Genomic DNA, 60,948 nt, shown 5'->3' with positions numbered 1-60,948 from the left:
TTGAAGGAAATTGCAGAGATGTGAAGGGGGCAGACTGTGTTGGGAGTTGAAAACATGGAGCAGGATTTTTTGGATGGTGGGGTTTTGCACCCCGTCAACCAGGGAATGCATTCCCAAAGATTGTATAGACATGGGACTTTCACCCCTCACTTAAATGGATGTCCTGTCTCAGGGTGAGGGGGGGAGGGCCCTAAGCTCTGGAATCTCCTCCATACAAGGGGGGATAGGTGTTTTAATGGACAGGCCAGGGGTAGCACCCATATGGTGGGGGGGGGGGGGGGGGAGTGCAGACCCAGTTGGGGGTGGGGGGAATCTGATGTGTAAACCTGCCGGTGGGGGCATCTCTAAATCAAGGAGTTGTTTAAGTGGGAGCTAGTGTATGCCAATAAGGTAGTGACCATACGGTGATGGGTGAAATGGGGTTTTGATGCAGGTTACGACATGAAAAGCCGAACTTTGAACAATCTCAAGTTTACCAAGGGTAGAATGTGAACGATCTGCCAGGAGTGGAGATAATTACACTGTGGTCCGAAGAGAAGAATTTGAACACAGCTGCCAGCCAACTAAAGTGCTGGATGCCACACACAGGCACATGGGGCAGTGAACCAGTTCACAGCTTGCTGGTTAACACATTAAACATTCTAACCGCCTTCCCATTTTTGGGTGACTCATTCTGGCTTCCATTGTCACAGGGGATGTCAAGTCGTCCATCTGGCCAGTCACAATGGGTGGGGTTTAGGCAACAATAGGGCTCAGCCCCTTGTGTACCAAGTGTCATTGAATATAGTGACTAGGAGGCAGGTCCTTAATGGATTTTGATGCTGCGATCATTTGTCTCTTTACCCTCATTGAGACAATATACTCCAGGAAGACAGTAGACATCCTGGACTGGTTCAATTACACCTTAACAAGTCAGCTATAGAAAACATGTTTGAGAGAAGACAGTCCTAGCCTGATATTGCTTTACAACATATAAAACATATGCTTAAACAAAATGAAGTTGTTTAAACAAAATGAAGTCATAGTCAGTAACGTATCTCTGCTGATAACCAAATTAACTCAAAAAATGTTACAGGCAATGTTACAGATCTAGCCAGGAGATAGATAAGTACATTTATACCAATGGATGCAGCACTAAAATTTGATTAATCAAGACACTATTACACGTGACTAAATAGTCACCTGCTGTCTGCAGGGGCAACTGGGCAATAGAACAAGAGACTACGAGTTAAATTTAATAAAAAGCAAAATCATGTGAATATTGGAAATCAGAAATAACAGGAATTGTTTGAAAAACAGCATCATGGAGAAAGAAACGGTTAATGCTCCAGGTCAAAATTTGAAAATATTAGAGATGGAGCAGCATTTCAGCAAGTGCAGAGTCAAGGAAATGGGGAGAATGGGATGGGGAGAAGACAGAAGAAGTTATATGATAAAAAGGATGTTTGTGAAGGCAAAAGGAAAATAGGAGAAGGAAAGATATAAAAGATGGATCTATCAAAGTTGTACATGACAACAACAGAACTATAACCATCATTTGCTATCCAAACAGTTACTGAGATTCGAACTGTTAAATTCAATGCGGAGTCCAGAAGGTTGTAAACTGCATAATCAAAAGACCAGTTTCACTCCTCAAGCTTCCATCAAGTTTCTTTGGAATTATATAGGGGCTGGAGATCAGATTGGTCCAACTGCGAGTGAGAAGAAGAATTACAATTACAATAAGTTGTGTTGAACTCCCTCCCTAACAGCACTGTCCATGTATTTACGCCTGTGCATGTATCTATGTCTGTGCGGAGTCTGCACATTCTCCCCGTGTCGGTGTGGGTTTTCTCTGGGTGCTCCAGTTTCCTCCCACAGTCCAAAGATGTGCAGGTTAGGTGGATTGGCCATGCTAAATTGTCCTTAGTGCTAGGTGGATTGGCCATGCTAAATTGTCCTTAGTGCCAAAAAAAAACAGGTTAGGTGGAGTTACTGGGTTACGGGGATAGGGTGGAGGTGTGGGCTTAAGTAGGGTGCACTTTCCAAGGGCCGGTGCAGACTCAACAGACCGAATGGCTGTAAATGACTGCAAATTTGATAATTCTATTATACATGGACTGCAGCTGTTAAAGAAGGGAACTCAGCACCACGTTCTGAAAAGTAATTAGGGACGGGCAATAATAATGGCCCAGCCAGCGAAGCCCACATCCCACGAATGAATTTTTAAAAAAGTGACTGGATGATCAGGGTCACGTTTGTCAACGGAATTGAGGTATTCAGCCAGCCAATCACCCAAATGTATATGGTCTGGTCTCCCCAATGTATGGGAGACCACGTTGTGAGCAGTGAATATAGCATACTAACATAAAATTGGGACAAGTAAATTGCTGTTTCACATGAAATGACTGTTACGATCGCAGCTGATGTCAATACTGGACAAGATCTCTGAGTGTACTCCCGCTTCATCTTCCAAACACACTTTCATATCTTCAGCCATGCCAAGCAGCACACCACTACTCCAAATGGGGATTTTGCTCCTTATGACCACAGCCCTGAGTTGCAAACATTCAGCTGCCCTCTCACTTCTTATGGGATTCTATCAAGTCCACTTTAATTCCAGTCTGTTCCCCACAGCTCTCAATTTAACTTGGAGCCATTTTCTCTGATCCTGTCATTTATCTTGACTTAATGGGGTGTATCTCTTATCCCTCAGTTTCTTATATGTTTCAATAAGGTCACCTCTTATTCTTCTAAAATTAAACGAGTAGAGGGCCAATCTGTACAATTGTTACCCCATAAAACACCATCCCTGAAATCAGCCTAGTGAACTTTCTCTGAATTGCTTCCAATGGAAATACAGCCTCATTAATGCCCCGTACAGTTGTAACAAGACATTTCTACTTTTACACTCCATCTCCCTTGCAATAAAGGCCAATATTTCGATCTTTTTGTGATTCATGTACAAGGATACCCACATCCCTCTGTACTTCAGCATTCTGCAGTCTCTCTCCATTTACATATTATTCTGTTTTTCTATTCTTCCTGCCAATATGGACAACCTCACATTTTCCAACATTATATTTTATCTGCCAATTCCCCCCCCCCACCCAATCACCTAACCTATCTATATACTTTTGCAGGCTTTTTGTATCCTCACGATTCCTTTCCCATTGATCTTTGTATCACCAGCAAATGTGGCGACAATGCAGTCTTTTCCTTCATCTGAGTCATTAATATCGATTGTATTTGTTGAGGCCCCAGCACTGACTACTTACTGTTTGCCAACCTGAAAATGACTCATTGAACCTGACTCTCTGTTTCCTGTAAGTTAGCCAATCCTTTATCCATGCTAAAACATCACCTCAACGCCATGAGACCTTGTGTTGTGCACCAACCTTTTACATGGCACCTTATCCATTGCCTTTTGGAAATTCAAACTCACTGTATCTACTGGTTTCTCTTTATTTACCCGGCTTGCTACATATTGAAAGAATGCTAACAAATTTGTCAAACATGATTTCCCTTTTTTAATTGTGTCTGTTTGCATTATGATTTTCTCAATTCCCTGCTGCTAGCTCCTTAATAATGGTTTCTAGCATTGTCCCAATGATTAATTGGCCTGCATTTTCTGCTTTCTGTTTCCCTCATTTCTTGAATAATGGTGTTACAGTTGCAGTTTACCAATCTGCTGGAACCCTTCCAGAATCTAGGAACTTTTGGATAATAACAACCAAAATGTGCAGCAAGACTTGGACGGCATTCCGGTTTGGGTTGAATGGTGGCAAGTAACCTTTGCACCACACAAATGCCAGGCAACAACCATCTCCAACAAGAGAGAATCTAACCATCTCCCCATGACATTCAATGGCAGTACCACTGAAACCCTACTATCAACATGCTGGATGGTTACCATTGATCAGCACTTGATCTGGATTAGCCCTATAACTACAAGAATAGGTCAGAGGTCTGGAATCTTTCAGTGTGTAACTCACCTTCTAAATCCCCAAAACCTGCCCACATTCTACCAGGCACAAGTCAGGAGTGTGATGGAATACTTTCCCACTTGCCTGGATGAGTAAAGCTCCAACAACACACATGAAGCAGTACACCACCCAGGGCAAAATAGCCAATTGACCCCTTCCCCAAACATTCACTCCATGTACCATCCATGCACAGTGGCCGTGGTGTGTATCATCTAGAAGATGCGCTGCAGCAACTCAGTATGGATCCCTCAACAGCACTTCCCAAACCTGAGACCACTACCACCTAGAAGGTCAAGTGTAGGAGATGCACGGGAACACCACCGCCTGCACGGTTCCCTCCAAGCCACACACCACACTGATGTGAGAATATATGGCTGATTTATTGAATGTGGAAGCTGAGGGGGGGGGGGGGGGGGGGGATCGGTGAACAGTGAAGATATTCTGATTCTGGGAGTAAGTCAAAGAGGTGTGAATAGAAGTGTGGGTCATGGTGCGGACACAGTCAGGGGTTTGGTTAACTATAGTGAAAGGGTAACTCCGGTTGAGGAACAGGTCATAAACCTGTAGAGCACATGTTAGAAATTTAGTGGAATAGGTGTAGTCAAAGGCTATAATGATCGTAATGTTAAACACAATAGTTTGACTATAACCGGTAGCTGTCTCCTTGGGAATAGCAAATGGTTACCCGGAAATGCAATAATCAGCTAAGCACATTGAGAAGGGTGTGTGAAATTTTGGCATCAACTGCATTTCACAGATTCTGCTATAGAGAAACTGCCAGGTTAAGGTGGAATGGATCGGTCCATAAACGTCAATTTACTCAGTTAACATTCAGGAGCTTTGCAAAAAGCGATAGAATAGGTTGAACATCTTATCTTGTGGCACCAGCCACAGTCGCTTGCTGATTTATAAATGCACCCCCACACCCAAAAAAACAGTAATAACTAACTATTCCAGGTAAGTAGCACAGTTTCCCGTCAGTTTAATTCCTCTCCATTGCACACGATTCACCTTTCGCTACAATCTGCGTTATTCCGTCTAACTCCGAGGCTGGGGTTCAAGGGAAACATTGTAACATGTGCTGAGAATACAACTGATCACATCCATAGAATCGCTGGAGTGCAGAAGGAGGCCATTCGGCCTATCGAGGAGCCACCGACCCTCTGAAAGACCACTCCACCCAGGCCCACTCCTCAGCCCCATCCCTCGCCTAATCTACACATCTTTGGGCAATTTAGCATGGCCAATTCCGCCGATCCTGCACATCTTTGCACTGTGAGAGGAAACAGACCCTCCGAAAGAGCACTCTACCTGGGTACACACCCCCACCCTTTCCCCTTCACCCTGTAACCCCACCTAACCTGCACACCCATAGGACGTGCATTTGAATGTTCCTGTTACATTCTAATCGACTCAGAATCTCCTGATAGAAAGCTGCACAATTTAAGGAATTGTTAGCAGTAAATATTCGCTGCATGAGAGGATTGGTTTGATATTTCTTTGAGGGCGTTTAGTGAAATGACTTTGTGGAGGTAAATTTCCATAAAGACACAGAAAAGGACGGAGTGGATTTCCAAGTCGTGATATTGTACACCGGTTCAAACAATCATTACAAAACATTCTCGCCCTATAAAACCTCTTGTTGGGTTTGAAGACGGACTAAAAGAGTTAACACAGAGAGGGCTGTAGATTTACTTCTTCCAATATCGTTTCTCCCAGCAGTCCAGCAGAGATTTCAGTCAACCTTCAAACCCGCCAAATAGCGTCTCATCAAACTGAATTCGAACTTTTCGGAGCAATTTGACTTATTTGAAACATGCAAAAAAAATAATAATTCAAAATCCCGCCGGACGGCTCACACCGTGCGGGTCCCGGCGCGTATCCCGGGAACCAGGAAATCTTAATTTATCCGTGTACTCAAAACACAAAAGCAATTGGAAAATGCATTATCCCTAACTCACATTGCAACCGGGTGTTAACATTACTTGTATTAGACAGACTGGAAGGGTTAAAAACTGTGGAAATGTATTTGAGAAGCTCCCACATTTTTATTTCTGACAAACCCTCTGAGAAACTTTGATAAAGATCCATCCAGACTGGAAACGTTAGCTCCCTTCTCTCTCCACAGAGGCTGGGGTCAGAGCTGCGGAGATTGTCCAGCATTTTCTGGTTAGTGTTTCACATTGCAGCATCCGTAGTAATTTGCTTTTATCATCTGACAAACATTTCTGGCTAAAACCGTGCTACAATGTTAGTTAGCAGGACCGCCTAATGATACCAGGAATATAAGAAATATTCACCCAAAGAGGGATTTCTGAACCCGTACAAAATCCACAGGAATTATGTTTTTTTTTACCCTCCAAGGTCTGACGCTCGTCTTCAATTCCAATCGGGGATATTTTTTTTTGCTTTTCATGAACCTTCCAGCACAGCTTTCTCCAGACGCATTGCTCTCCGGGTCAGGAGCAGGATCTCATTGAACACGAACTGGTCCCTTCTGGATTTAAAACAATATACACAAATCAGCAGAGGTGATGTTTGCAAAGAGGTATCTCTCCGTGCCCAGCATGGGGTTTAGGAATTAATTTGCCCCCTCTTTGCAACCCCCCCCCCCCCCCGACCCCTCCACTCTCCCTGTTTTCCTTAATACCTGTCGACAGCTCACAATAGAATAAAAGATCTTCTTCGGAATTCTTACACATCTAGTTGATTCTTTGTGAAGACTGAATGTCCACTCTTCATGGACCGGACTATCCCAGGCCTGAAAATCATTTCCCATTAATGTCCCGGCGCGTATCCCGGGAACCAGGAAATCTTAATTTATCCGTGTCCTCAAAACACAAAAGCAATTGGAAATGCATTATCCCTAACTCACATTGCAACCGGGTGTTAACATTACTTGTATTAGACAGACTGGAAGAGTTAAAAACTGTGGAAATGTATTTGAGAAGCTCCCACATTTTTATTTCTGACAAACCCTCTGAGAAACTTTGATAAAGATCCATCTCGATTGGGACCGGGGTGGCTGACAGACATGTTAATATTGACAAAATGCTCAGAATGGAACTTTTGCATTTGAACATTTAAACCTTCCACGCACACACCTATTTAATTCTGGAGCATCGACGCCAATTTTCCCCCTCCCCTAAATTCGTTATTTGAACTGGAAACGAATATTTTTGGAACGGCGGGGTTTCGAAGAGATTCCCGCTGCTGATTTGGATTTTTCGTTCCGCTCTGTCTCCAAAAATATATTCCAGACCTTCAAAAGCGCCGGGGGACCCCCTGGGGACCCCCACCCCCTTCCTGATCTGGCGAGGCGAATCCATACAGGCAGATCCTTTTCAATTCAAACTCCGAATCAAGTGGGATCCCAGGAACCTGACCCCGGGATGGTGCAAGAAATGTTGAGTTTGGAGTGATTTAAATTTCGATTCGCGGTTGAATAGCCGATCAGTCAATATCCTCCTCGACTCGGGTCCTTCGATTGTTTGGGAAACGCGGTTCAAATAGTGCAATTCGGAGAAGATAGTTCCGTTGTATTTCAATCCATTCTTTCGGGATGTGCGGATATCTGTACAGTGCAACTTTAGCGGGCCTGCAATGGGGTGATGATGGTCCGGTGAAAATCTGGGCCAGAGGAGACGTCACTCACTCGCCTGGTTCAATTTCGTGCGGGCTGCAATTTCCTTGCAATATCCTAATGGATTTCAAAAGCGCCCAAAGGGTGGGGGCGTCCACCTCCGGATACTCCCAACCCTGGAGTATCAGAGTGCTGGATTCAAACCCCGTTTTTGAGGTGATCCCGGTTGGCCCTTAGAGCCCCTGCTGAGGGGATGCTGCTCTGTTGCAGAGACAAGGCACCGGTTCTTGCTGAGGCCCGAAAGCCCATTGGCCATCTCAGTTGGCTCTGAGAAGACCCCACCGCACTCCGGGGAACTTCAGCGTTCTCCTGATGGTCTGGTGAACAGTCAGATCACAACCAAACCCAATACAACCTGTAACAAAACAGCGAATGTCTGAAAATCCCCAGCAGGTCTGGCAGCATCAGTACGGGGAAGTGAGAGAAACAGAGGTAATCTTTAGAGTCCGTTTGGCTCCTCTTCAGAAATAAAGAGAGGGACAATGTGTTGGATATTATACTGTGGCTCGGAGAGATTGGAACTAAGCTGTCGTAAGCTTAAGAACACGAGGGGGTAGGGTGAGGAAGGGTTTGTATTGAAGCAAAAAGGTATGGGATTTAAATCCATAGAACTTCTACAGTACAGAAGGAGGCCATTCGGCTAATCAAGTCTGCACTGACCCTCTGAAAGAGCACCCCACCTAAGCCCACTCCCGCACCCTATAACCATGTGCATTGATCGTGGCCAATCCATCTAACCTGTACATCTTTGGACTGTGGGAGGAAAGCAGAGCACCCGGAGGAAACCCACGCAGACACGGGGAGAACGTGTAAACTCCACACAGTCACCCAAGGCTGGAATTGAACCCGGGTCCATGGCTGCAGTGCTAACCAAGGGGTTAAGGTGGAGGAGAAATGGTACAGTCTGAAGTTGTTGAACTCAATCTTGTGTCCTGGAAGATGCCTAATCAGAAGATGAGATGCTGCTCCTCCAGCTTGTGTGGGGCTTCACTGGAGCACTTCAGCAGGCCAAGGACAGATATGTGGGCTTGAGAGCAAGGTGCTGAGTTACAATGACATGCGACAGGAAGGTTGGGGTCATTCAAACCTGTGATCGGTTTGTTAGTGCCATTGTTGTTTGTAAGTTTGTGTTCATGGACATTGACCAGCTTTGCCTACATCCCAACTTTGACTGTATTGTAAAAATAGTTGTGGGATGCTTTGCAGCATGCAAGGTCGTTGAATGAAGCAGATTTTAAGTGTTAGACATTTCTAAAAGAGGAAGGGAGCCTGTACTCGTGTGTCCTTACGGAGGCAGACAGGGGTCAGTCCTGGTCAGTTGAATTGCAATACCAAGTACTTATTGGTGGGGACCGAATACTGAATGTGAGACTGGTAGTTACTGTATAAATGCAACATAAACAACCGCTCATTTCGGGCGCTGCAAGAACAGGGCACCCAATCGCCTGAAATATTGAGACCCCTGGGGGAACAAGCCACAATGTTTGCATTTCCAATGACAATTTCGAAATGCCTCCTCAATTTCTCGCACGATGGGTAACTTTAGGAGTGGAGTGACCATTCTGGAGACAAGCCATTGTGCCAAGACCATTGTGCCATTGTGCCAAGACCATTGTGCAAAGACCATTCTGCGCCAGCCGCGACGCCAGAAGCAGCACAGACAGGTTCAGCTGCTCACCTTGTCTTGACACATCCGGTTAATTCTGAATCGAAGAGGCAGAACCTCGGGGTGTGGGTTTGATGTCTCACCCTCCCATCCCCAGGCACACAGCGCCCTCAGCACCGGGGGGGGGGGGGGGCAGTCCCGGTATCTTCGAGGGGCAAATGCTCCAAGAATTATAAATAATTGGACAGGGCGAGTGAGTGGGGGCCCTGTTGTTCATCAGAATGGGAGAAATTCAAATGCCTTCCCTCGGCTCTCTCCAGGTGTCCCAGAGCAACACGCACCTGAGCCTGAAACCCCGCCTCCAGCCCTCCATCCAGCCAATTGGACCGCTGGGTGGGCAGGGGACAGCCCAATAGGAAGAGCCCTGTGTACGGCGGCTGGGGTGTGCCAAGGCCGGCGAGGACCTTTAGTGCAGCGCCCGCTCCTCCGCGTTGCTCAGAGAGGCACCTCCAGGGCTCCAGGCCAAACGAGATGAGGAGCGGCAGAGAGCGGACAAAATGCGCTGCCGGCTTCCCAGCGCCGGCTTTCTGATCAAGCTGCTGACCGCAGCGAGCATCATCACCCCCGGGGCGCCTCACTTCGGGTGGGTTGCTGGGCACATTCAATGTAACATCCGAATGAGAGGAATATGGAGAATGACCATTCCTGGTTTTTTGGGGGGAGGAGTGAATATTGCTTAAATGTGCGCAGCAACATTTTCAGACATTAAAAAGCAGGGATGATTTCGTTTGAAAGATTGCACACAAACTGAATGCAGCAAGTTATCAAGTCAGTTAGACAGTCACAAATACATGTTATATATTGTGGATTTGTGCCGATCAGTCCGTTAACCCAATGATTCAGTAACTGACAGGTGTGTTATATTTCCAATTTGTATTTCCTCTCCCCTCCCCGGTTTAATTCCTTTCTCTCTTTTTTTGTTGAAATTCCCCTTAAGCAGATTAACTGGGAAAGAGCCTCTGGTGCTTTCGACTCCCCTCCTGGAGGATTCCGACCCCGGGAACGTCCACCTGAAGCAGTGCGACAGCTTGAAGTTGTTCCGCCGGCAGAAGCGGCTGTGCCGGAGGGAACCCGGTTTGGCGGAGGGTCTGCGAGACGCGATCCGCCTGAGCGCCCTCGAGTGCCGCTACCAGTTCAGGACGGAGCGCTGGAACTGCAGCCTGGAGGGCAGGGGGAGCCTCATCAAGCGGGGTAAGTGAAAGTGGGAATCGCTCCCCTTCCCCGAGCCCTATTAACACCGGGAGAAACAGAAAACAGAACTAACATTAGGATAGTGTGACATTAACTGGTGCTGGTCTGCGATACGAACTTTAAACAGTACCATTCATAATTCTAGTACTTTGCTAGGACCGAGATTTAATCGGGCGTACAATCTGCTTCAGCTCCAGGTCTTACTCGTTTTCACATGATTGGCAATGTGTAGGAGGCTCTTCAAATGCCGGTGGAGATTCATTCAGTCATGTTCGAAGCTATGTATTCTCATGTGTCTATCTGTGTGTTTCTATATTTGTGTGTCTATACCTGTGTGTATATATCTCTGTGTCTATATGTGTGTGTCTATATCTCTGTGTCTATATGTGTGTGTCTATATCTGTGTATATATATCTGTGTGTCTATATCTGTGTATATATCTTTGTGTCTATATGTGTGTGTCTATATCTGTGTATATATCTCTGTGTCCATATGTGCGTATATATCTGAGTATCTCTAACTATATATCTGTGTGTGTTCTGCCTGCTGAAGCGGTGTTGCTCGTTTATATCTGTGTGCGCGTATGTGCATATCTTTGTATGTCTCTCTCCATGTCTCCTCTGTGTCTGCCTGAGTCCATATCTGTGTGTCTGTGTGTATCTATATTTATGTGTGCTTGGGTATCCTCGTGTGTAGACACATGTTACCTCTGTACATGGGGTTCTGTGTGTACTTGTCTGTGTATCTATCTGTGTGTGTTTATGTGTATCTATCTCTGTGTGTGTTTGTCTGTATCTATCTGTGTGTATTTGTCTGTATCTTCGTGTGTATTTTCTTTCATTCCCAAGGACTGAAGAATTTAATTTCCAGACCTATATATGTTCATTCCTCCCAATCTCTGACCTCTCTGACTGATCCCACTCCGCTCCCTCCACAAAGGGTGGACAATTCCCAATTGGTCTAATTATATTAACAAACATCCCTTCAATGAGCGGACAAAAAGGTCGATACTCGATGCCAGAGTTGCGATCTCGTTCAACAAACCCGCCGAACAAATACCTTGCTGGGTATGTCTGTGACAGAAACAGTGGAGTTTGAGAGATGGGCTGTCCATTGAATTTCATAACTAAAGATCTGTGAGTGGCGGCGGGTGGCGAGGGGAGGGGGGAGGGAGCGTGTAGGAGATGGTGTAAAAGGTTGAAAAGAGCTCAGACATCAGATAGTAACAAGTAGTAACTTTCCGGCTTCATTCCACACGGCGGTTGGAAACTAATAAGAGGCAGTGCATTTCCCGCACTGTAGAGTATTAGACGCCATTTCAGAGTGTTACGTGATATTATTGTGCATTATAGGATGCTAATATATTCCAGGATATGAGATGATATTACCGAGTATCACTGTGTGTTACATAATATAATGATGGAGTAAGGGAACTTGGTGAAGTACAGATTCGTTAACGAATATTGCGGAATATTGTGCGGCACGGAAGTCACAGCATGTTACAGATTACAGTGTACTCTGCGATAATCCAAGACAGGAAATCGAACATATCAGGGTGTTGGATATACATTGGTGTGTTTAAGGATGTCAGAATGTTTTAGGAGATTAGAGCGGATTACAGAACATTATAGAATATCAGTTAGTATTACGGGACGTTTCGCTATGTCGAATATTACAGATAGAATGGAAGAACACTAGGGCGCAATATCATGTTAATTTGAAGAAGATACAATAAGAACATCGCGGGATGCCAGAGATTTATCTTTCTCACATTACAGTATAGAACTAGATTTTATATAATCGATGGTGTAATTGTGTGCCATACAGAAACACATTAAAGTGTAGAATGTAACAGTAGACTTGAGATTGTTACCACATGAGCAGACGGTGGGCCAATCAGGAAACAGGGTGTAAAGTGTTTAACGGGATATTTTGATACCTGGTGTAGCAGCTCTGTGAGTAACGCCCGGAACGCTTCATTGGACAGACTTTCCTGTCTGGAGCCAGGCGCCTTTCTGCAGCTCAAGGTGCGAACTCTCTCCATCATTCCGCTCACGGTTTCTGCTCAACATTCTGCCGGGTAATCCCAACTTCCCACCCAAAAAAACAATTCATTGAGGTCCTAGGGAGAAATCAGACGGCCGACTTTTGAATCGGAATGGCCGGTTGAAACGAGTGTAACGTTTTGCCCGGCCGGCTCGCTGGTAATCTGGGCCGGTCTACAATGCTGGAGTTTGTGCCTCATTCCCTTGAGCGAGATTCTCCTTATCGACTTTCCTCGCCACGGATTAGAAAGCCGCTGTCTGTAGTCTCTCCCAACTGGACGGAATACTTCATTTTACCCCCAGTCTTGTCCCAGTGAACCTGTGTGCTGACTCACTGAGCCCCCGGGGCGGAATCTGCCGCTCGAGAGACTCTCCAACGGAGAGGCTCAACCCAGTCCTTTTACAATCTGTGTGTGTGAGACAACCATTGGGTGGTAGCGGGATTAAGCTATTCTGTGAATGTGTCTATGTGTCAGTATGTGTAGATCGATAGAGTGTTAGGACATTAATGTATCTAGAAATCAACAAAAGCGTGACAAAATTGTATATTGTGTGTAGAAGTTTCATCAAGCCACCTGTAGAACCGTGTAGGCGAATATAACAGCCTGTTTAATATCGCAACTCTTCCCATCTAACTACCCCCCCCCCCCCCTCCACACACACACATACACACATATTCTCTTTCTCACACACGTACACCGTACACTCACACGCAAACATATACTCAAACGTATTCTCTCTCATTTTTTAATTCGTTCATGGGAGGTGGCCGTCGCAGGCTGTGTCAGCATTTGTTTGCCACCCCTAATTGCCCTTGATAGTGCCCATTGCTGTGGGTCCGGAGTCACAGGTAGGCCAGACCAGGTAAGGATGGTAGATTTCCTCCCCTAAAGGACATTAGTGGACCAGATGGGGTTTTATAACAATCGGCAATGGTTTCATGACCATCATTAGACTTTTCATTCCAGATTATTATTGAATTCAAATTTCACCATCTGCCATGGAGGGATTCGCACTCTGGTCCCCAGAGCATTCCCCTGGGTTTCTGGTTTACTAGTCCAGTGAGAATACCACTCTGCCATTGCCTCCCCAGTGACATATTCACATGCAATCTCTTTCTCAACACACATACACACATTCTGTTACACGTATATAATCACCCACATTCTCACACACATATACTCACATTCTCTCTCACTCACACATTCCCTTCCGCAAACATTTAGTGTTTCCTCCAGGGGCTCTGGTTTCCTCCCATAAATCCCGAAAGACATGCTTGTTAGGTGAATTGGACATTAGGGCAGCACAGTAGTGCAGCGGTTAGTACAGTTGCTTCACAGCTCCAGGTTCGATTCACGGCTTGGGTCACTGCTGTGTGGAGTGTGTATGTTCTCCCCGTGTGTGCGTGGGGTTCCTCCAAGTGCTCCGGTTTCCTCCCACATTCCAAAAATGTGCAGGTTAGGTGGATTGGCTATGCTGAATTGCCATTAGTGTCCAAAAAGTTTGGGTGGGGTTACTGGGTTACAGGGATAGGGTAGAGGCATGGGCTTAAGTGGGGAGCTCTTTCCAAGGTCCGGTGCAGACTCAATGGGCCAAATGGCCCCCTTCGGTACTGTAAATTCCATGATTCTGAATTCTCCCTCAATGTATCCAAACAGGCGCAGGAGTGTGGCGACAAGGGCTTTTCACAGTAACTTCATTGCAGTGCTAATGTAAGCCTATTTGTGACAATAAAGATTATTATTATTATAGTCACATACATTCTCTCACACATACATATACTCACACATATTCTCTCAGACACATGTACTCACATATTCTCTCACACATATACTCACACATATTCTCTCATACACATGTACTCACATATTCTCTCACACATATACTCACACATGTTCTCTCTCACACACATATACTCACACACAAGCACTCTCGCATACACATTCTCTCACACACACATACTCACATTCTCTCACACACATACACTCACACATTCTCTCACACAAACTCTGTACTCACACACATTTGCTCACACATTCTCTCACACACGTATATACTCACACACATTCTCTCTCACACACTCATATACTTAAACACATTCTCTCTTACACACTCATATACTTACACACACATATACTCACACCCATTCTCTCTCTCACACATACACACACACTTTCTCTCACACACACATCACACACATTCTTTCTCATATAAACTCATACATTCTCTCTCACATACATAAACTCACATATTCTCTCTCACACACATATACTCACACACATTCCCTCTCACACATATACTCACACACATACTCTCTCACACACGTATGCTCACATTCTCTCACACACATATACTCACAATTTCTCTCACACACAAATGCTCACACATACTCTCACTCACACATATATATTCACACACATTCTCTCACACACATATACTCACTGTCTCATAGATATACTCACACACATTCTCTCACACACATATACTCACTGTCTCATAGATACACTCACACACATTCTCTCACACACATATACTCACTGTCTCATAGATATACTCACACAATTTCTCTCATACACATATACTCACTGTCTCATAGATACACTCACACAATTTCTCTCATACACATATGCTCACACATACTCTCACTCACACACATATACTCGCACACTTTCTCTCACACTGTGGAGGTGCTAGCACCGGTGCCACATGGAACACAATCATTTCCAATGAGAAACGATGCGACATTTACTGGGTCCATGATTGACACTCGGGAGGCTGACAAGCTGCAGCCGCATATACATATTATAATCCCCACAGGCACTCATCCCAGCCAACAAGGTGCTACTGGGTGTGCGGACACCCATCCTGCTGATTGGTCGGCTGGGGCCAGAGAGCAACGGAGAATTGCGATTTGTTGTGAAATTGGCGCTCACCGTGATTTAGGTATCAGAACCGATTCTCCCCCCAATCGCGTTTCACGATTATGGCGTCAGTCGACAGAGAATCCTGCCCTTACTGACTCACACACATATGTACTCACACACATGTATACTCACACATACACTCACATATACTTTCACTTACACACACATATACCCACACATATTCTCTCACATTTTCTCTCAGACACATATACTCACATATACTCTCATATAAATACACTCAAACATACACACAAATATGCTCACACATACTCTCATTCACGCACATATACTCTCTACTCACACACATACTATACTCACATACACGCTCTCACACAAATATACTCACACACTCTCACTCACACACACATATGCTCCCATAAGTACGAGTACAGAGCTGTACTATTAGCGAAGTCATTCTCTTGCTATCCAAGTTACTGTTGATTTACACCATTAATAATTAATAAAAGCCAACAGATTGGACCATTATATAATGTGTTATCTATTAAACTTGATCAGTAAATGTTTGCAAACGGAGTGGATACAGGCGATTTCACTTCAGTGACTAGCAGATAGCGGAGCTTCAGAGGGTAACGCACTGGCTCGGAGGCGTTCGGGACCTTGCTGAAACAGCAGGCCACGCCTTTTCAATATAAACTTCTGTTTGCTCCTCGTTATTTCCCGGGAAGTGTGTGTCGGGGGTGGGGGGGGGGGGGGTGGACACACGTTGCGACGGACTCATTCCTGTAACAGTTGGGAATCCTGATGCTGGTGGGGGGTGGGGGGCGGTTTGGGAGCTGATTTCACACTTGACTATCTCTGACAGCAGAAGCAGTCTTTCGGTGCGAACTTGCCCGGAGTTTATACCCAGCTGAACTCTTCCAGGCACACACACACGCGGGCCAGCCGGAATCAGTGTGTGTGTGAGAATCTTCAGCAGCAAATTAACCGGCTCTGTTTATTTTTCCGTTGTGTAGTCATTTTGTTTGACTGCTTGTGTTTGGGGAGAAGGTGGACACGGAACGGGTAACAACAGGCACCCTCCACACACATGGCACCCACTTCGAGTTGTAGGGGGGTGGGGGTGCAAGGACTCAGGTGGCAGAAGCGGTAACTGCTACACTGTGACCCTCTCTCGTGTCTGCCCATTCATCCTTGGCCCGACTTCTGGGAATCTCTCTAATTACTGGGATTATTTTTAGATCGGAAAGGCTATCGGTTCCCAGAGGAAAAGGGCGTTCGGATGTGAGCGCCGGCACGCATCGAACGCCTTTAATCTTGGCGAAATTTCCAGTCAAAATAAAGTGACGGGGATGGGTTGTGGTGTGGATTCAGAAGCACGATTCTAATCACCCACTTGCAGTTTGGTATTTCCTTCAGATGGATTACAGAGTCCCAGCTGCCTGAGAGTGCAGCCTCAAACAACCCACTCACACAACCGGGACAGAGATAAAACCTTGGTTCTGGCACCAATTGAATAAAATGCCAATAACAAAAATCAACACAATTAAACTTAGTCTATTGATTTTGAATTATTGAAAATCCCGAGATTGACTCATCTTTGCACTAATTGGCTCAATACTATTTATAGTACTGTTGAATGGTTACAACACAGAGGGAGGCCATTCGGCCCGTTGTGACCATGCCTGCTTACTGCAAGAGGAACTCAGCTAATCCTACTCCCCCGCAGTTAGTTTTACAAATTCTTTCTCTTCAGGTGCGTATCATTTTCCCCAAAGCTCCGATTGAATCTTCCTCCCTCCCACTCCCAGACAGTGCAATCCAGATTCTAACCATTCACTGGCTAAAAACAAAACCCCTTTCTCCCATGTCCCTGTTGGTTATTCTGCCGGTCACTTTAAATCGGTGTCCTCTGATTCTCGCAACTTCCTCCGATGGGAACTGTTACTTCCTCTGTACTTCGCCCAGACCCCTCATGATGTTGAACACCGCTGTCAGATCTCCCCTTAACCTTCTCTTCTTTCAGGAGAATGGTCCCAGCTTCTCCAGTCTGTCTGGTTCATTTATGCCCCTCATCCCTTGAACTGACCTCACCAATCTTTTCTGCCCCCTCTCTAAAACGTTCACATCTTTCATAAAGTGTAGTCAGTGTTTGAAACAGGGCACGATTCCCCAGGTGAAGCCGAACCAGTGTTTTAAAAAGGTTCATCACAACTTCCTCGCTTTAACCCCATTCCCCTACTTCGAAAGCCTAGGATCATGTCTGTCTTTTTAACCACTTTCTCAATCCTCCCTGCTGCCTTTAATGGCTTGTGCGCATATACCACTCTGGTCACTCTCCTCCTGAACCCCCTTTAGAATTATTCCTTTTAAGTTTACATTACCTTTCCTCATTCTTCCTACCAAAATTAATAACTTCACAATTTTCTCCATTGAATTTAATCTTTCACATGTCTGCCCATTCTACCAGACTTTCTAAATCCTTTTGGAATTTATCACTATCCTCCTCCTGGTTCAGAGTACTTCCAAGTTTTGTCTCCCAGAAGTTTTATGATTGTGCCGTGTACACCTACTAATATATATCAGAATACTTGCTTGGTAGTACCAAACTTTAGTCTTGCTGAAAAATGAGACATGCTGTCAAAGCTTTGCACCTTGCGTTCATCAGGGCATCAATTGCATTCAACAGGCCAAAGGGAGCAACAATTTGTACTGCATGAGAAGAAAGTTCTGATTGATTCCACTTGCCACTTGCTTCTCAGGCAGTATGAATTGTTGTTCCCTTTGACATTTGGTATTCTTGAGAATTTGTCCTGATGAGTGCAATGCAAAAAGCTTCAACAACATGTATCTTTTTTCAGCAATATATTAAAAAAAACAGTTGAACGACTTGAACCTATTGGTGTACCAGGTTACTGGACATTAACAACAGATCTTAAATATAATTAACTAGAATTTATAGTACAGAGACAGTGCATTCCACCCAATGTTCTATGCTGGTCTTGTTGTTCTACATGGGCCTCATCTCATACTCTATGCTTCATTTCAACCTATCAGCACCAACTTGCATTTATCTGGCGCCTTTAACGCCCAATGCCCTTCAACAAACAACATTTGACTTCCAATCAGGCAAGAATAGATTAGGACCATGTGATGTAAAGCTTGGTCAAAGAGGTGAAGTCGATTTTAACGAGAATCTTAAAGGAGAGGGGTTAGTTAAATAGGTCCAGAGAGGGTATCCCAGAGTTTAGAGCATAGGAAGCTCAATCTATCCATTTATTCCTCTTGAACTCATCTACCCTCCCTTACCTGAAATAAAAATGAAAAACATGTTGGGAACACTCAGCAGGCCAGACAGTAGCTGTTGAAAGAATGAAACTCACCCAATTATTACTTTAAGGTCTGATTTTGAATTTAAGGTCTGATTTTGAAGGTTCCCTCTCAATAACTATTGTTGTCAGAAACTGCTCATTATATTTTCTAGTTTGTATTCATATTTTCTTTATTTCATCCAAAAGTTTCTTCATAAACACAGTGGGCATTTTACTTAGGCCGGGGATTCTATTGAATCGATAATTGATATAGCACCCCCCCCCCCCCCCCCCAACCTTAAACTATTTTAAATCCAACGTTTTAACCATTCGGCCAAACGAGATGCTCCCAGGCCGGCTATTTGGGAGCTATCATTTGCTCAGCACCCCCGCCCCCAGTTGAATATCAAAGTGATTTACTCCAAATGACAATTTGTGTGAAATTCGCTACTGCAGCTGGGGTGGGGGTGAGGGTGGGATTTGGGGGGGGGGGGGGGATGGAACTCCATTTCCTTAACATTAGCCATTGATATCACTGATCTCTCAGCGTTATAACATCTTGCAAACTGTTGGTGACTGATAATTGTATTTCTTTCCCCATGTCTAAGTATCTTGTGTTGTTGAAACATGAAACAGGGATTAGTGAGGGTGGGCGCCTCAAAATGTATCTGGCTGACCCCAATAATATTCATATAATTGGAATAGGATCCCTCTTTCATCCCCCCCCCCCCCCCCCCTCCGTTACCCCTGTCCCAATTCTTGCCTTCCTACCCCTCCTCCCTCCCCCCACAGACACACATAAAGCCCCTCGAGCAACCAGGGGAGTTCTGTTTTTACACTCGATTTCTCGCCCTTTATACCTGCAGTGTGCCTCGGTTGAAATGACTCACTTTCCCCCAAATTGATTCCTATCTAGTCCCCTGTCTTATTCCTGCCACTCATCTTTCTGGGCTTAATATTGTCTTTATTGCCGTTCTATGCGCGCCCGCATCAAAGCAGCACAGGAGAGCTATGCTCACCAGATTGAGTGATACCCAGGTTGAACCTTGGGCTGCATTCAGATCTAATTGTATGTTGTGGATCTGCACAAAGCGAAGATCACACCCCGTAATCAGTGCTGGAACGCTGAACGTCTTTGACCCCAGCTCAATATCCAAGCAGATCGTTCACAAAAAACACAAACACACACAAATCATAACAGAAACCGACGTATTTGTGTTTAAAACAGGGACACCAGGAGGCCACGGAATCAACAAAAAACAGAACAAAAATAACTCAGATTTGACAGATTTCTAAATTATTCCAGCCGATGTTATTCCTGTATGTGGCTTAATGTAAATAACTAACTGTTTCTTAAACATGTAATACCCCAACCCGGAATTATATTTTCCCATCTTGAATATCGATGGTAATGGTTAGGAATTAGCCGCGGCATTAGTTCCTAATATGTAAGGATTATTATTAACAATATTTTAGTGTATATTTCATTATGGTAGGCGGTTTCTGAGATTGTGAAAGGCTTCACGTTGAACCTCAATGTGGTTTAGCAGATTGTTGACACAGCAACTCTAATGTAACAGCTACAGAAAGTAACCATGCATGTCCTTACATGCATGTCATCTTAGCAGCAATTATGAGAAAGCCTCTGAACTTGGCAAAGACGTATTCAGCTAACAGCTCTAATGATTAATGTCAATGGCTGTTATGGAAGAAGTGGAAGACGGTTTTGAATTTCATTTTCCCTCCAACTCGCTCCCCTCTGAAGAGACCCACCTGATTTTGCAAGAAGTAAGTTGGCAGTACCTTGACTGTGTGCCCATTCCTCATGTCTGAGCCGATGCTATTCCATCACAAGAACATAATTGCTAGGGCCGGCACCACCATCACCATCCTTGGGTATGTCCTGTGCCACCGGCTGGACAGACCCACCAGAGGTGGTGGCACAGTGGGGGTTGCCTTGGAAGTCCTCAACATTGACTCTGGACCCCATGAAGTCTTGTGGCATCATGTCAAACATGGGCAAGGCTCATTACCACGTACTCCCCATAGCTGATGAATCAGTACTCCGCCACGTTGAACACTACTTGGAGGAAGCATTAAGGGTGGCAAGGGTACAGAATGTTCTCTGGGTGGGGTGCTTAATTACCATCATTAGAATTGGCTCAGTAACACAACTGCTAACCAAGTGGTCAAGTCCTAAAGACTCTGCGGCAGGTGGTGGGGGAAACAACAGGAGGGAACAACCACTTGACCCCAGCCCCACCAATCTACCTGCCACTGATGCATCTGCCATGACAGTATTGGTGGGACTGGCCACTGGACAGGCCTTGTGGAGACAAAGTCCTGCCTTAACATTGATACCCTCCACTATGTTGTGCAACACTGCCACCATGCTTATTGGATAGATTGTGAGCACATCTAGTAGCTGAAAACTGAGCACCCATGAGATGCTGTGGGCCATCAGTAGCAGTAGAATTGTACACAACCACAATCTATAACCTCACAGTCTTGCATATCTTATTATTAAACAAGAGGTCAATTCTGGTTCAATGATAAGTGCAGGAAGGCATGCAAGGAGCAACACTGGGCAAACCTAAAAATAAAGTTTCAACCTACACAGGACTACTTGCATGCCAAACAACAAAAGCACAAATAATAGACAGAGCTGAGCAAACCCAGAACCAACAGATCAGATCTAACCTGTGAAGTCCTGGCACATCCAGCTGTGAATGGTTGTGGACAATTAAATAACTCACTGGAGAAGGAAGCTCCATAAATATCCCCATCATTAATGATGAAGGAGCCCAGCACATCAGAGCAAAAGGGAAGGCGGAAGCATTCACACTAATCTTCATCCAGAAGTGCTGATTTGATGATCATCTCGGCCTCCTTCTGAGCTCATTGCATCACAGATGCCAGCCTTCAGCCAATTCGATTCACTCCAGAAATGGTAGAAGGCACTGGAACTGCAAAGGATATGGACCCTGACAACATTCCAGCAATAGTATTGAAGACTTGTGCTCCAGAACTAGCTGTGTTCTTAGCCAAGCTTTCCAGTACAGCTACATCACCGCCATTCACTCAGCAATGTGGAAAATTGCCCAGGATTGTCCTGTCCGCAAAATACAGAACAAATCCAACCCAGCCAATTACCGTCTCGTTAATCTACCCTTGATCATCAATAAAGTGATGGAAGGGGTCATCGACAGTGCTATCAAGTTGCACTTCCTCAGGAATAACCTGCTCACCGATGCTCAGTTTGGGGTCTGCCAGGGTCACTCAGTTTCTGACCTCATTATAGCCTTGGTTCAAACATGAACAAAAGAACTGAACTCCAGAGATGAGGTGAGAGTGACTGCCCCTAACATTAAGACAGCATTTGGCTGACTATGGCATCAAGGAGCCCTAGCTGCACTGGGGCGGATGGGAATCACAGGGAAACACCTCTGCTAGTTGGTGTCATACGTAGCACACAGAACGATGGTTGTGGTTTTGGATGCCAATCACCTCAGTCCCAGGACATCACTTCAGGAGTTCCTCAATGTAGTGTCCTGGGCCCAACCATCTTTAGCTGCTTCATCAATGCCTTCCCTCCAACTTTCGATGAAAAAATGGGAATATTCATTGGCAAGTGCACAATGTTCAGCACCAATCATGACTGTTCACATACTGTCGCAGTCTGTGTTGATAAACAGCAAGACCAGGACAACATTCAAGCTTGGACTGATAATTGGCAAGTAACATACCCGTCACACAACCATTTACCTCTGACATTCAATGGCATTACTATTGCTGAATCCTCCACTGTCATTATTCTAGGGCTTACCATTGACCAGAAAATGAACTGGACCAGCCATATAAATACTGTGGCTACAAGAGCAGGTCAGAGGCTGGGAACCTTGCAGTGATTAACTCACCTCCTGACTCCCCAAAGCCTGACCACAATCTACAAGGCACAAGTCAGGAGTGTGATGGAATGTTGCCTTGGAAAATAGGTGACAGGTTTAGATAAAGGATCTTGATCGGCGCAGGCTGGGAGGGCCGAAGGGCCTGTTCCTGTGCTGTAATTTTCTTTGTTGTTCTTTGTTGTTGTACTTGCCTGGATGAGTACAGTTCTAAGAACACACAATAAGCTCAACACCCTCCAGGACAAAGCAGGATTGACACTCCATCCACCACCTCCAACATCCACTCCCTGCAACACTGAAGCGCAGTGGCAGCAGTATGTACAATCTAGGAAATGCAGGGCGTCAACTCACCAAGGGACCTTTGGCGATAACTTCCAATGCCTGGACCTCCACCACCTATGAGGACAACGGCAGCAGATATGTGGGAACACCACAACTTGGAAGTTTGCCTCCATGGCACACCCTGACTCGAAAATATATCACTGTTCCTTCACTGTGACTGGGTCAAATTCTAGAACTCCCTTCCTGACATCACATTGGGTGTACCTACACCAAATTGACTGAAGCGGTTCAAGAAGACTGTTCACCACCACCACCTTCTCAAGGGCAGTTAGGGATGGGCAATAAATATGCTGGCCTAACCAGCGACGCCCAGTAAAAGAATAAAAAATAGTTACAGTCGGAAGAATCAGATGTTCACTTTGAAGGAAACCAGCAGCTAAACAAATGCTGATATTAAACAAATGGATGGACAGGTAGATCTGTTCGTTCTGTGACTCAGAATTTGTTGTCAAATACAATGGGCGGGATCCTCTGTCCGGAGGAAGTGTCTAGTTTTCTGATGAAAGAATCGGCGCGGCCCCAGCACCGATCCTCCAACTGGTGAGGGGCTAGCAGCTGTGCCACGTAAAACACACGGCCTTCATGAAATAAATGGCTCGAGAATTGCTGGGTCCGTGGCCACGCCTGCGCACAGCGACGACCTGCAGCGGTCACGCCGTACAACATGGCGACGGTCGTGCGTGGACCCGAACTGCCAGATAGTGGCCCCCTGGACACCCCCTCGTCACGCTTGGGCCACCCCCCACCATTCCCCCCAGCCTTCGCCGAAGCCCCCTCGGCCAGCGGCAAGGCTCCTCCCCCCCCCCCGACTGTGGCGCCGCTGGACACAGTCTGCAGCCGCCACACCGGATTAATGCAAACTGAGAGCACACGTGTCCCGTGCGGTCGGGAACTCGGTCCATGGGGGGCGGAGCATCGGGGGAGGGCCTTCAGGTAATGTCCTGAGGCAGTCCCAATGGTGTGCTGTGTACCCCTCGATGATGCCATTTTGGAGGGCGCGGAGCATCCGAAAACAGGCACGCCCAGATTCGGTCGTAAACAGGGATTCTTCGCATGATCGCCGATTACGGTATCGGCGTCGGGCAATGGAAAATCTCACCCAATGTGTTTAACAGTGCTCACCATTATTAATATATGAATATTCCAGCAACTTACAAGAGCAAAATGTTTTGAGTTGAGGATGAAGGAAAAAGCCTACCGTACAGAATGCTCAGCTTCAGCAAATTTAGTTCCAATGTTTAAAGTGCCAGAAATGAAACATCATATGAAAGAATTTAACAGTAGGCATTGTGTTCGCTCTTAAATAAATTTTATTCACAGTTCCACATATTACTGGTGTCTTAAAGCAGTACTGCTACACTTTCTTGCTATTCAAATATGATGTTGACAATTCCTATTAATTTTTCAGTACATTGTCAAGAATTGTGGTAATTTGATCAATGCCATTCAATCCACATTGGTGCATCACAGGCAATTGCATTGTTGGCTGGGCATTGGATGTGCTGTGTTTGGTGTAGTGGTATATATTTCATCTAAGTTGGTATTATATTTAATCATAACATGTTTGTTCTTATGTTCTTATGTTTGGCTTACATATAAGAATGGGGAGAAAGCTAGCATTGGAGCTTGAGAGTGTTGATGTGCAAAGTAAGTTCAGAAACATGATTGAACAGCAAAAGCACACACTGGCACAAAACAAAATTGCAATATTCAGCAAAGAGGAAAATTTAGAACTTTACAAAAGGAAGTGCTGCCTTTTACCTACAGATAAGTGCTTCCAACATGGTAACATTTATATTCAGACCAATACAAATCTCGATTGTTTAACCTTAAAAAAAAACAGGGCAGTTAGTCAACAAGACCCAGTCGCCACAGCTCAGAGGCATGCTGAGGGCAATGGAGCACATCACAGAATAGGGAAGAGGCGATGCTTAATGATCCATCTCTAGGCATTGGGGCTAAACTCTCTGGTCTCACAGTTATCTTTTGAGCAAAATGGTTCTAATCTGCAGAGCAGCTTTATCTCCCTGAAACTCTCCATCCATGCAGTTAGGTCAGATGAGCCTCATAGCTTTCCAGTTTCAACCAATAACCTTCCTGGATGTAAACTTGTTTTCATGTGTAACATTAGAGTTAATTTAGGTGATTTACAAATCACAGTTTTTAATAGAAGGGCAGACATAAGTTCCAAACTGCTGAAGTCTGGTACGTACTTCATGCCAGAATAATATATAACCAGAGTCATTAATCATTTAAAATAGTGAAAAATAATTGGCACACAAGCTGGTAAATATTTGTAAGGCAATATCAGTTGCTAGTTTCACAAAAATAATTTTTTTGATTTCCAGTTATTTCACCATCTGCTTAAAGAGCTTAGATTGTCCTGTAACTTAAGCACTTAATGTGGATCTAACACACCTGGGGACATTGGATCTGCTGTAATGTGTGGCATTGAGGTGTCATTCAAGAGCATTGGGGAATAAGTATTACTTCATGATGTGTTCTGTATTTTCTGCAATTTTCTTTGTGTTCATCAAGGTGAACAATGTCAATGGTTTCAATATTTTTCAACTTTTGAGTATCCAGTGTTCAATATGGACACCAGTTGATTGGTGGAATATAATTCAGCCTGGCAGTTATCCGTCAACTGAAAGTAAATAGGTGTCAAACACTGTAGCAGGAGGCTGAGTTGGCAGTTGCAATTTGGGTGTGAGTCATCGGCTCTGTATAAAAGTAGACAGGTTTTGCCATTGCACATAGAGTGGAACTACAGAGTGTGATGAGAGCTGAGTGTGACAAGGTACAAGTGCTAACTTGGGAACTTGGTACAGGTGGAAGTTCAGTTCAGAGGGGGGAGGAGGTGCTAATTTTAATTAATTTTTTCACGTCCAGAAGCTGGTGTGTGTTAAAGATTTTAATTTGGTGAGCAGGTAGGTGATTTTGTTTTGAAGGTTTATCCCTCTCAGCCCAATCAGTAGTTTAAGCTGGTACTGGAGAGATACAAGTATTGCATTACATTTATAGCTGAACTAGTTAAGCTACTTGATATAACTAGATAGTAGTTGAGTGATGTTAAATAAAACAAGATAAAGATGTGAGGGTAGGTGATTTGTTACAGCTGTATGTGTGAGATACCAGTGTGGTCCATCTGCAGTAAGTATGTGCAGCTTGAGGAGCTTAGGTTCTGAGTTTATGAGCTGGGGTCTGAATTTCAGACACTGTGATGATGCATCAAGGAGGGGAAAGTTGCAGGGATATTTTGTTTGAGGAGGCAGTCACACCCCTTAGACTAGGTGCTTCAGGTTTGGTCTGGGGTCAGAGAAAGTGGGGTGTGACTGTGACTGAGGCAAGTATAGGGATCCAGAAGGAAGCAATGGAGGGACCTCAGCCCCTGCAATTGTCCAACATGTTTGAGGTTCTTGGCGACCCTTTGGGTCATGAGAAGGGACTGCAGAGAGGATGAGCAAACTGGCCGAGCACCATGATGCATCGAACCATTCAAGTGGGAGAATAAAAAACATTGCAGTAATAGTAGGGGATGCTATCATGAAGTGAATAACTGCAGACAGCATGAATCCTGAAGGCTATGTTGGTACCTGCATTAGGGGCATCTCCTCAAGGCTGGAGAGGAACTTGCAGAGGGAGGGGACGGATCTAACAGTCGCGGTCCAGCCACATAGGTAGGATTAAGAAATAGATTCTGTTGAGGGTAAGAGCAGCCAGGTCTAAATCAAAAAAAGGAACCACAAAGGTAATAGCTTCTGAATTACTACCTGAGCGACAAGCAAATTGGCATAGAGTAAATAAGATAAGAAAGTTAAATGTGTCATTAAAAGATTGGTCAGAAGAAATTGGATTTGAATCTATTTCTTAATCCTACCTATGTGGCTGGACCACGACTGTTAGATCCGTCCCCTCCCTCTGTAAGTTCCTCTTCAGACTTGAGGAGATGCCCCTAATGCAAGTACCAACATCGCCTTCAGGGGTCATGCTATCTTCAGTTATCCACTTGACTATAGTATCCCCTACTATTACTGCATTGTTTTTTATTCTCCCAAATTGGATTTGATTCATAGAACACTGACACCAAGGGAAAGAGGGGCATGAGGGGCAATTTGGAGGATTAAAGAAAAAGGACTTGGCAATAGAGCAGGATAGTGATATGGGTAATGATAACAAAGTGTGAATGAAGGAACAGAGCAGACACACATAAGAGTACACCAGTATATAGGGTCAGAGTCAGGAAAATAGTAAAAAGACAGAATTAAATACTCTTTATCTGAATGCATGGAGCTTGTTGGATGAATTGATAGCATTAATAGAAATAAATGATATATATGGGGCTGGATTCTCCACCCCGGATGTGCCACATTTCTGCCCCGGCCTGCCGGTGGGATTCTCCGTTACGCCAGTCGGTCAATGGGGTTTCCCATTGTGGGGCAGCCCCACGCCGTCGGGAAGTCCCCAGCGTCAGCAAAAATGAAAATTCCGCCGGCGGAGAATCCCGACCATGATATCCATTAGCGACATGATTGCAAAGTGAACATAGCTTGAACAAGGATATTTAACACTTTTGAAAGACAAGAATATAGGTCCGGGAGGTGGAATGGCCCTGTTGATAAAAGATGAGATCAGTACAATTCTGAGAACTGACCTTGGGTCAGACAATCAAAATGTAGATTCATTTTGAATGGGGGTAGAAATAACAAAGGAAGAAGTCACTGGTAAGTGGTTTATAAGCCCCCTGACAGTACATACATGTTAGGACAAGAGTATAATTCAAGAATCATAAAATCTCTCCAGTGTAGAAGATGGCCATTTAGCCCATTGAGTCTGCACCGATCCTCTGAAAGGGCACCCTACCTAGGCCCATTCCCCACCACTGTTCCCATAACCCCACCTAACCTGGAAACCCCTGGACATTAAGGGGCAATTTTATCATGGCCAATTCACCTAACCTGCACATCTTTGGACTGTGGGAACAAACCGGAACACCCGGGGGAAACCCACACAGACATATGGAGAATGTGCAAACTCCACACAGACAGTCACCCAAGGCCAGAATTGAACCCGGGTTCCTGGTGCTGTGAGGCAGCAGTGCTAACCACTGTGCTGAAAATAATGGAAGCCTATAAAAAAGGTACTATGATAACCATGGGAGATTTTAATCTTCATATCAATTGGATGAGTCAAATTATCTAAAGTAGCCTGGAGGTGTATTTGGGACAATTTCTTCGAGCAATGCATTCTGGAACCAACCAGGGAACAGGCTATTTTAAAACCAGCAATGCCTCATGAGACAGGATTAATTAATTACCTCATGGTGAAGGACCTTTAAGGTAGGAGTGATTCTTTGCCCCTTGGTGGAGTGGTCAATGATGAGGGGGCATAGATTTAAGGTAAGGGACAGAAGGTTTAGAGGACATGTGAGGAAAAACAATTTTACCCAGCGGGTGGTGGGAGTCTATGACTCTACAACATGATAGAATTTCACATTCAGTTTGAGTGTGTGAAATGTGAGTCTAAAACTAGTTTTGTAAACTTAAATAAGGGCAATTACAAGGGTATGTAGACAGGTTGGCTGAAGTGGATTGGTACAATGCAGAGAACTGACCTTGGGTCAGACAATCAAAATGTAGATTCATTTTGAATGTGGGTAAGAAATAACAAAGGAAGAAGTCAGTGGTAAGTGGTTTATAAGTTCCCTGACAGTACATACATGGTAGGACAAGAGTATAATTCAGTGTATTGGTAAAATGAATAAAAAAAATTAGATAGTAGAGAAACAGTGGCAGACATTTAAGGAGATATTTAATAACTCTCAACAAAGAGATTGCTATTGAGAAATACACAAGAAGAATGCACCATTTGTGGCTAACTAAGAAAGTCAGTATCAAATTGAAAGAAAAGATTCACAATGCTGCAAAGATTAGTTGCAGCCCAAAAGGTGGGCAAAATTTTAGAATTTTAGAAAATTTTAGAAACCCGCGAAGGATGAATTACCAATTAACAAAGAGGGAGAAATTGAAGTCTGAGACAAAACTCGCAAGAAATATAAAAACACACAGTTGAAGATTCTACAAGGATAAAAGTAAGCATTGTTCCATTAGAGGGTGAGAGTGGGAAATTAATAATGGGGAACAATAAAATGGCAAAGTGTTATACCTGTTATAAAGAAAGGAGGGAGGCAGAAAGCAGGAAGCTGTAGGCCAATTAATTTTTCATTGGGAAATGCTAGAATTCATTATTACATGCAGAATACTTAGAACAGCATAATACAATCAGGCAGAGGCAACATGGTTTTCTGAAATGGATATCATGTCTGACACATTTATTGGAGTTCTTTGGGGATGTAACAAGCAGAGTTGATAAAGGGGAACCAGTCGATGTAGTGTATTTGGATTTCCAAAAGGCCACTCAAAAGGTTGCTACACAAGATAAGAGGTTGGTGTTGGGTGTTGGTGGTATGTTTGCATGGTTAAAGGAATCGCTAACGAACAGGAAACAGAGAGTTAGGATAAATGGGTTGTTTTCAGGTTGACAGGCTGTAATGAATGGAGTGCTAGGATCTATATTTTTAAAAATAAATTTACAGTACCCAATTCATTTTTTCCAATTAAGGTGCAATTTAGTGTGGCCAATCCACCTACCCTGCACATCTTTGGGTTTTGGGGGCGAAACCCATGCAAACACATGGAGAATGTGCAAACTCCACATGGACAGTGACCCAGAGTTGGGATTGAAACTGGGACCTCGGCGTCACGAGGCAGCAGTGCTAATCACTGCGCCACCGTGCTGCCCGCTAGATCTATATTAATGACTTGGCTGATGTATGGACTGCATTGTAGCCAAACTTGCTCATGGTACAAAGATAGGTAGGAAAGTAAGTTGTGAGGAGGATGCAAAGAGTCTGCAAAGGAATATAGATAGATTTAGTAAGTGGACAAAACAATGGCAATGGAATATAATGTGGAAAATCTTTGTAACTCCTTGCAGGCATTGGCGTCTTTTACCAGGACCTACTCAAAGTCATAGAATCATAGCATTTACAGTGCATAAGGAGGCCATTCGGCCCATCGAGTCTGCACCGGCTCTTGGAAAGAACACCCTACCCAAGGTCCACACCTTCACCCTATCCCCATAACCCAGTAACCCCACCCAACATTAAGGGCAATTTTGGACACTATGGGCAATTTAGCATGGCCAATCCACCTAACCCGCACATTTTTGGACTGTGGGAGGAAACCGGAGCACCCGGAGGAAACCCACGCACACACGGGGAGAATGTGCAGACTCCGCACAGACAGTGACCCAGCCGGGAATCGAACCTGGGACCCTGGAGCTGTGAAGCAATTGTGCTATCCACAATTCTGGAACATGGTCCCCTTGCGCCGCAGCTCTCCCCCATCTGGATTAGTGTCTGTTGTCAGGAAGGCACTGCTCAGGAATCTGCACCTCCATCAATACCACTTCTGGTGCCTGGCAGAGGGATAGATTGTGGCTGCTGGGATGACCAACATCGGGACATGCTGGGTGGTGGAGGGGTTGGCTGGATGAACTCCACAAGTTGGCATAATGCATGTCGGTGAGTGTCCGGCTTGCTACCAATTCCATCCATGACCTGAAAACAGTTGTGCTCGGACCTGATGGCACTCATGCGCCGCGTCGATACCACATGTGCTGTGGACTCCAGTGAATGTATCCCTGCTTGGATAGAATTTCACAATAGCCCCAAACCTCGACTCCCTGCTCCCTTCCTCAGGAGCTGGAGCCCCACCGCCTGTTTACTTTAAGGGACTGTCCCTTTAATTTATCCCTCAGTTTATTTGACTTAATTTACTTGGTTATTTGTGCTCATCAAAACAGTTGGAAGCCAAGCTCCCAAGCGTTGAACTCCAATGCTAATACTCACATCTACATAACAGATGTGATACAAATGTGGTCCCCAATACAAGGTGTTATGGTGAAGTCGCTCATCAGTCACCCCGTTCAGCAGATAACAGCATCTTGTTCCCTCACAAGGTCAGACCTCAGGTCTATTGAATATACTCAACTGCCCTCACTCCTCACCCTTAGGGGAGTCACACAGCCCGCTGAGGCTCTCAAGGATTGAGACACTTCAATCAGGTGGAGTTGAGAAGGATAACTGTGGTGAAGAGGCTATCGTGTGACAGGGGAGGGAGTGCGGCACATTGGAACATGGGGAGATGTGCATGGGTAGCTGTCTCAGATCCTGAGAGGACTGTGGGTCAGGGCATTGTCAGGAATCCTCATCGCCCACTTTGATGTTCTCTTCCTTTCAGTTTTTGTTTCAGTAGGGAGCCAGTCGAGTTGCTAATTCTTTGGTGCTTGGACCTATCAGGGTGAGCCCTCCAGTACATCCTCCAGAGGATGACCTGCACCATGGTGGTCTGCTATGCTCTGCACAACCTGGCACTGCAGTGGGGTGAGCAGCTGGAACAGGAGGACAGGTGAAGTGCCACATCTCCTCAAATGAGGAGGAGGTCGAGGAGGATAATGAGGGGCAACCAACGGAGGAAGAAGAGGAAGGACCTCGGGCGAGGACCAGGGCCCCCATTGGGCTCAGGGCTAGAGATACCCTCATTGACTGTCGGTTTGGTGATATCAGGATTAGGGTGCGAAGACCTGTCCCACTGTGGAGTCTGACATCTGCTCACTGGTGCCTGCGTGAAGTCATCATGACGATGACCACATTCATGTGCAGGGCGTTAAGGCGATTGATGGAGAATGATGATGAGTTGCAGTGAGGTCAGAGCGATGCCCCTCCCATCTTCAGGGAAACATCTGATTCCTGCCTGACACAGAGCTGAACGTGACCTGTCAATGAATGGGCTTATCTTGGGACTCAGAGAGGCTGAATGACAAAATCAGCTGTTACTGCTTCCTCCAAGGTCAGGGGCTCCTGTGTTTTTCTCTACCTACTGACGAGGCAGATGGACTCTCTACAAGTTTTAACCCCTTAATGAACATCCTCATTACTAGAGAATACGGCTAGACATGAGGCCTAAGCGTTGCTGATGGGCAGTGTGGGGGTGACTGAACCTTCCATGGATGGGGAGTTGTGGGGGGTGGGGGGGCTATAGGTGGTCCATTAGAGCATGCAGCGTGACTTCACTGCGCTGCCAGTGTGGGAGGCAGGAGAGCCACAGTGCAACCATTTTCATACTCCACAGGGATAGAGTTCCGAGTGTGCGCGGGTGTTTGTGAAGCATGGCGCCATGATTGGACATAGTGGGGATCGGTACAAGTGTGATGTAACAATGGTGACTTATCTCTACTAAGTTCACTCACGCCCACTAGGTGCCTAACGCTTCTTACTCTTTCTCATCCTCCCGCTGCATCTAGGTACATCCCACGGATGCTCAGCTGAGGTGGAGGTGGCCTGCTGCCTTCCACACCCTGTTGCCTGAGATGAACTTGGAAGACGCCCACTGGGGCCTGGACCTTGAGGGTATAGGCCACCTTCGGGCTACACAAGTGAGGCAGTGCTGCCCTCCTTGGTGTGTATCACACAGTGAGGGGGGGTGTCACATGGGCATTCCACCCGTGGGCTCTCCAGGGTGGAATGCCTTGGGCTGTGCTCCTGTCTATCATCTTCCCTTTGGGTGCCCTCGGCTGCTCCATGGGAAAGAGGGGCGGCTGGAGTGAGATCCAGAAGTCCCACTGTCCATAAAGGTCATGAGCTGAACCATGGAGTGGACATCTCCCGACCATGGAGTGCACGTCCTGCGCCAAGTCTCCATTGCAGACGTCATCCTGGCAGTGTTGACCTCATGGCACAGGGGTGATGGTACCATCTCCTCAGACAGAAGGCGATGGGACTCCTCCAGTCAGCCTTGCAGTCCAAGGATGGATGCTGTCATCCATTCCTGATTCTAGTGATTCTGGCTTTGAGTTCCCGCAGCTCTGTGATGACTGTACCCAGGGCACATCATTGGCCAAGGGCTCAACAGAGCCACGGGCTCCAGCATCCCTGCAAGATCCTGATTCCTGGGACGTCCCTATTCCGCCTGCTGTGGATCTTCAGCTTTGAGGTGCTCATCAGTGAGTTATCCAGAAGCCTGCCTACGAGTTAATCCCACCGAGGTGTGAGTAGCTCCACTAGTGGAGGGAGCAGGTAACAACTGTGATTGTTTCATCAAGCTTGTCTCTGAGATGCCTCCCTCAGAACTGCTTGCGTATGTGTTGTCCAGAGAACGCGAGGATGGTCCAGGCTGGTTGAATGATTGACATGCAGGGGAAGCGCATTGGCATTCGTGCATCACAGAGGCAGACTGATGGGAGAACATTAACTCACGCGATGCTTGCACCATGGCTAGATGTGTTGAGGGTTCTCACTTTTGTCTGGCGCTCCCATCTCGGCCTCTGCACAGGTGCAGTCCCCCCCCCCCCCCCCCCCCACACACACACACACTATCAACCCACCCTGGGAGTCGGGGCAAGGTCTCTGGCCTTGGTCAATGATGGGTGCGGTTCCACCCACGACAGCAGAGCGGAACCTCAGCGATGTCCAGGGAAGAATTTCTGTCAGTTATTTGGACATTCTGAAAATCCTTGCACAGGTGTGTTTTCTATCGGGGGCAGGGGTCACTGGATAGCGATCAGGTTAAGGAACCCCGTGTGTTTTTATTGCCCACTGCATAGCCTGGGGATGCTGAGGTCAACTGATACATTCCCACACACCTGGCTCAGATCAGCTGGCTATGTTGCAACCAAGAATGCAATCTGGGCTGTGAGACGCCCCATGCTGCAACAGTCAATCCACTTACAGGATGTAAAACAAGACCCCCAACATGCACTGAAGCTTAAGAAAACTCCAGGAAACAAGACAGCATCCTTAAAAAAATTAGCACTCTTTTAAATTGACATGTTTGGAGAAGGAGTACATTTAAACAGAAGACTGGAACCCTTAAAGGGACATTGTCTTTCAGAACAATTTGCCCATTTTTCATGCTGATTTCATGCATCTGTGACAAGTTAAAAAGAATTGACATGGGCGGCACGTGGCGCACTGATTAACACTGCTGCCTCACGTTCGATCCTGGCCCAGGTCACTGTCTGTTTGGAGTTTGCACATTCTCCCCCTGTCTGCGTGGAGGTTAGGTGAACTGGCCTTGCTAAATTGCCCCTTAATTGGGAAAAAAAAATTGGATACACTAAACTTATATAAAAAAAGAATTGACATGGCCATAAGTAAATGAGAGAGAATCTGTTGGACGATTTTTCCTGAATGCAGTATGATTTCAAAGATGTTAAAAAAGTGAAATTAGACGGTGACGCCGATGTTTCCAGCTACCTAAATGAATCTAAGGTCTGTGTGTGAACTCAGGCTGTGCATTTGTGCACCTGAGTCAGAAGGTTTTGGTTTCAAACCCCACTTACGCAGAAAGGTCATGGCTTGCAATACTGAGGAGGTTCCATCTTTTGGATGAATTGTTTAACCAAGGCCCTACCTAACCTTTCAGATGTGAAAAACCCCATGGCACTATTTTTAAGAAGTGCAGGGGAGTTACCCTTGGTGTCCTAGCTAATAATTATACCTCATTTAACATCACAAAAACAGAGACAATGGTGCACCGGTGATGTCAGTGGACTAGTATTCCAGAGGCCCAGGCTAATCCTCTAAGGGCATGGATTCAACTCTCACTATGGCAGCTAATGGAATTTAAATACAGTTAATAAAATCTGGAATTGAGAGCCTCAGCAGTGTTGACGACTACAAACCTATCATCAATTGTTGTAAAAACCCACCTGGTTTGCTAATGTCCCTTCAGGGAAGGAAATCTGTCGTCCTCACCTGGTCTGGCCTACATGTGACTCCAGATCCACAGCAATGTGGTTGGCTCTTAAATGCCCTGCAGAAATGGCTTACCAAGCCATTCAGTTCACGGGCAATTAGCTACAAATGTTGACTTTGCCAGCGACGCCCACATCCCACGAATGAATAAATAATGATCACATTATTGTTTGGAGGAATTTGCTGCAACAAATTGGCTGCCACCAGTGACTACACTTCAATAGTACAGGTACTTCATTGGCCACAAAGAATCCAGCATGCGTTTGTAGAGTCAAACAGGGAGTAACTTTATTGACAACAACATGTACACAGCAGCAGTTCACCACTGCTTCCTTCTCTAGCCGGTACCACACTGGCCAGCTCTATTTATATAGGTGCATCTACAAATGATCCATACCCCCCTCATTGTGGGAGCTCATACTCCCCAAGAATCATGGGATAACTATGAATCGTGCCCCTCCTGGGAGGGGGTGGAATGTTTTTATCTCTCTCCTCTGCTGTGCTCTGTGTTGGAGTGGCCTTTTCCCATGGGCTGAGCTGATGAGCCGTTCCAATAAGGGGGACATTTAAATTGCATCATATTTTAGTCACAAGTCTCCATAGGGCAATAGTGCAGTAAAAATTTGGGCCAATATGTGCACATCTATACAAATATTATGCAAAAGGATGATATTGAGAATGAGCTGATGGAAGCTCGGCAACATATTGTAACAAACTGACTGCCTGTGTTTTCAGTATTATCCAATCAAGGAGTTCATTGAGTTAATGTGTAAAATGATAGACACTTGGATGTGAGGTATAAACAATGATTGATAGTTATCTACTTATATTTATTATAACCCCACCTGCTCCTCCCACAGCTACCTCAACTACACTTCCTCACACCTGTCTCCTGTAAGGACTCTATTCTATTTCATGGTCTCAGTTTTTCAGTCTCCGTCACATCTTTGCTGTTCGTGCAACCTTCCACAGAAGCACTTCTGATGTGACTTCCTTAACCGAGACTAGCCGCTCATGTTGGTGACAGAGTCCTCAACCATACCTTGCACATTTCCTGCAATTCTGGTCGATTCTCACTCCTTCCCCTCTTTTCCAAGACTGCTACTCTTTTGCCCTCACTTTCCACCTGACCAGCCTCCACATTCAAAGGGCCATCCTCCCCATTTCTGCCAACCCCCACTCCCCTGTCAGCATTCTGAAGGGACCGTTTCTTCCATGACATGCTGCTCCACTCCTCAATCACCCCAACACTTCATCCTCTTCCTGTGGCCCTTTCCTATGCAATCGCAGAAGGTGTAAGACCTGCCATTTGTTCCACCTCTCCCCTCACCGTCCAAGCCCCAAACACCCTTCCAGGTGACGCTGTGATTTACTTTAATTCTTTCATTTTGGTAAACTGTATTCATTGCTCGCAATGCCGTCTTCTTTACATTGGGAGAAACCTAATGCAGATTGGGTGACTGCTTTGCAGAACACCTCCGCTCAGTCCGCAACCTTGACCCAAACTTCCTGCCACTTCCAATTTGAATTGACCACCATGCTCTCATGCTCACATTGTGCCTATACCTGCTGCAATGTTCCAGTGAAGTTCAGCGCAAGCTCGATAAGCAGCACCTCATTTTCCAATTAGGTGCTTTACAGCTTTCTGGACTCAACATTGAGCTCAACAATTTCAGACCAAGAATTCTGTCCCCATTTAGATTTTTTTTTTGCCATGCACCAGCCTGAATCTTGTTTTGCATGTTTTTGCTTTCGTAGAAAGGTGATCATTATTCTGCAATTTGTATTCACTTTGGACAACACTGCTGTCACCATAGCCCTCAAACTAGACCCGTTACAAGATTCCTCCTCCATCCTAACCCACTGTACCCCTTCTCCTCCCCACCACTGCGACACCTTGTCCACATTCGCCGCCCAATAATAATGAAGCAGGTTCGGCAACACCAACCCCCTCTGCTGCCTCTGTAGCAAGGTCCTCCCTACCTTCTGCACCTTCCACGCCCATACAAAGTCCGAAATGATTGTGTCCACTTTCCAAAAAAAGGCCTTTGGTGTAAAGATCGGGAGAGCCTGAAAGATAAACAAGAACTTCAGCAGAATTTTCATTTTCACCAATTGGACCCTCCCCACCAATGTTAAGTGCAGTGTATCCAACCTCCTTAAGATCCTCCCTGGCCTCCTCCACCAGCTTTGTTAAGTTCCACTTATGGAACTCCATCCATTCCCTCGCTACCTGAATCCCCAAATACCTAAACCTATCCCTCGCTACCGTGAATGGCATCCCCCCCTAAATTAGCCCGCTGTCCGAGGATCATAGAATTTCCAGTGCAGAAGGAGGCCATTCGGCCCATTGAGTCTGCACCAGCCCTTGGAAAGAGCATCCTACTTAAGCACACGCCTCCACCCTATCCCCGTAACCCAGTAACCCCAGCTAACCTTTTGGACATTAAGGGGCAATTTAGCATGGCCACTCCACCTAACCTGCATATCTTTGGACTGTGGGAGGAAACCGGAGCACCCGGAGGAAACCCAGACAGAAATGGGGAGAAAGTACAAACTCCACACAGACAGTCACCCGAGGCCGGAATTGAACCCGGGACCCTGGAACTGTGAAGCAGCAATGCTACCCATTGTGCCACTGTGCCGCTTGACTTAAAGATGCATGTCCATTAAGCATCATGGATCAAAAATGATTACAGCAAAAATAAAGAAAGTGAAAGGTGGGACCTGTAAGGGAGGGAGTCCAACATGAGCGGCTAGTCTCGGTTAAGGAAGTCACATCAGAAGTGCTTTTGCACTATGTTTATAGTTTCATTTACATTGTTTATCTTGTTGTTGCTATTATACTAAAAATACCTCAATAAAATGTTTATTAAAAAATAAATAAAAGAAAGTGAAATAAAGGAATCAACAGGAAGGACCCTTACAATACTTACTTACCCGTACGATCTCTGTGAACTGAATGTTGCATGCACGAGACATGTTCAGCTCAAGTTGCTGCATGGTGTTTTCTATCAAAGACCCATCATTCTTTCTGCTCTTCCTAATATCTTCGAAACATCGGTGTAACTGACGATATCTCTATCAAAAAAACCTTTGCACCTGCATTTTTTGCTTTATATCTGGTTACCAAGAGGAGTCCGGCAGTAAGTGTTTCTACTCAATGATACTATGGAGGCTCACTCTAAAGGTTTGAATGGCGAGTCTTGTCTGCGATTATGGAATGGAGTTTCTGATGTTGCTGCATTGGGACTCAACATCAACAACTTGAATTTATATAATGTGTTTAAATAGTAAAATGTCCCAAAACATTGCATATGGGGCATTTTTAGACACAACCTGACACCAAGCCACACATCAGGACAGGTGGCCAAAAACTTGGTCAAAGTGGTAGGTTTAAAAGAGCATCTTGAAAAAGGGAAGTGAGGTAGAGAGGGCTAGGGAGGGATTTCCGAAGTGTAGGGAGTGGGCAAGTTGAAGGCAAGGCTGCCAATTGTGGAATAAAAGTTATCAGGAATGATCGGACCAGAATTGGATGAGAAATGAATTCTTGAAGGGATTGAAGGCTTGCAGAGGTGTCATAGGTAAGGAAGGTGGGGCCATGGAAGGATTTGAGCACAAGGATGAGAATTTAGTTGAAGCATTGCTGGACCAGGAGGTAGTGTGAGTGAGTGACCGGCTCCTCACAAAATGGTTGCTTACAAGCTTTCTCTGACCAGAAGTTTTACACAAAAAGCCTCTCTTTAAATGATGTGGAATTGGTGGCGAATAGGATGATCGATGTTCCTTTTGAACAGGTCACGCAGTGAGCTGATACGTATGGTCCCATTCACCCTCAGCTGTTGTTTAAACATTTTGTTCCTTCACTTTCAGGGTTCAAGGAGACGGCCTTCCTGTTTGCCATCTCTTCAGCTGGACTCACGCATTCTCTGGCCAAGGCTTGTAGCTCAGGCCGAATGGAGCGGTGTACCTGTGACGAGTCGCCAGACCTGGAGAACAGAGAAGCCTGGCAGTGGGGTGGCTGTGGCGACAACCTCAAATACAGCATTAAATTCATCAAGCACTTCCTGGGACAGAGGAAAGCCAGCAAGGACCTGAGAGCCAGAGTCGATATGCACAATACCAACATGGGCATCAAGGTGAGGCAGTCCCCTGTTTCTGTCGAGAGTGCAGGCACTGTAATACAACTGGTTCCAGACCCTTGCTCCCGTATAATCATTCTGATCAGGGAGTCTGGGATCTGCTATGTATCTGCATATTTGCAAAACTATTCGTGGGAAGTTGGATCCAAAATTAAGTTTAGCAAGTTATTAAAAAAAGTGGAAGATAAATTGTATAAACCACCTGGATGTCAGTTGTGAAACAGCTGGGAAAGTTTTAAAGCTTGCTGGAGTAGTATGGTGGCGCAGTGGTTAGCACTGCTGCCTCACGGCGCCGAGATCGCACGTTTGATCCCGGCCCGGGGTCACTGTCCGTGTGAACTTTGCACATTCCCCCGTGTTTGCGTGTGTTTCGCCCCCACAACCTAAAGATGTGCAGGGTAGGTGGATTGGCCACGCTACATTGTCCCTTAATTGGAAAAAATGAATTTGGTGCTCTAAATTTATTTTAAAAATGTTTTAAAGCTTGATCAGCATCTCTGCCATTCTCTGTCTCCTTGAATGATCCCAGTGAGCATTTTCACACCACCTGCCGAAATCCAATTTGGAGGAACTTGCAGCAGTAACTTACGACATTTGCTGTACTGGTTTCCATGCACTCAGGTTTGTCATGGGAGCCTTCAAGAGTTTATAAAACAGGACATAGGTCTGTTCAGCAAAGGAAATGACCACAGTTGTCCATCTTATCGTTTCCTCCTTTATTAAGCTGGATCTCTGGGCCCTCCAGTCAATTCCTTTTGACAAGAAACTGCCAACTCCTTTCTGAATTTGAATTCGCTGACAGTACCTATTCCGTGATACTGACCAGTCTGCTCAGTGCATTCATCAGTCCCTGTGTGAGGTAGTTGAGCGTATCTGTTCTGAGCGTGCTCTTTTCCCACTCTTCCTCTTGCATTCAAAAAGGCAAATTTTAATTTCTACCATTTGTGACAATTGATTTTTGCGCAGCCTTGACAGGTTTGCTGGTGCAGAGCTTTGCACGTCTATTGATCGTATGGAGGAGTTGGGCATTTGGGTCAACGTGTCCCATTAAAATGATTGAACGGAACGATGTCTTGAGCCTATTGACCTCCCTAATTAAATTCCTGATCTGCATTGCTGCTATCCGAAGCTCCATTCCACCAGTATTCATTCATAAGCTCTTCACTTCGAACTTCCGACAGGTTGTACTTTAAGGATGAAACATAATATAGCCCACAAAGAAGGTTTCTGATCAATGTAACATTTTGAACTTGGAGGACTGCTGCTGCTGTGAAGAGATGATGGTTTGGAGATGATTTCCTGCCCTTCGTTCAAAGCCTCTGTGCGCACAAAATGGTAGAGCTCAGCTTGCTGTTACCCCCAGGCTGAGATCAGGAATTCACTTGGTGGGGAATTACAAGCATGAGCCTGAACAGGCCTATTTAATTCTACCTGCCACCGTTTTACTCATAGCGCACAGCATTAAAACAGAAAACAGCAAAAGCTTTAAAAAAAAAAATTGCCCGTAAATCAAAGAGAATTCTTTGGATCCTTGCTTGAAAAATGCTGCAAGTGGAATCATTTGTGCTTGACATGCGCTGCCTTCCAATAAAGCCATTGTTCCTTCAGTCACGACAGCATCATTGCCAGTCTAAACCTCTACATTGTATCGACAGTTTTGTTTTTCAAAGGGAAGTAATTAAAAAAATGACAAGCACTGAGATCTTCTAACTGTCAAGAATTATCAATACCAGCAAACCTCTCCCTGGATGAAATAATATGCGATGTTCGTACAATACAACCCATGGGATTAATCTGTCTGTTAAATTACTGGCCACAGGAATTTCATACCGGAAAATATTAAAAGTTAACGCTAATAGTACCTTCCAGCCCGGGTTCTTTGTGTTTTAATTGCAGCTACCAGGTACCAAGTACTAATATAGTAGGAGGCTGGGAGCAGAGGTTAGCAGGTTAGCTGTCAGTCTGATAAGGAACATTGCCTGAAGTGTATTTACTGACTGATTGCAAAGAACTGCAAATAAGGCATTAGTCAGGATAAAGCATGTTTATGCAAAGAGAGCAAAGCATTGCAATGCTTTCAGGAAACAAGAGATGGTCACTTTGGGATTTGAAGCCCCTCTAATCCACCACTGACTGCGATAGGTTAGGCGAACTGGCTTATTAAAGCCATACCTGTTCAAAGTGGGTTTACATAAAATAAAAAGCGAGGAAACCTTTTGGAATCCCATGTATATTATAACATAGAATCTCGACAGGATCGCTTTGTTGCCTTCTATTCAAAGCAGGCAAAATTATCTGTTAAAATAGTGCAGAAAGATATTATAAGTAATTTACATGTTAAAATTCAAAGGAGCTTAATTTTCAGATGTTAGTTGCAACGTTGCAATGTTGGTTTCTTAGTGTTTATCAGGATGGGGTATATTAGTGTTGGAATGGACACTATCGGTGCCATGGCCTTTGAGATCAGTGCCATGTAAGCCGTCACCATAGTCAAAAAATACCAATCATGATTCCCAATTGAAGGCATGTTTCTTCAAACTATCAGCAGTTTCAAGTGTGCTGGCTTAAACTGGGTTGGAATTGCCCTGAATCAATTTAGCTGATGACCCTGACAGACAAGAGTGAGAGTAATTTGATGTGGGCTGGATTCAAACACAGGCCTCGAGGTGAAAGGACAGGAAAGTTTAAACTGGCTGCGTCAACTGAGGCAAATAGCCCGACTGAATCTGAAGTCTTCTCAGTATCTAAATTTGGTGTTGTAATTATGAAAAAATAGACAAAACTGCTTCAAAAATAACAGGAGATCCCACCTGCTCTATTTCAGCCCTGCTGATTGAGTACATTATAACATTTTGCTCACATTTCATTAACAGTCTTTATTTGTACTTCTTAAATTATGTGAAATGGATTGAGGGCACAAATCATTCACTCCCTTATTTTCATAAAGGAGACAAAATCAAATCATATGTGAATTTTCCAATAATGGGCGGGATTCTGCAATAATGGGGCTATGTCCCCATGCCGGCGTAAAAACCGGTGCCAACCACTGCGGCATCAACTACCCCCGAAAGTGAGGAATTCTCACCTTTCTCGGGGCTAGGTTGACACCGGAGTGGTTCCCCCAGCTCCAGCCGCCGCCAAAGGGCCAGCGTGAGTTCGCGCATGCACGGAACGGCCAGCATAATCTCGCGCATGCGCAGACCGGCCGCCGTATTTCCGCACATGCGCAGAACGGCCGGCGTATTTCCGCACATGCGCGTGGGTTCCCTTCTCTGCGCCGGCCCCTGGGCAATATGGCGGAGCCCTACAGGGGCCAGCCACAGAGGAACGAAGGTCCCCCACGGAACCAGCCCGCCTGCAGATCGGTACGCCCCGATCACGGGCCAGGCCACCGCGGGGGCCCCCCACGCCCCCCTCCCTCCCAGGACGGCCCCCGCACACTTACTTGCCAGGTCCCACCGTGTGTGAGGTGAGTAACCCACGCCGGCGGGACTGGGCAAAACTTGACGGCCACTCGGCCCATCGGGGCCCGGAGAATTGTGCAGGGGCCGCTGTCAACGGCCCCCAACCTGCGTGGCGGGAATCCCACCGGCCCCCGAAAAATGTCCCGGTGCAGGGTCGGAGAATCCCAGCCAATGATTTTACGGAAATCCGGACTCGTTTGTCTATGGATTAATGATCTGCATGACTAGAAAAACAGTGAGGAGTCAAGGAGATAGTGGCCGGAATTTTCCGGCTGTTGGGATTCTCTTTTCCTGCTGGCAGCACACTCCTGCCCACGGGTATCCTGGCGGCGTAGGGTGGCTTCAATAGGAAGTCTCATTGACAATGGGAAACACGTGGCTAGCAGACCTTCAAGACATGTACATTTCTGAAGTGCCATTTTACAAGCTGACTAATTGACATATTGTTATGATATTGTACTGGGAGTTCCCTAAATGTTATATACTGTAGATAGAAGAAAAGATTGAATTAACTAAAGCCCATCTAACCTATTGAACCTACCCCTTCATACAGGCGGAGGTTGGTCAGCTCAGCTGGCTCGATGGCTGGCTCGTGATGCGGAGCGGTGCCAACAGTTCAGGTTCAATCTCCGTACTGGCTGACGTTATCCATGAAGGCCCCACGTTCTCAACCGTGCCCCTAGCCTGAGGTGTGGTGAATCTCCGTTAAATCACCACCAGTCATATCTCCCCCTCAAAGGGGAAAGCAGCCTATGGTCATCTGGGACTATGGCGCCCTTCCCCTTTCATGCATACCATGGATGGTCTACACTGTCATGGACTCGGCTAATTTAATTTGGGGGAATAAAAAAATTCCAAAAGCACTTCCAAGAACAGGAATTTGGTGAGATTCTCCCTGGCCCCAATGATGATTCAGTGATATTCCATGCTAACTACCTGACTGAATTCAATATCACTCTGGTGCATTCCCATAACTCAGCATATTGGGAAAGCATATATGGAATGAACCAGTGATAACTATTTCCCTTTGCAAAGGCGGCAATCTGTAGATAGTGAGGTTGCCACATTGCTTTGAGCACTCTACCCTGATTCATTTTTTTGATTCTTAAGCAATCGGATTTCTTCTTGATCATTCATGGCACGTGAGCATTACCAGGAAGACAATATTTTCTGCCCTTCCCAAACCCAGTGGCTTGCTCAATGATTTCAGAAGGCAATTAATACTTAACCCAATGCTGCCAGTCCGGGATCATACATCGGCCAGACTGTTTAAAATCAGCAGATTGTCTGCGTGGGTTTCACCCCCATAACCTAAAGATGTGCAGGTTAGGTGGATTGACCACGCTAAATTGCCCCTTAATTGGAAAAAAAATAATTGGGTATTCTAAATTTGTAAAAGAAAATTCAACAGATTTCTTTCACCCAAGGGACATCAGTGAATCAGATGGGTTTTGTAACAGCAATGAGGTAGCGATATAGACACTAACGTTTTGTTCCGCATTTATAGTAACAGAATTCGAATTGCCAGTGCCCATACTGAGTCTTGAACTGCTGCCTCTAGATCATTAGTTTAGGATTCTGCATTGGGATTCCAATAACAATAACTGCAACATGACAGTTCCCTTCATTCTGGAGCTGCTTAGAAAGTAATGAGGTGTGGATTTCCTCATACAAATAAATGAAAGTCACCATTGTCCCATTGGCTGCTCTCCTGTTTCTATCTCAGACGAGGGACTAGGTTGGGAAGGCAGGGCCTTCATGGTAATCTCAGCTGATATGGGAATTGAACCCATGCTTTTGGCTGTTGCTCTGCATCATGAACCAGCCGCCCAGCCAACTGAACTAACCAATGATTCTAATGGTTGTCATGCAAGATGATGTTGTCTATTGGTCTACTCACTGCTGTTCCCTCTCTTCCAGGCTGTGAAAAGTGGTTTGAAGACCACGTGCAAATGCCATGGTGTATCTGGGTCCTGTGCAGTTCGAACCTGTTGGAAGCAACTCTCATCCTTTCATGAAACAGGCAAACTTCTCAAGCTCAAATATGAAACTGCTGTTAGAGTCCACAGTATCACCAATGATGCCACAGGCGAGACTGAGCTCATCAGCCCCAAAAAGCACAGTTACACCTTGAAGAATCACATCCCAAGGACTACGGATCTGGTGTACATAGAGGACTCCCCAAATTTCTGTCGACCAAGTAAATACTCTCCTGGCACCGCTGGCAGGGTCTGCTCGAAGGAGACAAACTGCGAAAGTATGTGCTGTGGGCAGGGCCATAACACCCAGAGTCTCTTGGTAAATAGGCCCTGTCACTGTCAAGTGCAGTGGTGCTGCTATGTGGAGTGTCAGCAGTGTTCACAAAGAGAAGAGATTTACACTTGCAAACACTAACAAATAAGCAATTGCGACAATGGGACAAAGGCAGCAATTGAGAGAATAAGAAAGTAAATTGTAACTTCAGCTATGGCTTGTGGCCCCTTGTAACAATGAGACAAAGTTGTATAGGTGCAGGACAGACACATGGGAGAGCTCAGAGCTAAATCTCGTTGACCCCATCACTGAAACTGCATGTACTTTCAGTTTAAAGAATCCTGGTTTAGAATTCTTTACACAGGTATCTTTATTTGGAAAATCTAGATTTACCCAAGCTTTAGAGCAGTCAAAAATGGACACTGGAATTTCAAGAACCGGCCAAATTGAAAGAGGCCACACAAGATCGCCTTACAATGCAAGTTAAAGAGTGAATAAATAATGAGGTTCAAAGGTAGTCTGACTGATTGAGCATGTTCTCTTTGAAAGTGTGGGTGCTGGGGAATGGAAAAGCTACTTATCTTTGGAGCAATCCCACAAGGAGTGCAAACAAAAACTTCCTATGATGCAGGGTGTGAGAGGGACTATGCAACTTCCTCTGCCCACTGTTGTTCAAAGGAGCCTTCATCTTGCAATCAGATTGATGGAGGTTTGTTGTTTAACCTCTGCACAAGGTTTGAACCAACATGCCCCCAGGACAGCATTAACCTTTATCTCGGTTTGTCCCTGTGTTTCTTCTCTTGTTCTGCCACTCAGTCATCTGCATAGCATTCTGTGAATGAAATGCATACGCAATGAGCAAAGTTCTCTGAGGCTACAGATTCCTGGGTATGATCACAAATTCATGAGGCTGAAATGACTCATTTACAGACCCTCACAAGTCTTTAGAAAAATAGCCATAATTAACAAAATGTAGAACAAGATAAGATAATGTCTGGAGAGAAACCTCCCCACAGATCTTACTGTCACAAGAAATAAAATCTGCCTCTAAAACTTGTTTGATCCAAATCGTGCACTTGTGGCGGTATTGCAGTGGCTCTGCCTGTAATAGAGCAATATCGAGCCCAGGTTATTGGGGAGTGTCTCTGTTCACCGTAGACTTTGAACAAAGCTACCCAAAATGTTCCAGCAATCTCCGTGGTGTGGATTTCACCTGCGGTGTGGATTTCACCTATCCTGTATTAATTTGATTCTGGAATCAACTATGGCGGATAGCAACAATGGTGCCATCAAGCAGGCTAAAAAGCCAATCCTGTTTAAATTTTCTAACAGACAGAAAACCAGGAAGTAAAATGCAATGATTATTCTTCTCTTTCTAATCAGTTTACAGAGAGTAACATAAAGATTGGAACATACACATGGGGCTAAGGTAGAAGCTGAAATATTATAAATAAATATTTAAACAAAGATTAATTTTTATTCCATTAAAACCTATGCAACCTTTATCATAATGGAGAAATGTCACATTCCACAAATATTGGATGTGCTTTTCAAAACCAGAGAAGTTGTTCAGAAGTAGTTATGATTTGCTATGCTGTTAGAAACCTAATTACATCTCATCAACAAAGCATAACTTCTTCAAGGGGTTTTACAGTGAGATTACAGTGCAAAAAGTGGAAGCTTATGTAAGCTCAAATAATTTATAACGATTTCCATCTTTGTGCTTCAATAGGACATCCTGAGAAGGAGCAGGAATCACTGACATCAACTTCTGGCTTTCCACATTTAACTGTGCATGTCCAGAGATGTAGCTGTCAGTCTTACTGTTTCAATGAGAGTTTTGTCATCATTAAGAGTAAACTTAAGGAGGAGTTAAACAGATTTTTAATTGATAATGGGTTGAAGGTTTATGGAGAATGGGCAGGACGGTGGAGTTGAGGCCAGGATGGGATCAGCCATGGTCACAGTGAAGGTGTTAGGCTCGGGAGGCTAAATTGCCTACTCCCGCTCCTAGGTCATGTGTTCTAGGGAAGTGATGGTCTGGCTGATTTTGCAATCTAGCTCTTGGTCTGTAACATTGTAGGTAACAGATGAGGAACATATCAGCTATGATAGACTAGTGGAGCAGACTCGATGGGCCGAATGGCCAAATTCAGCTCCTATATCTTATGAACCTATCTTATGAACTTATAAGATCACAAAGTCTAGGCTGCTTTCCCGAGCATTGAACCACCTAAGGATGACCTGGTACACACAAGCCTGACCTTTTCTTGATCCATCAGCCCTATGCCAACCGACACCTTATTTGTCAACCCCTTGTTCTTAAGAATTACGTTGAGCCGTCTTTCATTCCACGTACCTGTTTTCCTTTGGGAGAAAATGTTCTGCCTGAAATTCCTAATAGTTTGCTCATTTTTAAATTTGCATCTCCTGATATCCCAGTCAATCGCTGCAATGGGAAATTTGCTTGGATCAACTTTATCAATTTCCTCCTTTATCTTGAAAAAAAGTAAGAGACCATGAAGTCTTCTTATTTATCCAAGAAGCCAAGGTCAACTTTGTGAACCTTTTCTTGTCACTTTAATAATACTCAAAATTGAAGTGGAAAATGTATTCACGTGCGGCTTCCTTCAGACTCAGGTTGGAACCTTCCTATTTCACAGTTAACAAAGATACAGGCAAGCTGTCAAAACTAGTGACGGGTACCTGGAATGGAGAGATACTAGCCTTTTTGAAAATTAGGATATATTATTTAAAATATGGTAACTGGTGCATGTCCATAATGTAAATACTGATGTTTATTTTACAAGCTTTTACAAACTATTGTAAGAAGCTTAAAGTTTATTTTTGAATCTAAACTGGAATAGATGCATTTCCACTAACACACCTTAGTGTAGTAAATAACTTTGCCCCTGAATTCTAATGGCAACATAGAAGAAAACCTGCATCAAAGTGTGCTTATATTTGAATATCTGGTATGCGGTGGATATGCATAGAATGTGAAAGATATTTCATGAGGCCTTCTTCATACATCAATTAAGTGACGTGTGCAGTATTAACTGTGCTCTGCACATTTGGATTGCTTGATTCTGCTGATGAGCATTCTAAAATACGTATCAAGTTTCATTTTCAGAAGCTAACTGTTGAGTTTTGGATAGTATTCTCAATTCTGTGGAGATGGATTTCGACCCAACATTCTTCAACAAAACAAAGCGAGAGATGAAACTATTGGCGACAGTGCGGTGTCTTTTTTTTAGATTTCAGGCAGCCAGTAGATGGATTATAGTAAATGGATACTCTTCAACAGATCCCAGGACTTCCAATGATGTAAGTTTACCAGTGAGTTAAATCGTTCAAAAATCCATTGTCCTAATTTATTTCGGTACACAGAGGAAATCTGGAACTTCCTTCCCCAAATGCAGTTGAGACATCCAACACAGTTTTGGAACTGATACCCAAGAGTGTTTTTTGGGGGGCGGCACAGTGGCGCAGTGGTTAGCACTGTTGCATCACAGCACTGAGGACCCAGATTTAGTCCCGGCCCCGGGTCACTGTCCGTGTAGAGTCTGCACATTCTCCTCGTTTTTGAATGGGTCTCACCCGCACAACCAAAAGATATGCAGCATAGGTGGATTGGCCACGCTAAATTGTCCCTTAATTGGAAATAAAAGGATTGGATACTTTAAATTAAAAGAAAAAAGTATTTTATTGACAAGGGTATGAACAGTCACAGAACCAAGGTTGGAAATTGGAATTAAGATACAAACAAACCATATTCTAATTGCATGCTCGAGGGCCTGAATGATAGCCCGCCTTTCCTATGTTCTTTGATCATTATTGTTTTAGGGAAGGAAAGGATCTGGAAGATCCAATCATTGTGGCAACATCATTCACAAGTGCTGGAATGAGGTTTCCCTAGATCAAAGGACAGAAAGTTAATTTTGGACTCAACTGAAGTGTTCAACTGCTCATTCACCTATTTCGCACCTGAAAAATGGGTTTGCAGCAGATGAAAATCCGTTGGAAACCATTTTGTTTGCCTATTGACACTGTCAGGTAGAGCTGATTGCAGGTGAACACAAATGTGACTCAGACACAGTTACTGTTTAAAATGAAAATATATACCCACCGTTCTGATTAGCTTCCATTCAGCATGAAGAACTCCAAATATAATCTTGTCTGAGCAAACCATTTATTAGGGTTTAATAGCACTTTATAATTTAGTAGGGTCAAAGAACCTTGGTTAAAAATGATGAGAGGGCAATTTAAGGCAGATGCAAGGGAAAACATATTCATGATTGGATGATGAATGCTGGTCTCTGGGAAGGATAGTGTCAAAGAGAAAACTTTGACTAAATGCCTTTCAATCAGTCTATGTGATGGGGAGATGTAAATTTCTTATTCTGAATGGAAAAATTAAGATAGGCCGAATGACCTTCCATATCCGTGCTGATCTTCGGATTTTGTGCCACTCCTAGACCAATACAGTTTTAAATAAGCAGAATTATTTTTCATTTTGAACTATTTTGCAAAAGAGAAATAAAAAGATTATCTGTGAAGTTTTGTTTGCAACATGCTAGCAATTTTGGTCAATAAATTGATCGACAAGAGGATCAATGAAGCCAAAAGCCAAGTAGGTTTTTTGCTGTCCCACAAAATGTCATAAATTAATTGCACAGAAGGAGGCCATTCATTCCATCATTGCCTGTGCTGGCATTGGCTCCTCAAGTTCGAGCCCGAATTCCCTATTCATTCCCCATATCCCGTTAAGTTCCCCCTTTAAATGATAAAAGCACAATACTGCGGACACTGGAGATCTGAAATACCGTGCTGCTGCCTCACAGCGCCAAGGATCAGGGTTCAATTTTGGCCTTGGGTGACTGTGTGGAGTTTGCACGTTCTCCCCGTGTCTGCACCGGTTTCCTCCTGATGCTCTGGTTTTCTCCCACAGTCCAAAAGTGTGCAGGTTAGATGGTTACAAGGTTACAGGGATAGGGTGGGAGAGTGGACCTAGGTAGAGTACTCTTTCTGAGGGGCATTGCAGACTCAATGGGCTGAATGGCCTCATTCTGCACTGTAGTGGTACTATGGTTCAATTTAAATTCTTGGAAACAGAAAATGAGGGATGGACTCAGCAGGTCCTGCAGGCTCAGCAGCCCAGTTGTAAAGTGCTCAATGCTGCAATAGGCCTCTAATTTTAAACTCCAATCCAAGTTATGAATCTTTACTTACCCTGTACATGAGCGGACCTTTGGCCAGGTGGGACTTGCCTTTTTCAAAGTACTTGCGATATGCTCAGGAATACCTGAGAGAAGTGTGTAACACAGCAGACCAGCTCTGAACCTGACATGGGGAAATTCTAGACTCAATTCAGCAAAGGACTTTATGGTTAGCCATGCTTAGAGTTTAATTTCCTCTCTGTGATATTTTTAGATTCCTGGTTAATAAATTTGTGCAAAATTCCTGCCCCTTATTTTAACAAGCATTTAACCTATTTAGAATAAATTATATATGTGAAATAAATTGGATGCAACCACTACAACAACAATATGCACTTATACAGCACCATTACCATTGTTAAATATCCCAGGACTATGCCACAATAATGCCGATGGGAATTTATTGCAAACGCATTAACCAGGGTACTTAACGCAGTGCAGATAAGAAAGTCGCCCCCTGATGCTTAACGCAGTTGATTTATTTCCCATTGAAATAAACGATAAAAGGAATATGGTAAGTCGCAGTGGATCACTGGCGGTGCGTCATGCCAAGCATGCTATTGTAACAACGAGAGATTCAATGCAGTAAAATACATGACCTAGAACCACAAGGGCAGGCAGTGTGATATCGGGGTTAACTTGCTGTTAGAATGCCAACACCAAAGAGTTATGAAATGTGACACACTTCATGTCAAAGCTTGTTTGTCTATTTCTTTGCGGTTGTGGATTCTCAGACAATAAGCCTCATCGTGCACCATGACCCGTTTGTAGATGCAGAAAAAAAAATACCATTAAGAATTCCAGGGCAAAACCCATTGCTTTAATAATTTATCTGTTGATGCTCTAAGGGAAAATAAAAATTATTTTTCTACCTCACGTGTACAGCTTGTAGGTAAATAAAATCTTAAAATGTATTTAAGTTATTTATCATCTTTATATAACAAAGAGAAAATCCTTTTGGATCATTTTGGGCAGTGACATCACATTTTGTGATTAATGTACGTCCTTTCTGCTTTTTCTATGTTGTTATTTATACTATTGTTTCCTGATGGTTGAAAAGCAGGTTTCATACATTTATAGAACAAGTTGCACTAATGTTTCTCAGCTTTCTGGTGGTATTGATATCAATAAAATGGTGTTTTGATGACTCCTTTTGAAGATGTTTGTTTCATTGTCCCTTAAGTCTCTGAACCCACCTGGATTTAGTCTCTGGTCGCTGGGGGTGGGTGAGCAATTTCCTGAAATGTGAAGGATAATCTGAAAGACTCCCGGCGGGATTCACCATTCCCCGACGCCGATTTTGAAATCAGCGATCGGACGGAGAATCCCTTTTGACGCCCAAATCAGGGGGCAGCACTGCTTTGACGCCAGTTTTGTAACCTCTGCCCCTTTGGAAATGGCATCAGCGCGTCGCGCGTCATTGGAACGGCGTTGGAGCATCACCTGAAGGCTCTCCCCTGATGCTCTGCCCTTGATGGGCCGAGTTCCTGACCTTGTTCACAGGTGGTCTCAGCGGTCGGGAACCCGGCGTGGTGGCTGCGAACTGTGTCCAGCTCGCCATAGTAGGATGGGAGCTGTGCTGCTGGCCAGGTGGGGCTTCCGCAAGGGCTGGGGGTCTGGTGGGGGGTGGTCAAGGCATGGCCAGGAGGTGGCCAGGAGGTGGCCAGGAGGTGGCCAGGGGAGCAATATTTGTCAGGTCAGGCCCGCGCACCATGTTTTACAGCGTGACCACTGCAGGTCCAGGTTGTCGTTGTGCGCATGTGCGGCCAGCGACCCGGCCATTCTCCAGCCGTTTATATCTTGGGAGCCGAGAGTTTTACTCAGCGTGGCTACTAGCCCCTCACCGGTCGTAGGATCAGTGAGGGTTCGGCGCCAATTTCTTTGTCATAAAATGCCGCAGTTCCTCCGCTGGCGTCAACATTTAGTCTCAGGAACGGGGAACCCAGCCCGCCAACTCATTCAGTCCTGCCTCAGCCCAGCAGAAAAGTGCAGATCATGGTGCTCACATCCCTGCAGCGAGACTCAAACCTTGGGCTGGATTCGCCGATTTTGCGGCTATGTCCAGAGGTAGCGTCTGATCTTACGACCAAAAAGTCGGCGCTGCCCCCGCACCAATGCTCCACCTTGTAGAGGGCTAGCAGCCACGGCACATAAAGCCCCCAGCTTTATTTGCCGATACGGACACAGGATGGTCAGTTCCGTGGCCGCGCATGCACATGGCAGCGGTCTGCGGCGGCCGTGCCATACAACATGGCTCCGGTCGTGCGTGGACCTGGCCTGCCAGGTAGTGCCCCCCTGTAGCCCCCCTCGCCACCCCTAGACCACCCTCCAGCCTCCGTTGAAGCCTCCCCGGCCAGCTGAGCCCCCCTCCCCGACTGTGGCGGCGCTGGACACAGACCGCAGCTGCCACGCCAGGTTCATGAAAACTGAGAGGACACGTGTCTGACGCGTCGGGAAGTCGGCCCATCAGGGGCGCAGCAAAGGGGGAGGGTCTCCGGTGACTTCCCAACAAGTACGCTGTTTTTGAGGGGGTGGAGCATCCGAAAAACAGCGCCGCTCCCGATTTCAACATAAAAACGGATTCTCCGGCCGATCGCCAAACGCGATTTCGGAGTCTGTAATCGGAGAACCCCGCCCCTTGTGTCTCAAAGGCAAGACTGTTGCCAACTGAGCCATGGCTGATTCCTCTGTACCAGCTCTGGTGCGTGGGCCTGACCTGACAAATATTGCTCCCCTGGCCACCTCCTGGCCACCTCCTGGCCATGCTGATGTTTGAAGGCTCCGAAGGAGCCCCACCGGTAATTTGTTACATGACCTTTCAGCTCAGCAAACTTACATATTCACAGTTTGCTCGTTTTACGAAGTTACCTTTCATGACCTGAAGGGAAGGAAATGAACCAACTGAATTGAATAAAGATCATAAACAGATCCAGCCGTACTAAAATGCAGAACCCAGGACTCATGAATGAGTCCAACACCAGTATTGATCTAACCAGTTGCAATTCAGGTCCACGTTTACTCCTCATAATCACAACATGAAATGCAAATACCCTTCGCAGAAATGCCAGAACAGACTGAGAAGCAGTGTCCATGATACTGGAACAGATACCATTTTAATGGTACGAGCAGGCACAAATGGGTCCATGATCCCAGTGTCAATACAAGTCCATTATCACTCTCTGTAACAATGCAAGAACATGATCATTTTCAAAAACAAGAAAAAGTACAAATCTAACAAGCAAGTCTCAATCTCATTGAGTCCAACCCCACCATATCTTTAATGTGTCCTTTCAGAGGTGTGCACTTGAACTCTTTGCATACACTTTACTTTAATGGTCTTCCCAGTAATTTATTCTATTCATCTATTTCACTTTGCATAAAAATTTCACCTGACATTCCTTAATCTTCCACTAGTTTCCTAATTTCGGACCAATGGCACCACATTTTTGAATGTTGCATTATAGGTAGAAATTCGCCAAGATTAATTATAATAATAATCTTCATCATTATGTCACTAGCAGGCTTACATTATCACTGCAATGAAATCTTTCATTATCTCTGAAACTTGAGGCAGGTCACTTTGAAGATGACTAACCAGAGACTCAATGTCAGTACATTCATACCAGCAACACCATGGGTCCAATCCTCAGGCTTCTGATGCTGGTGATAATATAGGCCCCAGTGATATTACTCATGATATCAAGTACCAATACAGTCCATACAGGCTCAATGTTTTTTCTTAGTTTTTCCAATTAAGACCATAAGACCATAAGACACAGGAGCGGAAGTAAGGTCATTCGGCCCATCGAGTCCACTCCACCATTCAATCATGGCTGATTTCAACTCCATTTACCCGCTCTCTCTCCATAGCCCTTAATTCCTCGAGAAATCAAGAATTTATCAACTTCTGTCTTAAAGATACACAACGTCCCGGCCTCCACCGCCCTCTGTGGCAATGAATTCCACAGACCACCACTCTCTGGCTGAAGAAATTTCTCCTCATCTCTGTTCTAAAGTGACTCCCTTTTATTCTAAGGCTGTGCCCCCGGGTCCTAGTCTCCCCTGCTAATGGAAACAGCTTCCCTACGTCCACCCTATCTAAGCCATTCATTATCTTGTAAGTTTCTATTAGATCTCCCCTCAACCTCCTAAACTCCAATGAATATAATCCCAGGATCCTCAGACGTTCATCGTATGTTAGGCCTACCATTCCTGGGATCATCCGTGTGAATCTCCGCTGGACCCGCTCCAGTGCCAGTATGTCCTTCCTGAGGTGTGGGGCCCAAAATTGCTCACAGTATTCTAAATGGGGCCTAACTAGTGCTTTATAAAGCTTCAGAAGTACATCCCTGCTTTTATATTCCAAGCCTCTTAATTACGGACTCAACCTGCAAGTTTACCTTTAGAGAATCCTGGACTAGGACTCCCAAGTTCCTTTGCACTTCAGCATCATGAATTTTGTCATCATTTAGAAAATAGTCCATGCCTCTATTCTTTTTTCCAAAGTGCAAGACCTCGCACTTGCCCACTTTGAATTGCATCAGCCATTTCTTGGACCACTCTCCTAAACTGTCGAAATCTTTCTGCTGCCTCCCCACCTCCTCAATACTACCTGCCCCTCCACCTATCTTTGTATCATCGGCAAACTTAGCCAGAATTCCCCCAGTCTCGCCATCTAGATCGTTAATAGAAAAGAGAACAGCTGTGGCCCCAACACTGGAGCCTGCGGGACACCACTCGTCACCGGTTGCCATTCCGAAAAAGAACCTTTTATCCCAACTCTCTGCCTTCTGCCTGACAGCCAATCGTCAATCCATGTTAGTACCTTGCCTCGAATACCATGGGCTCTTATTTTACTCAGCAGTCTCCCGTGAGGCACCTTATGAAAGGCCTTTTGGAAGTCAAGATAGATAACATCCATTGGCTCTCCTTGGTCTAACCTATTTGTTATCTCTTCAAAGAACTCTAACAGGTTTGTCAGGCACGACCTCCCCTTACTAAATCCATGCTGACTTGTCCTAATCCGACCCTGCACTTCCAAGAATTTAGAAATCTCATCTTTAACGATGGATTCTAGAATCTTGGCAACAACCGAGGATTCTAGAATCTTGGCAACAACTGAGGTTAGGCTAACTGGCCTATAATTTTCCATCTTTTTTGTTGTTCCCTTCTTGAACAGGGGGGTTACAACAGCGATTTTCCAATCCTCTGGGACTTTCCCTGACTCCAGTGACTTTTGAAAGATCGTAACTAACACCTCCACTATTTCTTCAGCTATCTCCTTTAGAACTCTAGGATGTAGCCCATCTGCGCCCGGAGATTTATCAATTTTTAGACCTCTTAGTTTCTCTAGCACGTTCTCCTTTGTGATGGCTACCATATTCAACTCTGCCCCCTGACTCTCCTGAATTGTTGGGATATTACTCATGTCTTCTACTGTGAAGATTGATGCAAAGTACTTATTTAGTTCCTCAGCTATTTCCTTGTCTCCCATCACTAGATTACCAGCGTCATTTTGGAACGGCCAATGTCTACTTTTGCCTCCCGTTTGTTTTTAATGTATTTAAAGAAACCTTTACTATCATTCCTAATGTTACTGGCTAGCCTACCTTCATATTTGATCCTCTCTTTCCTTATTTCTCTCTTTGTTATCCTCTGTTTGTTTTTGTAGCCTTCCCAATCTTCTGACTTCCCACTACTTTTTGCCACATTATAGGCTTTCTCTTTTGCTTTGATGCATTCCCTGACTTCCTTTGTCAGCCATGGCTGCCTCATCCCCCCTCTGATAGCCTTTCTTTTCGTTGGGATGAACCTCTGTACTGTGTCCTCAATTACTCCCAGAAACTCCTGTCATTGCTGTTCTACTGTCTTTCCCACTAGGCTCTACTCCCAGTCGATTTTCGTCAGTTCCTCCCTCATGCCCCTGTAGTTACCTTTATTTAACTGTAACACCTTTACATCTGATTCTACCTTCTTTCTTTCAAATTGCAGACTGAATTCTACCATATTATGATCACTGCCTCCTAAGTGTTCCCTTACTTTAAGATCTTTTATCAAGTCTGGTTCATTACATAACACTAAGTCCAGAATGGCCTGTTCCCTCGTGGGCTCCATCACAAGCTGTTCCAAAAAGCCCTCCTGTAAACATTCAATTAATTCCCTTTCTTTGGGTCCACTGGCAGCATTATTTACCCAGTCCACCTGCATATTGAAGTCCCCCATGATCACTGTGACCTTGCCTTTCTGACATGCCCTTTCTATTTCGTGGGCAATTTAACGTGGCCAATCCACCTACCCTGCAAATCTTTGGGTTACAAAGAACAAAGAAATGTTCGGCCCGCCAAGCCCGTGCCGACCATGCTGCCCGACTAAACTACAAGGTAGAAACCCTTCCTGGGTCCATATCCCTCTATTCCCATCCTATTCATGTATTTGTCAAGATGCCCCTTAAATGTCACTATCGTCCCTGCTTCCACCACCTCCTCCGGTAGCGAGTTCCAGGCACCCACTACCCTCTGCGTAAAAAACATGCCTCGTACATCTACTCTAAACCTTGCCCCTCTCACCTTAAACCTATGCCCCCTAGTAATTGACCCCTCTACCCTGGGGAAAAGCCTCTGACTATCCACTCTGTCTATGCCCCTCATAATTTTGTATACCTCTATCAGGTCTTCCCTCAACCTCCTTCGTTCCAGTGAGAACAAACCGAGTTTATTCAACCGCTCCTCATAGCTAATGCCCTCCATACCAGGCAACATTCTGGTAAATCTCTTCTGCACCCTCTCTAAAGCCTCCACATCCTTCTGGTAGTGTGGCGACCAGAATTGAACACTATACTCCAAGTGTGGCCTAACTAAGGTTCTATACAGCTGCAACATGACTTGCCAATTCTTATACTCAATGCCCCGGCCAATGAAGGCAAGCATGCCGTATGCCTTCTTGACTACCTTCTCCACCTGTGTTGCCCCTTTCAATGACCTGTGGACGTGTACTCCTAGATCTCTTTGACTTTCAATACTCTTGAGGGTTCTACCATTCACCATTCACCGTATATTCCCTACCTGCATTAGACCTTCCAAAGGGTTGTGGGGATGAGACCCACGCAGACACTGGGAGAATGTGCAAACTCCACATGGACAGTGACCCAGAGCTGGGATTGAACCCCGGTCCGCTGTGCCGTGAGGCAACAGTTCTAACCTCTGTGCCACTGTGCCGCCCTAAGTTCAATGCTGTTAACTGTGATTTTTCCTTTCATCATTCATGGGCTGTGGGTGTCGCTGGCTAGGTCAGGATTCATTGCCCATCCTTATTGAAGCGCTGTAGTCCATGTGGTGCAGATACACTCAGAGTGCAGTTAGGGAGGGAGTTCCAGGATTTTGACCCAACGACAGTGAAGGAACAGCGGTATATTTTAAGTCAGGATAGTGAGTGGCTTCAAGAGGGATTTTCAGGCATTGGTGTTTCCAGGTATCTGCTGCTCTTGTCCTTCTGGATAGTAGTGGTCGTGAGTTTGGAAAGTGCTGCCATGCAGCCTTGGTGAGTTCCCGCAGTGCATCTTGTAGATGGTACACACGGCTGCCACTGTGAGTCGGTGGTGGAGGGAGTAAATGTTCATGGAAGGGGTGCCAATCCAGAAGGCTGCTTTGTCCTGGATGATGCTGAGCTTCTTGAGCGTTGTTGGAGCTGCACTCACCCAAGCAAGCAGAGAGTATTCCATCACACTCCTGACTTGTGCCTTGTAGATTATGGACCGGCTTTGGGGAGTGGGGAGTTCAGTTACTCACTGTAGGATTCCTACCTCTGACCTGCTCTTGCAGCCACAAGCTAGTCCAATTCAGTTTTTGGGCAATGGTAACCCCCCAGGATGCTGATAGTGGAGGTGGTGGTAATGCCATTGAACGTCCAATGGGCGATCCTTTGATTTTCTCTTCTTGGAGATGGTCATTACCTAGCACTTGTGTAGTGCGACGGTTTAGCTCAGTTGGCCTAAATGCTAGTTTGTGATGCAGAGGAAGGCCAAAAGTGTGGATTTAATTCCTGTACCGGCTGAGGTTATTCATGAAGGCTCTGCCTTCTAAACTTTGCCCCTTGCCTGAGGTGTGGTGATCCTCAGTTTAAATTACCACCAGCCAGCTCTCCTCCTGATTTTCCATCAATTCACTGCGAGACTATGAGAACGAGTGAAAAAAGGCTTTATTATCCAGGAACTTGCCTGCCAGTGTCTGCTGTACAAATGAGTGCCGCCCACAGGTAGCAGGTCTATATATCCCCCCGGGGGGGGGTGGGGGTGGAGCCAGAGGCGGAGCTCACCGGGGTTCTAGTACAATACCTGGAAGTAGATCATATTACCATTTCCTGGCCATAGGTCACAGTACTCTGCAGAGAGCTCATATTCAGGTGAATACATTCACCACATTCACCCCCTGTTAAAAAACTTAAGTTCAGCAGGGGTGACGTGGGGGTCATCAAATATTCAGTCTGTCTGGAGGCCGGATCGTTCTCTTAGACCTCCTCAGCTCTGGCGGTGCGGCGGGCACGGTTGTTGCAGTTGGTGAATCGGGGGGGGGTGTTGTCTGTCTGGAGCTTCAGTCCGGCATGTTGGAGATGGTTGAGGGGTGGAGGTAGGCAGGGGGGTGGTGGGTGGCGGCAGTGCAGCGCGGGACAGTACAGCAGACCCAGGGGGGGCGTAAGGGGCGTGGGTGGTGGTGGTAGGCATTGGCAGGGGAACCAGCGGGCGCCAGGTCCTGTAGGGCGACCGTATCTTGCCATCCGTCCTGGTGCACGACGTAGACGTACTGGGGGTTGGCGTGCAGCACCTGGACCCTCTGGACCAGGGGGTTGGTCTTATGGCTCCTCGTATGCTTCCGGAGAAGGACAGGTCCCGGATCTGTCAGCCAGGATGGAAGTGAGACCCCGGAGATGGACTTCCGAGGGAAGACAAACAAACGGTCATGAGGGGTCTCGTTCGTGGCTGTGCAAAGGAGTGATCTAATGGAGTGGAGGGCGCGGGGAGGACCTCCTGCCAGCGGGGGATCGGGAGACTTCCAGACCGGAGGGTAAGAAGGACGGCCTTCCATACCGTCGTGTTCTCCCTCTCCACCTGCCTGTTTCCCTGCGGGTTACAGCTCGTAGTCCTGCTCGAGGTGTTGCCTTTACTGAGCAGGTACTGACGCAGCTCATTGCTCATAAACAATGTGCCTTGGTCACTGTGGACGTACGCAGGGAAACCGAACAGCGTGAAGATGCTGTGCAGTGCCTTTATATCAGTGGCCGAGGTCATGTTGGGGCAAGGGACAGCGAAGGGGAAGCGGGAGTACTCGTCAATGACGGTCCGGAAGTATATATTACGGTTGGTGGAGGGGAGGGGCCCTTTGAAGTCAATACTGAGGCGCTCAAAGGGCCGGGAGGCCTTTACCAGGTGAGCCTTGTCTGGCCGATAGAAGTGCGGTTTGCAGTCCGCGCAGACTTGGCAGTCCCTGGTCATGGCCCTGAACTTCTCGGTGGAGTACGACAGATTTCGGGCCTTAATAAAGTGGATAGGCCGGGTGACCCCGGGTGACAGAGGTCATCGTGGATAGCCCAAAGTCGCTCACCTTGCACGCTGGCGCATGTGCCGCGGGACAGGGCATCTGAGGGCTCGTTGAGCTCCCCAGGACGATACTTGATATTGTAATTGTAGGTGGAGAGTTCGATCCTCCACCTCAAGATTTTGTCATTTTTTATTTTACCCCGTTGTGCGTTGTCAAACATAAAGGCTACCGTCCGCTGGTCGGTGGCGAGGGTGAACCTCCTACCGGTAGTGCCTCCAGTGCCGCACAGCTTCCACTATGGCTTGTGCTTCCTTCTCAACCGAGGAGTGTCGGATTTCGGAAACGTGGGGGGTTCTAGTGAAGAAGGCTACTGGCCTGCCCGCCTGGTTGAGTGTGGTGGCCAGTGCGATGTCTGACGCATCGCTATCTACCTGGAAGGGGATGGACTCGTCCACCGCGTGCATTGCGGCCTTAGTGATATCGGCCTTGATGCGGCTGAAGGCCGAACGGGCCTCAGCCGTCAGGGGAATTGTAGTGGTTTTAATAAGTGGGCGGGCTTTGCTGGGGACCCACTGGGCATAGTAGGCGAATAGCCCCAGGCATCGTTTGAGGGCCTTGAGGCTGTGGGGAAGGGGAAGTTCTGTGAGGGGGCGCATACGGTCGGGGTCGGGCCCTAGGACTCCGTTTTCCACGACATAGCCGAGGTGGCTAGCTGGGTTGTGCGGAAAACGCACTTCTCCTTGTTGTATGTGAGGTTGAGGAATTGGGTGGTCTGGAGGAACCTCTGAAGGTTGGTGTTGTGGTCCTGCTGATCATGGCCGCAGATGGTAACATTGTCCAAGTACGGGTATGTAGCCCGCAACCCGTACTGGTCTGCCATCTGGTCCATCGCTCTCTGGAAGACCGAGACTCCATAATGACGCCGAGAGGGACCCTGAGGAAGTGGAAGAGTCGGCCGGATGCTTCAAAAGCAGTGTAGTGGCGATCTTCCGGGCGGATCGGGTGCTGGTGGTAGACCGACTTCAGATCCATCGTGGAGAAAACCCGGTATTGTGCGACCTGGTTGACCATCTCCGCAATGCGGGGAGGGGGTACGCATCCAGTTGCGTGAACCAGTTTATGGTTTGGCTGTAGTCCACCACCATCCGGTTCTTTTCCCGGGTCCTGACAACTATCAATTGCGCTCTCCAGGGGCTGTTGCTGGCCTCGATGACCCCCTCCCTCAAGAGTCGCTGGACCTCTGACTTGATAAAAATCATGTCTTGTGCGCTGTACCGCCTGCTCCTGGTGGCGACAGGCTTACAGTCGGGGGTGAGGTTCGCGAAGAGCGAGGGGGGGGGCGATCTTAAGGGTCGCAAGGCTACATACCGTGAGGGGGGGTAAGGGTCCGCCGAACTTTAGGGTCAGGCTTCGGTGACTGCATTGGAAGTCTAGTCCAAGCAGTGGGGGGGTGCAGAGGTGAGGGAAGACGTACAGTTTAAAATGGGCGTACTCAGAGCCCTGCAACGCGAGGTTCGCGATACAGTGCCCCCGGATCTATACCGAATGGGATCCGGAGGCAAGGGAGAT

At 45.7% G+C, this 60,948-nt stretch overlaps 1 protein-coding gene and 1 long non-coding RNA gene across 3 annotated transcripts; one reads left to right on the top strand and one right to left on the bottom strand.

The window, feature by feature from the left end:
- Positions 1-284: 284 nt before the first annotated feature.
- Positions 285-12,796, bottom strand: LOC140398372 (uncharacterized). Of its 2 annotated transcripts, none has more exons than XR_011937467.1 (3): positions 12,405-12,796; positions 6,322-6,462; positions 285-1,691 (listed from the first exon to the last, which is right to left on the bottom strand). It is a non-coding gene; the product is annotated as an uncharacterized lncRNA (long non-coding RNA). The 2 variants fall into 2 exon arrangements; XR_011937466.1 differs by lacking the exon at positions 12,405-12,796 and adding an exon at positions 9,287-9,481.
- wnt9b (wingless-type MMTV integration site family, member 9B) lies at positions 9,704-50,998 on the top strand. Its single transcript, XM_072486988.1, has 4 exons — positions 9,704-9,857; positions 10,215-10,465; positions 38,645-38,910; positions 44,298-50,998. Exons 1-4 carry the CDS (start codon positions 9,772-9,774, stop codon positions 44,769-44,771), a joined length of 1,077 nt encoding a protein of 358 aa, XP_072343089.1. The 5' UTR covers positions 9,704-9,771; the 3' UTR covers positions 44,772-50,998.
- Positions 50,999-60,948: the final 9,950 nt, after the last annotated feature.

The sequence above is a fragment of the Scyliorhinus torazame genome, chromosome 21 (assembly GCF_047496885.1).
Source record: "Scyliorhinus torazame isolate Kashiwa2021f chromosome 21, sScyTor2.1, whole genome shotgun sequence".
Taxonomy (NCBI): domain Eukaryota; kingdom Metazoa; phylum Chordata; class Chondrichthyes; order Carcharhiniformes; family Scyliorhinidae; genus Scyliorhinus; species Scyliorhinus torazame.
This window is presented reverse-complemented; position numbering and strand designations above follow the sequence as displayed.

What these genes read in the sequence shown, in the direction of transcription:
- wnt9b (XM_072486988.1), top strand. Translation starts at nt 9,772, where the DNA reads ATGCGCTGCCGGCTTCCCAGCGCCGGCTTTCTGATCAAGCTGCTGACC. An exon ending in GGGGAGCCTCATCAAGCGGG is followed by an intron (nt 10,466 to 38,644) that starts GTAAGTGAAAGT and finishes CTTCACTTTCAG; the next exon opens with GGTTCAAGGAGACGGCCTTC. An exon ending in ATACCAACATGGGCATCAAG is followed by an intron (nt 38,911 to 44,297) that starts GTGAGGCAGTCC and finishes CCTCTCTTCCAG; the next exon opens with GCTGTGAAAAGTGGTTTGAA.